The following is a 52,492-nucleotide window of genomic DNA, read 5'->3' as shown; positions in this document are numbered from 1 at the left end:
CTCCTTCACTGCTGCTACAACCCTCACAGTGACAGCGTGTAACAACCGTGCTCTCAGTAGTTGTGATGAGGCAATGCTGAAGCAGGCGCTGGAGTGAGAAAGTGGGAAAGGCATGGAGACAGAGGGAAAATGAGGAAGAGGAAGGGTCAGGTGAGGAAGAGGAGCTGGAATCATAATTCCACTGTCAGTTACACTGAACACAACTTTGTGTCTTTTGTTACAACTTAATAAATGTCGCACAAGTGAAAGCACCTGAACGCAGCACAACAGCGCTCCCTGGTGTCAGAACATGGCATGCATTAAGCTCCTCTAAACAGAAAACCTTTAGATTCAACATTATAAAGAAGAAATTCTCTTCTAACGTTTCTTTCTTCAACATTTACATTTAAATAGTTTTTAATGAGCAAGTCACCCCCAAATCAACTTTTGTTTTTGTTAATAAACACACAAATGAGTATCTAATTGTGCTGTAGACATGTGTAGTCAATAAATTGGCACTTTATTGCATCTTAGTTAAAATTTAAATATTCTGCCAAAAACTGTCAGGGTTGTGCGGTCGTCCGGTAAAAACTCTACACTGCATTTGAATTTAAACCTGCCATCGCTATTGGCTAAGAGGTACACTATGATGTTAGATGGTACATTACGATCAATCAATCAATCAAATTTTATTTCTAAAGTGCTTTTCAAACAAAGTGTGATTCAAAGTGCTTTACAAAATGACCCCACATTCCCATAACAGGTTAAAAACATTAACAAACATATGCAAGCACACGTACACACACACACACAAGTAAAAATTATATTAGGCTGAGTCCAGATGAGCCAAGTAAGGTAACGCAAGGAAACGCCATCAGAGGAGCCGTCTGTCCCGGCAGCATCAGGTCTTCCACACTAAGTCAGGGCGCTCATTGGAGGGGGAGCATAGGCCTCCACCTATAGAGCGCCCAGGAAGCTACAGTCGACCACCGCTCCCGGGGCAGAGGGCCCCTACAGAGGAAACACTGGATTAAAATGAGTAAAAATGTAATAAAAGAGCTAATATAAATGACAAAAATTAGAAAATAAGTAATAAATAAAATGATATAAACAGTAAAATAATAATTTAAATAATAAAACTGTGCTAAAATATAATCATATAGAACATGCAAAGCAAGTAATAAAATATAATCATGTAAAACGAGAAATAAAACTGTAGAAAATATGTCACGATGTTGTTGTGGGCATAGCGATGGGTACGGAATTCGGTACTTTTTAAGGTGCCAACTGAATTCCATAGTACCGACTGAGCACCGATCACGTCATTTGAAACGGTGCCTCGTTTCGGTACCCGTCCTTCATAACGAGAAGTTGCCTAGACAGCTGCGCATGCGCAAGAGCGTTATGTCGTCGGTCGCTTCGAGCCAGTTGTAAACAGAGCAGCATGGTAGAAAGAACGCACGCTAAAGCTTGGGTCCACTTCACTAAATGTGATGGGTAACTGGGTGATGATGAAACCAGCGACAACGATCTAAGTGAGACATCCTCATCTTAATCTGCTCCGGTAGGTAAATAAAATGTTTAAGATAACGTTAGCTTGATATGTTAGCTTCCATTGCCACCATTGTTATCAGCTAATGGTGCGTTCGCTTTCTCCTCGGAAATTCTAACTTCCCAGTAGGAAAAATCAAATGAAAAAGGACGCAAAAGGAATGAAGATACACGGTAAATTTAGTTCACAGTAAAGATGTTTGCTTCAGTTTAATTATCAGCTTATAAAACTACAAGGACGATGTTAAAATACAAACAGTTGTATGTTATTTATCGTGATATTTATCAAATATGGTTATATATTGAGAAATATATATATGTTTTATTATAAAAGAGAATTAAAATATTAAACACGCAAAAGTACCTAAAATTGGTACCGTTAAGTACCGTTATCGATTCCTAGGTACCAGGAATTAGTACCGAATCGATTCAAATGTCAAAGGTACCCATCCCTATGTGGGCATCTGCATTAATGTAGTTGTTAGTGGCTCCGCCCTCTCGGTCTGACATCACGTTTAATGCATGCAAACACTCACCTGTTTACAAGTGTAAATAATTTATTAAAATAAGGCTGAATGACCTCATAAAACAATGGAAACTAAAATAAAAATTGTAAACTCTGTTGCAAACTCTGCCACATTCTAATTAGAAAAGATTTGTTTTATTAAAATCCAAACGCTTTTATTTGCACCTATTAATTTTTTTCATCAACCCGAGTTTTCCAGCCCCATCCATCTTTTAATTACAAATATTGCAAATGACTTCATTTTCTCCTTTAGGATGGTTCTATAGTATTGAACGTGGACTCTGGAGGAACTGGAAGGCACCTGATGGCGAGCCTTTAGGTATCTAATGCAATTCTGCATCAAAAACAAAATTTTTCTCTAAAACCACTAATATGTACTATATTTAACCCTTAATGTGTCTCATTTACGGATGCATCGATACCACTTTTTTCCAAACCGATACAATAACGATACTTGGATCTGAGTACTCGCCGATGCCGATCACTGACACCGATACTTCTACCACACAAAAAATGCAATGAATTGGAATACCGGTTTTATTTTCTTCTCTGTTTTCAACAGGAAAATACTTCGAGGTAGATAAAAACTTTAATATATGAATAGAAATGATCACAGAACTTAAATATTAGGTTAACAGAAATGACAAGTTACAGTGAAGCCTCTTTCAGGCAACTGCATTGTAATTTTTACCGACACTGATGTGCATCCCTAGTTGCATCATTTAGAATAGTCATCCGCTCTGCAGCAACGGGTGCACCAATAACGTCTGAGTTCATAAATAACATCAGAAACACAAATACAATAAACAGAGAACTTCGGGTGAACAGAAAGTATGCTTCAGCTATCGTTTTTGTAGAATTAAAGTTCTCCAACGTTATGTTTTCTTCCACACCGTCTGCTGTGCCCTCATCCTGCTCCATGACCTGAGGTGAAGGACGACACAACAGCATCAGCAGGTGATGCAGAGAGAGAGAGAAGACCACCGTGACTCGCAGCGGTGAACAAAGACATCGAAGTCTTGAAACGTCAAAGAGTAGGATGCAAACTGTCACGTCGTTGTGATATTAAAACAATTTGAAAGGTGATGTCAAATGCAGAAAACTAATACTGTTTAATTTTACCAAACCTGTAGAACAGTGAAGATCTCTGCTAACAATTAAAAATAAAACAGCTAAAGACAAACATTCATTTTCTTATTTAAAAAACTAATAAAAATAAGGGAATTTAATGAGAAACGTTTTCTTTCTTTATTGAGCATGTAAATCAATAGACAACCCAAAGCATTCAAAAAGTATTCGGAAAGAAACCCATACATATGTATATATATATATATATATATATATATATATATATATATATATATATATATATATATATATATACATATATATATGTAGAACATGTTCAATAGGAAGGGAACAAAGCTCTGGTAGTTTATATAACCCCCCCAAATCAAATTTCAAGAAAGATAAAACAAAAAATATATATATATTTTCCCTACACCGAGTGTCATAGCCATTTTCTTATAACATGTTTTATCCTCAATCACACAAACAAAATTTACATTTTTTTATGTTTCATGCCCCCCCCCCCCCCCCCCCCAATATTCACAGCTCTCAGTTCACCAACAATAGACAATTACAATCAAATGCAACACCCTTACAACTTTTCCTCCTCCTCCATGTAATTAATTAGTATAATTTCTTATACTTCTCTTTAAACTTATGCAATGAGGGACTTTGCTTTAGATCCTCACGTAGCTTATACCAAACTCTTACACCTGTAGCAGAAATACAAAATGACTTTAATGTTGTTCTAAAATATGCATGCCTAAAGTTAAGTTTGCATCTGAAATTATATAGGTTATCTGGTTTTATAAATAGCATTAATAATTTGTTTGGTAATAATTTCCTATGCACTTTAAACATGAATGTTGCTGTATATAGTTGAAGTAAATCTTTAAATTTTAGTATTTTAGAATATATAAATAACGGATTAGTGTGTTCTCTAAATCTAACATTGTGAACGACTCTCAGGGCTCTCTTCTGTATGATAGACAAGGGTACAATAGATGTTTTATAAGTGTTACCTCACACCTCTACACAGTAAATAAGATAGGGATAAATCAATGAATAATAAAGGACATGGAGTGATTTATAATCCAAGTACTGCCGATCTTTATTCATAATATAGATGCTTTCCGCAACCTTATTATATACATGTTTAATTTGTGGTTTCCAACTTAATTTACTATCAATTATTATTCCAATAAACTTCACTCTTATTAGAAAAATAGCTATCGGTAACAGGGATGATTTTACATGTTAATAACTTGTCTAAAATATCCCCTTCAAAAGACCCAAACTATCAGTTTAAACACAGACAAACCTGTAAATGTTGGATCACATCCTCATTTAACAAGTGACTGAATACCTGTTACACATTTATTGCTCTGGTTAATATTTCGTACTGAACTTGTGAAGGCACTTTGTCAGGATAGAAATCTAAACAAATGTTGTTATGATGTCTGTTTTTTCACCATGTTCAGTGCCTTGGACTTTCGTTAAGGTGCTATTCAGAGAAAAGTTGTTTCTCAGCTGGCGAGGGAACTGGAGGGGCAGGTCCTTTGAGTAGTTTATAAATTCGTTATAAAATATAAACACATAAACAAAATGTGTACCTTTGTTAAATTATTACATTTCTGTATCAATTTCTGTGTGTGTTTATTCAAATTCAAAAATATTTTATTAATCCCAGAGGGAAATTGATTAAATTATTAGAAAAATTATTAGATGAACTTGATTATTTAATGGTCTTTGAACTAATAGTTTTATAACTGAAATGTTTGATTAGAAATTATTCTGGTAAATATTTTTTTAAACTAATTATAGTTATTTGTTGTTTCCTGTCAATAAAATCCATCAAGTACACGGTGGATGCAGTTTCAGCCAAAGGGCCGCCAGGGGGCGCATGAATTGAAGAAGTTTACGCAAATATAATTTATTTTAAAGGGCAAGACATTTAAATATATTTTGGTTGTAAGCATTGTCTTTTTCATGTGCATTTTTAAAACTAGAAATTCTATCCTTTCCAATGCAACAGCAGAAAGATTCCCAAAGGAACAACCAATATGCACCAAAGCGTGATAAGAAAACATTCAACTAACTTTTTAAAAGGACTTAAATAGCTTTGAGTTTAGGTAGGAGTCATTCAGAGTGTTTATTCAGGCTACAGTTATGTATGGATGTAAACCATGGACTTATGTAAACCCGATTCACGCATTAAAAACATATTATTCCATATTTGCGTTTTAGAAAATGAATTTTCTAAATTACACGGGCGAAAATAACATCTACATTCCGTCTATATTTACAACGCATTTTATTCAATAAAAAACAAAAAATTAAAAAATGCGTTTTGGAAAGTTTTAATTGGAGTTCCGGGGCTCACGAGACCCGTCCTACTGAGTTGCTAGTTCTGCGCATACGCGGAAAAGCGAAAGGGTTCTCGTCGTATGGAACATGGGGTTTTACTACTCTTTAAAGTAAAAACAGCATTTAACATACCACAAAAACACGAATAACGAGTCAGTGAGTTGTTAGCTCCGCTCAGACAAGTAAGTCCAGTTCTGTCCGCGTCTGTGGACTTCACTTTGACTCCCTCCAGGTAAGCTCATTCTTGTTTACATGATTAGCAAACTTGGTGTAACTCCAGACACAGTTTTTGTTTTTCTGTCCTAAAATATCTGACTTGTTAGCACTCCGCAGTAAGTTTTTGTGTGACTTCCTGACTCTGGTGAGTGTTTAGATTTAATCTTTACTACATCCGCTTGTTGTGTTTACTGATTTGGTCAAAAACTAACAGCTGTGTGAGTTAAAACCTGCCTTCTCGTTCCTTTGGAAAGGCTGAAATCTCGCCAGTTAGCCCCTCTGTTATGTGGATAGCTTTGATTTTCAGCTTTTATAAATAACAATAATTTAACTACTTATCAGCACTCTAATGATTTCATCTATTTACGAAAGTACTGGGCGTGAGACTAGTGTGGGTAATTTGTGTGTCAGACAGGAATTGTTACAGATTACTGAACAGAAACCGCCCTGTTTCTGCAACAGGCTTTTATTTATGCCTCCATCAAGAGATTTTCTGCTCAGTAAAAAATAAAACCCTCAGGTCTAATTCATAAAATTAAATGCTCTTAAACCACAAAACAGATTAGTGGGAACTGTACTCGTGTACAGGAATGTTTGCAAATTCCTCAAAAAGTAGGGATGCACCGATCAGGTTCTTTGCTGTCGATCACCGATACCGATATCAAAGAATGCTGATCACCGATACCGATATCAAAGAATGCTGATCACCGATACCGATCACGTGGATTGGCCAGAAATTTTCTACAACATTATAATGAGTGCCACAAACTACATAATCTGGAAATAAAGGAAATGTAACCTAATCTAAAATGGTCTGTACTAGGGTCGTCACGGTGTGAAAATGTAACCTCACGGTTATTGTGACCAAAATTATCACGGTTTTCTGTATTATCGCGGTATTTTTTAAAAACGTGTTACATTTTCACACAACTAAATAAACCCTGTATGTCAGGAAAATATTGTCCTCAGTTTGTGTCTAAATTTAGCCTAAAATGTGTTATTTTGTAATTATGTTGTTTATTTGTTTACATTTTTTCCCTTTAGTGTTTAAAATACCAATATTTGCCCATAACTTCTTATTTTATGTCTGTTTGATGTCATCATTTTAAAAATATTAGATCAGATGATACTCAGTACTCAAGTAGCCTTCTAATCAGATACTTTTTTACCCTTACTTGAGTAATAAACCCTATATCAGGAAAGTATTGTCCTCGGTTTGTGTCCTTCCAGTGAGCGTTGCAGATGTGGGAAAATGTCATCAGGCAGTAATCGTTAAATTCATAATTATTCTCGGAGAGAGACCAACTCTTATCTGCCCCTGGGAGCCCCGTAATGCATAGCGTCATTTCAACATGGCGGTGTCCGCGACACGGTTTATATGCAGGTAGCGGCGCTGCGGCTGCTTTATATAGCGACTCGTTGCATTCTCCCTCAACCCAAATCCTCGGATCACGCATTTTAGCTAAAACGCTAACGTTAGCTTGCCTTGCGTTGACTGTAGAGTTGTGGGTGATGGTCACGCAGATGTGTCATGAGATTTGAAGCGTTGCTGCCTTTCACAGACACTTTTTCTGCACGTGCTGCAAACAGGATAGCCGTCTTCTATCAACTGTCCCTCGGCATTCTTCAAATATCTAAAAAATGCCCGTACTTCCCACTTTGTCTTCTTTGAGGGATAATAAATGTCCTGACTGAGTGCTGCCGTCTCCTCCTTTGACCATTATTTCAGCTTTAGCTTCAAGAAAGTTTTGGTTGTAAACAACAAAGTGCGCATGTGCCGCCGGCAACTTCAGCAGATGATACGGTGGCTGGTAAGGGTCACCGCGCCTACACCGCAGCCACGGTAATCCACCGAGATAATATAGTTTTTAAAAACAAGACGGTTATTATTATTGTCAACTTTTTTTACCGGGGTTTACCGCTACACCGGTTACCGTGACAACCCTACCTGATCGGTCTGCTTTGATCTATTTTGAAAACTCCGATCAAAACCGATAGGGGCGCTATCGGCCGATTGCGATCAAATGCCGATCCATCGGTGCATCCCTATCAAAAAATAAAATTTTATCTAACTTACTTTAGTGACGCTATTAATATATTTGTCTAATAACAAAATAATAAATGTATTGGGTACAAACCTACTCTTCACCAGAATTACACAGGGGTAAACATGATCAGTATATGAGGACATCAAGTTTTTCAAAGTTGATGGAAAATGACCTCTTTGACCTTTTCAGTGCATTTATTTGTACATTTAATGTCGTTTTCAATATTTAGAGTTCTTCACTTTCTCTTGTTACTTTTATTAAAATATTATTTTAACTTTCACTGTTATTAAGTGTTCAGCTCTCATAGTACAAAAAAACCTGATTTGTTTCTTGTAATTGGTGTGAAAAATGTGAAATTGCATAGTGCCAATTACTGCACAGTGACTTTTCACAAGTTGTTACCTAAATTATCAACGGGTTCTGCAGAGCTTGATGAGCTGCTGAACAGGTGATTCCACCACAGAACCAGGTGAGTTGGAGCAGGAAAACAACTAAAACATGCTGGAGCTCACGAGGACCAGGGCTGCTGACTCCTGATTTAAACTATAATGAAAAGAAACTGGATGTTTGGGCCCAATGGCACTATGGCAGGAACTCAACATCCACCCTTCCAACATAGCAGCATATAAACATGGACCCTGTCTCAAAACTGGACCGCTACAGGAATGAAGTGGTGAAGGTGTGTGTGTTGTTTGTTTTTTTTTCTTCAGCTGAAGCGTTTCTCAAGAGTGCATTTAGAGGGACATTATGGAAGTGTGACAGCCAAAACATGTATAGAAATAATAAATGTCTTCTTCATACGTTCTCCTGCAATGCCCTGGTCCTGTAGAATGAGCCCTGGCATTTTTACTGTGATTGCCTGTTTTTCTGTAAAATCACAGAAAAAGAGAGATGCTCGGGTCGAGCAGGCTGCTTCATGCGCGTTCACGCTCAGGCATCGCCCGTAGCATTTGCTATCCGTAGCTTTAGCAGCAGAGAGAGAGGCAGTGCCACTTTGTCGCTGTTCCTAACGCCTAGTGACAAAGCTAGCTACATTTCTGAGGACCCTTAGCTACTTTCTGTACAACTTTCTTCTAGATATTTCCTGCTAATTAGCAACAAAATAGCCATTTTCACTCCGAACCGTTCTTTGGTTTGACGTTGTTTCAGCTGTCATCAAGGATATAAATGTTACAGATATAAAGGACGTCACTGGCGCTTTAGCTCACCTAGTAAGACGTCTGACTCTCATGCAGAAGACCTGGGTTTGATTCTGGGTGTGAACATAAATTATTTAGAGTTTATTTTTTACATTAATGGTATATTTTTTACAGTAAGATGCCCAAATTTTTATTTGAGACTCGCCGAACGGCATTGAACTCACAGATAAAAAAGATGTGGGTTCAACTTTCATTTTGGAACAATTTTTCAAGCAAGGGAAGGGAATGATCTGAGCATGCAGGAGGACTGATCCATCATAAACCTTTGTCGGCTGTGCTGAAGAGAAAGGTACAGAACCAAATTATTTAATTAATTAGCTGCATGTTCTCCTGTCCTCTGTCCTCCGGACCACACACACACACACACACACACACACACACACACACACACGGGACTGTCTCAGCTGTTATTTTCGTTAAGGAGTGTGCACGTACAGCATGCGCACCTCGTGCACGAGCCTGCTATTGAAGCTGCTGTTACGCTTTTGGCCTGAGGGGGCGATCACGAGCATAAAAATTCAAAAGTCCGTAAAGTCCCTTTAAAGTTTGATGTTTTTGTAGTGGTCAATTATCTATAGGTTTTACACAAAATCACTCAGATTTTGTTTTAAACCATCATTTCTACTAACTAACTTGATGATTATCATATAGATTTTTTTATGTTTGGTCTCATTTAGAGCTTACACTTAATTTAGAAAAACGGTTTTGTATAATTCATTTAGGCAAGTTATTATAGTTCAGAAATATTTGTTTTACAAAATATCAGCTGACTTTGTTTAAAGTTGAAAAAGGGTTTCAGTTTTACCCTCTGTGGTAAATGGCCTGTATTTGTGTAGAGCCTTCTTAGGGTTCTACAACCCCCTGTTGAGGGTCTGACCTCATGAGGAAATTACTATGCAGTGATTTTCTCCAAAATGACTGTGCTTAAATTGCTCTGAAAAGCAAATAATCACATCAGCGCCAAGAAACTTCATTTCCCATGATGCTTTGCACACGGAAGCATTGTGATGACGTCACCGCCTAATACCAGAAACACGATCTGCGGGAGGCGGGAGCTTGGAGCTTTCCCGCGACTTCAAAGACTATAAATCATGAATGAGACAAAGAAACCTCGTTCTTTTGCCCAGGATACCTGGCGGTGAGGACACGCTTGTCGAACGCTCCGACTTCTTTGAGCACGCGGAAGCTCTAAGTGCCAAGTTGAGCCACGGAACTGCTGGAAACTAAACTGCAAGCCCATCAGATCTGCTCGTTTCTGCTCCCCTCCAGCTGATGTTTGAGGACACAGAACTGCGGAGGGAAACAACAACTCCATCCAGCTCTCAGAAACGCTGTAAGTTGTCAAACTCAGCCCAAAAGGAACTTCGTTTTCTTTGGGTCCAGCCCGTGGAGAAACACTTGTGAACGCCAAACAACGGAGAAAGCATCAAACCGACGGATGACGCCGGAAACTGCGGAGAAAAACGGAGAACCGTCAAGTCATAACAGCGGGGGACGCCTTGCTGCTTTGGTGATCAGGAAACTCATTTTTTTTCTCTCCTTTTCTTCTCCCGTTTCCTCTATAGTCTCAAATAAGCAATAAACCGCGTCTATTGCTTAAAAAGTAGCTTCGTGTTTTCCTCTTTCGTCCCAAACACGTCCGTCGGGTCATTTTGAAAGAATAAACTGCTTATTGATCATTGTTTGGTATCTTAAAATGGTTTCTGTCATGGCCAGGCTGAAACTAAAAGATATTAATTTGTGATTAATCTTTTGTGTTGTTTCATGATCTTTTGAAATGTTTTGAGTGATTTAAGGTTAAGTTACTACTGATTCTAAGTGCTTTGGAAGTTAAAGTGCAAGTTGCCACCCACACTTTAGCCAGACAAAGGGGTCAGCCATCTTGTATTCAAGACTCCATTTTGAATCCATACACACGCACACACACATACACACTACTCCTTTGTGAGAACAAAGGACCCCATTCATACATCCTCCATCACATGCAAACACATCCATCTTCAATCATATCACACGGTTATTATTCATCTATTCCACTGTTTATTCATTTGACAAATTGTTAATTAAACGTTATAAAATTCAGATTTTCGTCTCCAGTAGCTTTGTTGTGTCGAAGAGAAGTCTCTGCTCCAAGGATTCTACGAACTTCAAGAAAGACTGATAAGAGTTTTGGATTCAATTTTTCCCCGGAAAAAGGGGAATGGTGCCCCGTATATCTAAGAATATCTTAATTAATTAATAAATCAGTAAATATTCCCATATTTACAGAATTTATTGAAGAATCCAAAAGTAAGTTGAAGCTTACTAATTGTTCGCTCCTAATAACCCCAACATTTTATTGGTGCCCCGTGTGAGGCTTGGATACACAGAGATTTCTATCCGGCACAAACAAACAAATAAATCCAAAGAGCTTGAATTAAAAAATAATCCGTTGTTCAGCCTTGAACCAGCAACAGAGTGGTGCTGATTTCGCTGAGCAGGAAGCTGCATCGAACTCTCACCAGTAACTCAGTGCTTCTTTAAAGGTGCAACGTGTAATTAATTCTGGTTAACCTTTTAGGTTAAAATTCAGCTTTTCCTTAAAGGTGCAACGTGTAATTAATTCTGGCTAACCTTTTAGGTTAAAATTCAGTTTTTCCTTAAAGGTGCAACGTGTAATTAATTCTGGCTAACCTTTTAGGTTAAAATTCAGTTCCTCATTAAAGGTGCAGCGTGTAAGTAATTCTGACTAACCCTTTTAGGCTAAAATTAACTGCTAATTTAGCGACTTTAACTCACAGTGGCTATTGTAACTAACTGAAACCTTCACTCAAAGACTGATAACACCTTGTTTGCTAATATTCTGAAGGAATAACTAGCATATTTAACACTGCAAGTGTTGTAAGACGTTGCTACGGCAACGCACCAGCTTTTGCTAAAATACTGAAAGGAATAGTATTTTAAGCGTCAGTCACGGCATTCCGTGCAATCTTAAAACGCTAAAACCTGTGCGCACAAAGGTTAATTTAGTGTTTTTCTGCTACAAAGCTAGCAGTTGCTGCCCAAAAGGTGCAGCTTGAGCTATCTGCAGAAGCTCTACTAGGCTATTTTTGGTTCGGTTGTTAAAATGGAGGGACAGAGTAGTGACCTGACCAACTCCCAGCAACCAGGTGGCGCTGCGGCCCACGACTATGAACCTGGCCTACTTTCTGGACAATTATTGTCCAAATTGGTCGCGGTTGCTCGAGAACCCGACTACCCTTCTAGGGATTTCACTGAAGAACAGCGTAGCGACGAGCTAGAAGCTGTAATTGATCAAATAGAAAACCCGGATGGTACAAAACCAATCCAGGTTCACTTAGCTAAGTTAGCCTTGATCCTCTATCAGAGAGAACTCCAACATGATCGAGAGATCATGAAGCTCCAGAGCATGCTAGCTGAAAGGCAGCAAAATGGAAGGCTGATCGAGGAAGACGACACCCGCACCGATTCTGGGGAAGATGGGGAGGAGACCCCGCCCCCCTCTGCTGATGACAACAGACAGTGGGAAGGGGGGAAACACCATGACTCTCTGGACGGAAGCACGCCGCAGGGGAGAGATGAAGCTTATCTGTCCCAACCTTCGGCCCCGTTCCCTACACACACTATAGGGCATTCAGGACCACCTAGGGGCCGAGGGCAATTCGCCCTCGAACCCCAGGTTGGACCACCACCCTCATCTTCACGGCCTTCTCAATCAGTGAGAAGTCGACCAGCTGAGCGGCACCTCTATTTAGACCGCTCCCCCAGTCCACGAAGGGTGCAAGGTGCCGGCTGGGGTTATGCACAAGCCCAACCTGCACCTCCACCATCCACCCATCCTAGCTACTCCGGTATTCGGCATGCCGATAACCAGCTGCAGGACAAAGCATCATACGCCAGTCCGTACCCGGACAAAACGTATTACGCAGATGCCCCAGTTGAAAGACGCAGGCTGCACTACGCAGACGTGCCCCGGGAGGAGGATCTCCCAGGACACCCACGTGACGTGCCAGCAGCCCGCCACAACATGCCGGACCCCGATTTGGGCCCCAGGAGTCAACATTGGGAGCCCAGAGCACACCAGCGATATCCAGCGCCCTCTGAGACAGACCGTGGGTCAGAGTCAGAGGATGACGCGCCGTACCGTGAGTCAGGGCTCCGTGTACGTCAAATTGAATCGCTAGCTAAAGACATAGAACGTTTTGATCCTAACACCAATGAATCCAATGTCGACGATTATCTCCGGGAGATAGAACGTTGTCTGCTTGATCTTCCAGCACCCTCTTCAAGGGAAAAGCTCAAGCTAATTTGGAAAACCACATCTAGAACGGTGCATGGTTTCATGGAAACTCTACCATCTGACATTCGAGATCGGTACTCCTCGCTCTGCCGAGCGTTGAGAGATGAATACGCCACGTATGCAGACTCTGCGTCAGCTACAATGGGGGCCTTCTCCATCAAACACGGGAGGAACGAACCCCCCAGAGAGTATTATCGCCGACTCAAAAGTGCTTATTTCCAAGGTCGAAACGGCCCTGGGCTCGAGGAAGACCCTGCCTTCAGATCCCTGTTCATTCACAACCTGCACGAGTGTGTTCGCTCCGAAGTCTCAATGTATTGTCGGATGAAAAAACTGACAACTCAGGAGATTAGGAGATACGCTCAACAGGCTTGGGAAGCCGGCGGAAAGCCCCAAAAGCCTGACGCACATCACCGCGTCATGCACCTAGCTCCTGACGCCGAGCCGCGTTTGGAGCTCGAAGGCACAGAAGCTCCACCCACTAAGCCAAAATCTGCTAAACCTAGACCTGTTAAACCGCGAGAGCAGTCCCAATCTCCTCAACAGGGGAAGGGGGGTGCTGATTGGCTGCCTAGGTCTGGACAATCAGACAGGAAGTGGCCCAACCAAAACCAACGGCAAGCAGGTCGGAACAGTGGAAGGTTTAAGGAGCGCCGCCCACAGGTAGGTCCCGAACACGAGTCCGCAGGTGAGTACTTGACCAAAGCCGACGTCCAGGAGATGTTTCAGCAGTTTCTAGCTAAACAGAAGGAACAGCTGAGATCTGCAGAAGAAACCCCTGCACCAAAGTCGTCTTCTAAGAAGCCAGACCCAGAGCCAACGTCCGCATGACTAGGCGTAGCTCAACCCCCCAGCGTGGCCAGGACCTACTTGATCAGCTGGGGGAACACTACTGGTAGATCACAGGAGTCTCCTGAAATCTACCCCCCAGAGAAACCTGATGCTAAATTTCTGAAGTTCCTTGGTGACTTAACAAACCATGATCATGCTCGCCGTTTGTACTGTAGCACCAACGTAGGTGGGTGCATACAGGTTGATGCTCTGCTGGATACCGGCTCAGAAATGACCCTGATGTGCTCCACACTGTTCCATCGCGTGTCTGACACCATGCGGTCACTCGGGAAACCAGTCCAGGTAGAGCCCTGTGACCTGAAAATCACCAGCTACACCCAGACCCGGGAGTGTATCACTCACCGGGCGTGGCTGGATATCACCTTCCAAGACATGACTCTGGTTCACCCGTTTTATGTCTGCCAGCTAGACACTGAACCACTTCTCATTGGTCAGGACCTGCTTGAACGTCTAGCTCCCCTCATCGACTGCCAGAAGGGTCAACTGTGGGCCCAGGTGGACACACCTAAGCCCTGGAACCCAGATAGCAGCCGACCATCCTCCATTCTTGAAGTCAGCATAAGTGAGCCGCAAAACCCTTGTTCCAAGGTCATGCCCCTCCCTACAGCTCCCACAGACGATGTCCGCCTGCAAAGGCATGAAACCGCTCCTGGAACTCCGTTCCGCACACATTCATCTTTTCTCTGCTCGCTGAAGAACGTCAGCCTGCAGCCATATGCACCACACATAGTTGGTGGTCTTACCATCAACTGCACCCACATCTCAGATGCTCGCCTTGCTCTTTGGTCTGAAAAGTCAGCCATCAGCCAGCAGACGTTTGAACACCTGCGTCAGAAGGACCCCCTTCTGGTCAGTGTGACACGTAGCCATCGGCTCTTGTCACCTACTTGGCCGCAGAGGCTCCTGAAAGCGCCAGAGGTCTGCTCTCTGACTATCCAACTTGGAGCAAGACAGCTCACACATACATTCAGCATCATACCACAGCTTGATCCACCTGCACTCATTGGAGCAGATCTGCTGGTTCGACTAGGTGCCCAGCTGGACACTTGCAATCAAGTCCTTTGGGCCCGGGCCACACCTTCCTCTGAGCCTCGCTCAGAAGGCCGTGAACACTTGCTGTCCGGACAGACCATTCCACAGGCCTGCCGTGCAGTGGTTGAGGCCAGCACGGTTCTGCCCCCACTGGTCAAAGGAGTGCCTGTTCGTCTAACTCTGATGAAGCATCAGAAGCTGCCAGGCACACAGGCCTTCTTCCAGCCATCACCACACTTCTTGGAGCTCAACTTAGCCGTCTGTGGCACGCCACTCTTGGAGCTGAACAATCGTTCTGCTTACTTGTTGGTCGAAAATCCGACCCGGAGTCCTATCCACATGCCGGCAGGAAAGCCCTTGGGCATGCTGATAGATAGCTCATTCCATGACTTCGAACTTTCAGTCCCCGTGATCGGACAACTTCCGTTGTTCTTGAACGACAGACAGGTTGGTGCAGACACATTCAGTACTTTCCCTTCACAAATGATTACCATCAAGCGGCATGAAGCCCTTCCTGAGGAACCCATTTGCAGTGCAACCTTAGATACTGACGGCGGTCAGTGTCTAACGGTTTTTGCAATAAATACTCAACCCTCTGAGTCACCGGTTGAAAGCCCGGAACACCAGAGACCCTCCTCCTCTGAACCTTATGACGGCTTCGAGGCCGAAGTCAGCCAGCAGCTTGACAAAGCGGATGCGCTGGAGTCAGAGGAGCAGAGAGCAGCGCTTAGAAGCCTGTTCTATGAGTTTCAGTCCATCTTATCCAGGGACTCCCTGGACTGTGGACTCACAAACCTGCACACGGTTCGCATTCCGACGAACCCGAATGCCCCTCCTACTTTTGTACGTCAGTACAAGATTCCCCTCGCTGCTTATGAGTCGATCCAGGAGATCCTCGATCAGCTGAAGGAGAAAAACATCATCAGAGAGTGTAACTCCACTTACAACTCTCCCATCTGGCCGGTTCTGAAACCGACTGGGAAATGGCGTCTCACCATAGACTATCGTGCACTGAACAAACAAGTACCTCTCTCCAGGTGGCCTATGATCCATTTAGATCAGGAGCTAGCCAGAGTCAGAGATGCTCGTTTCTTCTCTACGGTTGACGTAGCCAACGGCTTCTGGACCATGAAGGTTGAGCCGGCGGACCAGTATAAGCTGGCTTTCTCCTTTGGAAATCGCCAATATACTTGGATTCGCTGCCCCTTTGGCTACTCTAACTCACCTGCCGAGTTCAACATCTTCCTCCACAAAGCCATGTCAGATGCTGCTTCCAGAGGGAACCTCATATATGTCGATGACATCTTGATGAGGAGTCGAACCTTCGAGGAGCACCTGGCCGAACTCCGTCACGTGCTGCAACAGCTCGCTGACGCCGGAGCTAAATTGGCGATTCTCAAGGGACAGTGGTGTCGAACCAAAGTGGAGTATGTTGGACTGCTGGTTGGCCCTAATGGAGTCGAGCCCCAAGCGGGATGCATTAGAGCCATTCAGGACATCAAAGCCCCAGCTAATCTGACCGAACTCAGGAGCTTCCTCGGAGTCTGCAACTACTCCAGGCAGTTCATTGAGGAGTACGCTGAAATAGCGAGGCCCCTCACTGAGCTGCTTCAGAACGACACACCTTTCGTGTGGTACAGACCCCAAGAACTCTCCTTCCAGTTCCTAAAACAGAAGTTGGCGTCCGCACCCTGTCTGGCTTACCCAGACAAGGATAAAGAGTTCTACATAGAGGCTACTTTCTCCTCTCACTGCCTGAGCGCTGCTTTGAAGCAGAAACACGATCAGGACATGAGAGTTGTGGCATACGCCAGCAAGCCTCTGAGCAAGGTGGAACTCCAGTTCTCAGACTGCGAGAGAGCTCTCCTCTCTACAGTCTGGGCCGTCGAACACTTTCGTAGTTACATCGGTGGACAGAAAGTGATCATTGAAACGTGTCATTAGCCTGTTACCTTCCTAAACAGCCAGCATCTGCGCGAAGGAAGAGTGTCAAACAGCCGCATTGCGACGTGGATGATGGTGCTCCAAGGATATAACATTGAGGTCAAGTATGGTCAGAACACCAAGCTAGCGCTAGGACAAGGGCTAGCTGGCTGCCAGCACTGTGACTCTGACTCCGTCATGGGCCCCCTGGACACACCTGCCGCAGTCTACCCAACCGCATCCAATCATCGCTACTTTGATGAGAATGTTTGCCAAGGGCTTCCGAAAGTTTACACTGATGGATGCTCCTACCTTCACGAAGGCCAGCTCCGTGCTGGGGTTGGAGTCGTTTGGGTTGACTGTGACACTAAGCAACCAAATCACTACCGGTTGGGCCAAAAGTCTAGTCAGTACGCCGAAATTGCTGCAGTGTTGATAACCCTCCAGCAGGCGGCAGCCTTGGACATCACTCAAATCGTCCTTTGCTCTGATTCAAACTACGCTAGACACAGCTTCATCTCTCACTTCCCCATGTGGAAGGAGAACCACATGAAAAACGCCAGGAACAGAGACGTGAAACACTCGGAGTTATTCCTAGCGTGTGATCTGCTCACCACTGAGAAAGGCATAATGGTCTACTGGAAAAAGGTCAAAGGTCACTCCAGGACCCTTGGTCCAGAGAAAGATGGTAATGACGAAGCTGACCGCCTTGCTAAGCTCGGTGCTGACCAGGGAACCTGCTGGGAATTCAAAGACGAGTGGCTTCCACCCAAGGCCGTTCACGAGGTCTGCGCGATTACTCGTCGCCATGCTAAACAGGCAGACGAACCTCGGACCGTTGAGGTACCCGTGTTTCTAGGCAGACAACCACATGACGCGGACCTAGTCACCATGCAGGAACAAGATCCTGACCTGAAGCTCATCCGCGAGCTTCTCCAAAAGGGCCCGATGTCTAAACAACCGTCACCACCTATTGGTGCAAGCCAAGATTTGGTAAACCTGCATCGTCAACTCACGCACCTGAAACTACAAAACGATTTGTTAGTTTACATGCGTGACGATCACAGCCCGCCGCGCTGGGTTGTTCCACTCGACCACAGAGGAGTGATGCTTGCCTACGCCCACGACACTCCGGTTGGAGGTCACCGCGGAGCAAAAGCTACCCTCGCGTCACTGACAGAAGTAGCATATTGGCCGTCGATGTCCAAGGACGTACACAGCTATGTCCAAGGCTGCCTCATCTGTGCCCAGTTTCAACCCTCCCAGCCGCTTGCTAGAGCACCACTGCAACGCAGGGGAATAACCTTCCCTTGGTCCCACCTGCAGATCGACTGGGTTGGACCGGTTCCCAAATCGGCAAGAGGAAACAAATATATGCTAACTCTAACTTGCAGTTTCACAAAGTGGGTTGAGTGCCTTCCAGCGCCAAACGATACAGCCGTCACAACCGCTGTACTGCTGATTAACCACGTTTTCAGTCGATGGGGACTTCCACTCTGCATTGACTCTGACCGGGGAACTCATTTCACATCCAGTGTAATGACGTCCCTGTTTGAACTTCTGGGAGTGGAAGTGAGATTCCACCTCCCCTATCACCCACAGTCATCCGGACAGGTCGAACGGATGAACCGCACGGTCGTCTCTATGCTCAAAAAGTACGTCTGCTCCACTGGGAAGGACTGGGACGTCAAGCTCCCTCTGGTCCTGATGGCCATACGGTCCACTCCACAGCGATCCACGGGGGTTACGCCCTTTGAGATGATGACCGGCAGACTGATGACTCTACCACTGCACCTCCTGTATCACCCAGAGGATGTCAGTGTTGCCACTGCCTATACCGCTCATCAGTATGTGGCAGACTTGAAAACACACCTCAGAGCTACGTTCGCGCACGCTCAGAAGAAACTGGAGACCAACGTAGAAGGCGCTAAGGCCTACTACGACCAAAAGACAACCAGCCGCGAATACGAGGTGGGTGACAAAGTATTCTACTTTCGGTTCGCCCAACCGGCACGCAAAGCTAAGAAGTTCCTGCCCCGCTGGTCAGGACCATTTGAGATCGTGGCAAAACTCTCTCCAGTTGCATACAGGTTACGCATCACCAAAGCGAGACAGGAGCCTGTCTACAAATGGGTGCATGCAAACCAAATCAAACCCTACGTCAAACCGTCCCCGCGGGTACAGAGACCAGACTCCCCGCAGGAAGTAGACGTAGTCGCTATATAGTTCTATGCATGGAAATGAAAAAGGGGGGGAAGTGCACGTTTAACCCACTAACATGTACTAACCGACAAAGAACCAGCCCCCCCCCCCCCCCCCCCCGCCGTCACTTTCACTAACCAAGAGAAACTCCTTCCTAGACCGCTAACAGGAAGTACTTACTAAAACCTTACAGGGTACTCTTGTAACTGTCAACCTACATTCTGCTCTGATTAATGAATCTCTACGTGCAATCAAGACTTTGTCTGAAACCATACATCAGGATATTGTGTACACATGAGTGGTGAGAGATTTGATGCAGGACCTGCTCAGGGAAGTAAGTTCCACGCTGGACAGCTTGGTTGAAAGTCGTATTTCCCCGTACTTGGTACCACTGGACCTGCTCAAAGTTAGCTTGACAGCTGCTACCCCTCTACTGTGCACCTTTCATAAATCCACCTAGCGTACAGCCTAGGCAGTGCAATTCCCATTCATGGTGATGCAGAAAAATTAGAACTCGGTTTCCTGTTATGTTCCCATGATTGTGACACCTCACATCTATAGGTTTAGGTCGATGCTGAACATTGGTATTTGAAAGGACGGTAGGCATTTCCACCTTGAACTAAAAACCTGGCACTCCATCACCTCAACCTCGAACAGCATGATTCGGAGATTGAGATCATGGACGCTTTCCAGGGTTATAACTTTACCATCGATTTAGAAATTGACCAACAATTACTGATTGAAGGAACCAAATTTGCTGAGTTCACACAAAACCCGCGTGAACTTACTTTGACGCCCAAGACGCTACATTGACACAGATTATACAACCTTAATCTGCACATTGGTCGCCCTGGGGATGGGATGGCTCATCACGGCCGTGATTGCTTATTCCGCCTACAGGCGTGTTAATAAACTCCAAGATAAGATGCACTTGCTCACCTACGGTGTGCCTCGTGACCGCGTTCGGGGAGAATCCAAGCGTGAATGTACCACACCTGTCTAAAGGGGGTGAGCAACATTTTCTTTATTATTTTGTAACCCTAAGAGTAGTTCTCACTTTAGTCTACCTCACATTTTTATCTGAGTGTTGCATTATGTCACATTCTTTATAAGCTACACACTGAATGTATGACCTAAGAATGTATTTTATGAGACCTCAAGGTTGCTATGAATTTTCTTGGATGTTATGTGTTATATGTTGTTTTTTTTTTTGGGTTTTCTGTATTTTTGTTTCGTACTTGGTCACATATTAACTAGTGGTTATGTGCCGGCCCAGCTCAGTCTGTCAATGACTCTGTCTGACGCACCAGCACATTGTAGTACCTCTTAGTTTTATGGTCCTTGTTTTAGCCCAAAGACTGTCCTGATCCACCCTTTGGACCAAAAAGGGGGGAATCTTGGGACCACATAGGTCAATGCGCGTTTGCGAACTATGGACCTCGTACATCACCGCGTGCTCCATAAACTGAACTGTATGGCCGGCGGTGAGATGCCTTTGTGTCCACTCGTGGAGTTAACCGCCCACCGACCTTCCTCCTTCTACACTACTACCTCTCGCATGGACGACATCATCATTGCGTACCACCTGCGTGAGTGGCTTCTTCTCGTTATGCGCGTTGGGGACTATCCCGTTTCCTATCCTCTTTGTGCCTGACCAGGATCAAAGACCAAAGGCGCCAGGATCCAAGACAAAGACCAAAGACAAAGGCGTCCAAGGAGACCAACGTCCTAAGGGACAAACCCACCTGTGCTTCCGACAATCAAGTCGACCTACGTTCATGAGGAACAAACCCATCTGTGCTTCCGACGATCGAGCTTTGGGCGCGATCCCCGAAACCAAAAGGGGGAATGTTGAGGGTCTGACCTCATGAGGAAATTACTATGCAGTGATTTTCTCCAAAATGACTGTGCTTAAATTGCTCTGAAAAGCAAATAATCACATCAGCGCCAAGAAACTTCATTTCCCATGATGCTTTGCACACGGAAGCATTGTGATGACGTCACCGCCTAATACCAGAAACACGATCTGCGGGAGGCGGGAGCTTGGAGCTTTCCCGCGACTTCAAAGACTATAAATCATGAATGAGACAAAGAAACCTCGTTCTTTTGCCCAGGATACCTGGCGGTGAGGACACGCTTGTCGAACGCTCCGACTTCTTTGAGCACGCGGAAGCTCTAAGTGCCAAGTTGAGCCACGGAACTGCTGGAAACTAAACTGCAAGCCCATCAGATCTGCTCGTTTCTGCTCCCCTCCAGCTGATGTTTGAGGACACAGAACTGCGGAGGGAAACAACAACTCCATCCAGCTCTCAGAAACGCTGTAAGTTGTCAAACTCAGCCCAAAAGGAACTTCGTTTTCTTTGGGTCCAGCCCGTGGAGAAACACTTGTGAACGCCAAACAACGGAGAAAGCATCAAACCGACGGATGACGCCGGAAACTGCGGAGAAAAACGGAGAACCGTCAAGTCATAACAGCGGGGGACGCCTTGCTGCTTTGGTGATCAGGAAACTCATTTTTTTTCTCTCCTTTTCTTCTCCCGTTTCCTCTATAGTCTCAAATAAGCAATAAACCGCGTCTATTGCTTAAAAAGTAGCTTCGTGTTTTCCTCTTTCGTCCCAAACACGTCCGTCGGGTCATTTTGAAAGAATAAACTGCTTATTGATCATTGTTTGGTATCTTAAAATGGTTTCTGTCATGGCCAGGCTGAAACTAAAAGATATTAATTTGTGATTAATCTTTTGTGTTGTTTCATGATCTTTTGAAATGTTTTGAGTGATTTAAGGTTAAGTTACTACTGATTCTAAGTGCTTTGGAAGTTAAAGTGCAAGTTGCCACCCACACTTTAGCCAGACAAAGGGGTCAGCCATCTTGTATTCAAGACTCCATTTTGAATCCATACACACGCACACACACATACACACTACTCCTTTGTGAGAACAAAGGACCCCATTCATACATCCTCCATCACATGCAAACACATCCATCTTCAATCATATCACACGGTTATTATTCATCTATTCCACTGTTTATTCATTTGACAAATTGTTAATTAAACGTTATAAAATTCAGATTTTCGTCTCCAGTAGCTTTGTTGTGTCGAAGAGAAGTCTCTGCTCCAAGGATTCTACGAACTTCAAGAAAGACTGATAAGAGTTTTGGATTCAATTTTTCCCCGGAAAAAGGGGAATGGTGCCCCGTATATCTAAGAATATCTTAATTAATTAATAAATCAGTAAATATTCCCATATTTACAGAATTTATTGAAGAATCCAAAAGTAAGTTGAAGCTTACTAATTGTTCGCTCCTAATAACCCCAACACCCCCAAGGCTCTTTACAACTCTATCAATCATTCACACACACACATTCACATGCTGGTGATGATGAGCTACAATGTAGCCACAGCTGCCCTGGGGCACACTGACAGAGGCGAGTTCTGCCGAGCACTGGCGCCACCGGTCCCTCCGACCACCACCAGCAGGCACGGCGAGTATAAGCTTGGTTTATGCTTGACGCATTTACTTTCCGCGCGGTGATGCGGCTCGCGGCTGGAACGCGCTTCACAACTCGCAGCGTTTATGGTTTGTGCGGCTCGTCTCTGCGGAGAGCCAATATTCTCCCAAACTGTAGGGGGCAGCATGGAGCTCTACGGCATGCATCCAACACTACACCATAGTAGAAGTAAAAATGACTGTTTACAACATGGCATTCCAGCATTTTTAACAGCGTTCTCGTCTTTTCCGACAGTGCGAGCTATTTCTCTCCAAGAATTATTAACAACATGTTGATCACGGTGATCTCTGAGAGCTGAATCATACAAATGTCTGTATTTACGAACCTCTGCCATACTAGTTCTTGCCGGTCCGCCATGTTTTTCCGCGTCCGTCCGTCTGCGTGGTTAGAAATTTTCCGAGGTGCGCGTTGCGGAAATCTTGGGCCGTGCGGAGACGCGGTGGAGGGGCGTGGTTGTTAAAATGACGCAAAATGACGCAACTTTTCCGCACAGAGCCGTGCGGACCTCGCGGACGCGTCAAGCATAAACCAACCTTAAGTGTCTTGCCCAAGGACACAACAGCAGCATTCTCTAGTTGAAGCCGGGATTTATTTTTAGTTTATTACAAAAGTTGCGTGAGATCTATCACAAAACTCGGAGAGAAAGCCTTATGGTCGACCACTTTAATTGTCTGGTATATTTGCACCCAAACAAAACTAAATAACACATTAAAATTGTAATTATAACGTTAATAATCATAATGGTAACTTTTATTTCTGTGGTTCTCTGCAGACTTGTGTTCCAACTCCTGGGATGTCTTTCCCCTGGATCTCCCTGGTGGACCCAACCAGCAACACGTCCATCAGCTGCTTCAGCTCCAACCAGAGCACGGTCCTCTCCGGACTCGAGTTCGGAGGAATTCCAGTCGTCCTGCTGCTGAACTTCTGTGTTTTCATTGTATGTTTCTATCTGTCAACTTCACCTTCTCATTCCAGGTTTTGTTTTGTTTTTATGTTAAAAGTGACGACATAAAATATTTTCTTTTCTTTAACATCACTAGGATCAAGTTAGAGATTTAAAATCTTGTGACTAAATTATCAATATTTTCTGTAATTTTTAACCAAGTTGCTTTAAATCTTTTGAAACTAGTTACATTAGGGCTGGGCGATACGGCCCCAAATTAATATCACGGTATTTTGGGGAGTTCACCTCGATAATGATAAATGGATAACTACCGTAAATCCTCTAATACAGGCCCAGGCCTTTATTTACTCCAGCGCATCCTGGTTCAGGCCTTTATTGGAAGGAGGCCAGAATTAGAGACAGACCTCAGTTTCAATTTGAGCAAAATAAACTACTAGTAGAATGAATAAAAACAAGATTTTGTGTCTGTTTGATTCTATGAAACACCAGTTTCGTTTATTGAAGATGTACAGTTGACATTGTACGTACGTATGCATATAGAACATTTACAACAAACACCATTATTTCGCTGGAGGGTTTACCCAACGCTGAAGCGATCAACATAACAAACTATCTCGTGTGGCAAATCTCATATTACACTACAAACCAAAAGCCTTTTATGAGTCTGAACTATTCCTTTTCAGGTTGGTTAACATCGTAGAGATCGGAGAGGCTAGCCATTAGCATGTCTCGGAGAGTCGCTAGTCAGCTAGTGGCCAGCCTAGGCACGCTAATGGCTAGCCTCTCCAATGCCAACACCAGCCCGTCCAGGCTAACGCTAGCCTATCAATGCTAATAGACAGCAGAGGGAGTGCTTGAACCAGTCAATGACCAGCCGAGGGCTGCTAGTCCCTAGCGTATCTAGTAGTAACACCGGTAAAGGTGCTATTTCTCAGTAAGCAGCGCCAGCCTCTCCGTTACCGGCGCCAGCTTATCATTAATCAGATCGGTAGTTAGCTTCAGAATTTATATAGCCTCCTGCTGCTGGGCAGTAGTCTTAATTTTGGCCCCCATGCCGCGCCATACCCATCCCCCTTTCCCGTGAACATACCGGTAATGTTGATGTCTGCTGAGATTAGGAACGGGCCTTTATTACACCGGCTAATGTAGGAGACCCGGCCGGTGATTGAATACAGGCCAATATTAGGCCTAGTCCACACGTAGCCAGGTTTTCTTTAAAAAACGAATATCCGCCCCTCCAAAAACTTGCATCCACACCACCTCGTTTTAAAAAAAAAAAACTATCCACACGTACCCGGATAAATACGTTGTTAAGGACATGCCAGACCTGTAGGCGGCAGTACTTCCTCCGTTCTTAACCTCGTCCTTCGTCTGTGGTCTTCCACAAGGAGCAGTAATTCCGCTTGCAAAAACAAACAAGCAAACAGCGCTTGGACAACTGATAAAGCGAGCGCAGCTCTGAGGGCATCCATGCTGTCGGCTAGTGTAAACACAGGTCGCACACGTGATGTCAGCATGTTTTTGTCGCGGAAAGTGACGTTGCGGACCTTAAAACTCCGGTTTTGTCCGTCCACACGCAGACACCCAAAACGGAGAAAACGCAGATCTTCACTTTGGCCGGAGTTTTTAAAAAGATCCGTTTTCGTGTGAAAAAAACTCAGTTTTCGTGTGGATGACAGGCCAAAACGTAGAAAAATATCTACGTTTTGGCAGATCCCCGGCTACGTGTGGACAGGGCCTTAGAGGGCTGTCACATGTATTACGTCGAGTCACGTGGTTGTGTGACTCGAGGTGGTACAGCTTCGTAAAGTGACATGAACGTAGCCAACCTACACACATCTTTTCTTTTTTAATTATTGATTTTACTGACATGGGAAAACGATATTGATTAGAAACAGAAATTTCGATGATGATACATTTTCGATATATCGCCCAGCCCTAAGTTGAGGCTTTATTTGTTCATTGTACAGAATCATGTCATACCTGCACTAAACCGCCTCTCTTCTTGAGTCTCGCAGGTGTTGCTGATCATTTTCTCGATTATCAGAAAGAAGTTCTGGGACTACGGTCGATTAGCTCTGGTTGCAGACAGTGATGGGTCAGTTTAAGAGATTTTACCTGCTTTACCCTACAAATGAAGTCACGGGAGTTTTGTAAACACACCAATTAGAATATAATAATTTAGTGATTTTAGCTTTTGTTTGATCGAATCTTTAAATCAGGTTCAACGAGTCAACGCACCGCCGCTACGGTCGTATGCCATCCACAGCGTCCAACGTGGATGACGCCGAGCACGAATCGGTACGTGCGGAAAACCTCACCTTCATCATCAGAAGCTTTTGTTTCTCCTCATCGTGTTTCTCTGTTTGTTCAGGGGTACTTCTCGTGGCTGTCCTACAGCGTCAGAATGGAGTGAGGGTTTATTTTATTGTAAATATGTTTTGTCACTCCTAGAATCCGAAATCTGATGGTATATGTTTGTGTTGCAGCGAAGAGAAGATCAAACAGAAATGTGGCGTTGATGCGTTACACTACCTGTCCTTCCAGCGTCATCTGATCATCCTCTTGGTGGTCATCACTGTCCTTTCCCTCGGAGTCATCCTGCCGGTGAATCTGACTGGGAAACTGCTGAGTGAGTTTCTGTCACACTTCTCTCTCGTCCACAAACAGAGATCAGAGTTCTTTTATGAACAACTTGAACATCTTAGAGGAAAAAAAAACTTATTTAGTTCCTGTTCTTGCAGGAAATGATCCTGTGAGTTTTGGACGGACAACAATTGGGAATCTGAGCACTGAGTAACTACCGTAATCCATGATGTAAAGTTTAATTCTCTCTTGGAACAAAAGCATTTAGTTTATAAGGAAATGTTCCTGTCCAGGAACGACCTGTTATGGCTGCACACTGTGTTCGCTGTGATCTACCTGGCCCTGACCATGGTGTCTCTGAGGCTGCACACATCCAAGATGAAAGACCTGCGCAGGGACAAGGCGAGTCTCTCTGACCGAAAGACCGGATCTTGGTGGATGAGAAGTTTTTAAATGTCTAGTTTGGAACATTTTTCCGTCTGCAGGCCAGAAACACCTTGTTTATTTGTTCAGTCCCTAAAGTGGCAACAGCGGAGGATGTAAAGGACCATTTCAGGTGACACAGTTACCGTAAATGATAGTATTAATGTGTATCACATATTTTGTTTTTATTATACAATTTTTGTCTTGATGCCCCTGTTTGCTTAACCATCACCAGCTGTGATCCACCTGGTTGTGTTTGTCCTTAGGGAGGCGTATCCTCAGTGGCGGGTGTGTTCTGTTACTCTGGCCTATGATGTGGCCAAACTGATGCACCTGGATAAGGAAAGGTGAGACATCAGTGAAGACATTTTCTGAATCATGGGAAACATGTTGTATGTATGAACGAGAGAGAAAGTTTTAGTGGGTGATAGTGTGTGTGTGTGTGTGTTAGCAGGGACATACCATCAGTGTTGTGCCTGAACTCGTGCATTGAACGAATGTTTGTGAACTCGTTCGTATTTCGCCTGATGAACGTACAATTGAATACGTTCGTCCTGGCGTGCGTAAAGTTTTTGAACGAGTTCTTTCGCCGTTCTAGCTTCAGATCTCCACGGAGCTTTTCCGGAGCTAAAGCCTAGCCTAGCCTAGCCTAGCTTCCATCCATCTGATGCGGCTCTCTGTGCTTGTAAAATAATGAATGGATATTTAAATAAAATGCTTTATATTTTACTGCATTAATTTTACATCTGTATGTCAATTCTAAATGTAAAGATTGTCTGCGTAAACTTGAACAGGTCCAGCCCAGTCTTACTGTGAGACCGGGTTGACGCGTCACGCTTGTGCGTAATCATAGGCGCTGTCTGAGCTGAAGACGATGTGAGATTCTGGGATTCTCCTCAGACGGCTCCTGGATGCGTCGCCACATTGGAGACAGGAACAAGCGCTATTCAGCCAAAGTTTCATAATCAGGGAACATTTTCTAAGTGACCAAGTCTCTCTGAGAGACCGGGTTTGGAAAACACTCGCTTCAGTCGGAGGAATCTTCCTGCATGCGCTCTGGTTCTGCGACGCGCTCCAAGCCCCTCTCCACATCTTCAGCTCGCTGTGCACCTTACGTACGCGCTGACAGCGAGCTTCGCTGAGCGGTGTCCAGCTCAGATGTTCAGATGGGAATCTTTTCTTGAGTGATTTAGCTACATCTGCGATGTGCGTAACGAATAAAATGTCAGTTCGTCTGCATGCGTCGGGGTAATTCTTTCTATTCTTTCTCCGTCAAAATAAACGGTCAAATACAGGAACTATCCGGTCAACACAAGCCCTGCTTTTAACTGTTCTGTTTTCTTGTGAAAATAGATAAAATTAAACTTGATTACCACCAGAGCCAGGCGCACTGCACCGTTATCTCCGTCGCTGTAAATGAGGGAAAAACAAAATGATCGGATCCTTTTCTGACCTTCCCCACCTACAAAGTTTAATTACGACAATCAAACGTGACCGAGCCTGGATTTGTATTCTGAACAGTCTAAACATGTTTTAAAAAGAAACGTATGACAAAAGGGGCACCTGCTCAGTAAAACCACCAACAGGGTGAAAAATATCTAAATATTGTAGCAGAGACGGGCTACAACTTCTGGATCCACTTTATATAAATCGTTTTATTGATTATCGTCTTATGAAAGATAGCTTTGACGTACACGAGCGACCGGTACCGGCTGCTGTCACCTGTTGTGATTGGTTAAAGCAGCTCTCAGATGTCTGAGGGTAGGCCCCGCCCACAACACCGCGGCTGCAGTGGCTCCCAGTGTTTTCTTTACTGTGGGAAACGGGTAATAATTAGCCTGGCAAGCCAGACTAAATAAATGTATTATTTAGTCTGGCCACGCTCCATTGACGGCTCTCGGTTGTGGGGCGGGTTCTACCGTTGTCTTTCAAATGATCTCCGCATGCTACTGGACAATGAATGTGACATACTCTTGTTTCACTCTGTTGCATCATCCCACCCACCAGGCATATAGAGTGTCCTGATTGGCCCACAAAGCGGATAAAGCTCTGTGATTTGTTCACTAAGCAGATAGAGCACTATGATTGGCCCACCATTATGGACCAATCACAGCTCTTAATATGTTTGAAACCCCTCTAGAGAGCTGTGATTGGCTAGCCAGAGTCCTGGTAGGAGCTGCTGAGGTTCCAATGGAGCATGCCTAGACCATTCTTTGCAAAGCAAGAATTTGGTCTAGTTCACTAGGCTAGGTAATAATGGCTCTTGGATGGGAACAGGTTGCCGACCCCTGGCCTAGCTAAAACCAGCTGTTAACCACAGAGTTTATAAAATGTAGAACCCGCAAATGCGGCCAAACATAGGCAGTAGCGGTTGGTGCGGTGTCTACTCCTCTGCGTCTATGATGTGTGCAGGAGTCAAAGTTCATTCAGAAAAATTGAAAAGAGACTTAAGTAAAAGATTATAGATTTTTTTAACGTTTTGCACTTTCAATATTGCACTTTGAGTTTGCTATCACAGCCTGCTCCCTAAGATTGTTTAATAATTTCCCATAAAAAAGATGTTTTCCTCATGTTATTGAGAATAACTGTAGGGTAAAAACTGCAGCTGAGTGTGGACTGAACGGGTGCCAACTATTGGAAAATTATTTCGTAAGTTACGAAGCCACTGAGGCCATCTTGTGGCCGAAAAGGGGCAGAGCATGTAACACCAACCCTGACGTTAGCGGCACAGCGTACTGCTTCTAGGCCGCGGCTGGTCCGAATCACCCCCATAGGCTAGAATGGATTCTATTTGAAGCAGCGACGTTCTGCTGCCGTTCCACGCCACTGATGCCTCCAATGTGAAGTAGGGGTTGATTTGTGTTGCTGAATGCAGAAAAGAGCTTACCTCTCACATCTTTTACATAACAAATCCTGAAACGTGGTTCCGTATCATTGTTTTTAAACCTATAGGGTGCGAGCTGGGAAAAACCTGCGGTACTATGAGCGGGTTCTTGAGAAGACAGGGCTGCGTGGGCTGATCAACCCGCGACTGTGCAGCAACATCTGTTGCTGCTCCAGCTGTGAGAAAGTGAGCATTAACGCGACAGTTTTTAACGTTTATTCAGCAGGTTTTTCTCATTAATCATGCCGTTGTTCTCTCAGGTTGATGCCATAGAATATTACCGTAGTAAAGAAAAGCAGCTGCTGGAGGAAATGAGGCGGCAGACAGAAGAAGTACCAGATCATCCACTGGGGATGGCATTTGTCACCCTACAGACCGAAGCTATGGCTAAGTAGTACGAGACCCCTTGTTTATCAGTTTAGCATCACTAGAGTTCAACTATATTACAAATCTAATGGAAACGCATCATGTGTGAGTATCATGCCATTGTCAGCACGTGACTCCTTATTCTAAGACTTGTGTGTTAAAGCTATTGAGGTCACTAACCGCTGCTATTTGTTCACATCAGCATTCTGAAAGACTTCAATGCTATCGAGTGTAGCGGGATGAAGTGCTGCGGAGGGCGAGAGCCTCAGCCTTCGTCCAAAAGCAAAACTCTGAAAGTGAACCGGTGGCGGGTCAGCTTTGCTCCACATCACAGAAGTGTTTATTGGTAATCTTCAAACGCCTCATTCTGCCACAGAGCTCCGGGAGTTGACGTTACTTCTCCCGGCATGCAACAGCTCAAATTGAAACGGCGCCATCTTGGCAGGCAGAAGCCCGCAGCTGGGCTATTTGTTACTGTTAGAAAAGTCAATCAGACGGGAAATATGGTAGATTCCTGTTGTGCCCCAGGATGCAGAACAGACGCGGACGACATAAGGAATGAGCCATCTACAGGATTCCCCGAGATCCGGAACGCCGCAAACGTTGGATCATTGTAATAAAACGCGCTAGTGACCGGGCTTAAATGAAGCTGTGGGATCCCGAGAGTAAAAGGTTTTCGCTTATGCAGCAACCGCTTCATATCAGGTATTTAAACCAGCGTTTCCTCAACTGTGTATGGTATTTATTTTAAATGCTTTTATTACGAGTCTTAGTGGGCTTCCTAAACTTATTTTGGCGTGGCTTTTTCTGTCTTATTACTCACAGCAACAACTAAACATCACGTAAAACGTTGCCTCGTGAGTTCTGCGTGCTGCCGTTTACGTGTTTTATGATCACAGCAATTAACCGGCTAAGCTGTATTTAATTTTAAGCAATGGTTGATCAATTGTCAGATCACACATAAAAAGCACTTTGGATTGCTATTATCTGTCTCACCGAGACAGATCTCAGACAGATCCTGAGACGCTCCTGCCTGACATATTTATTTTATTCACAGACTAGTGATTCCTCTTGGTGTTCAGTTTATACATTCAAACAGCACAGCACTCTATTTAAACTACTTACGTGTAAATCTGTTATTTTTCCATCCATCCATCTATTTTCCTCCCCTTATCCGGAGTCGGGTTGCGGGGGCAGTAGCCTAAGTCGAGAGGCCCAGACTTCCCTCTACCCAGCCACTTGGGCCAGCTCCTCCGGGGGAATCCCAAGGCGTTCCCCGGCCAGGTCCGCTCCGACAGCTTCTGGAGTTTTAAAAAAGTATCCCAGGGGCACGGTAAGGGTCGGAGATGTTTAGTCTATTTAATTTCTGACTATATAAAACGATTTCTTTGGTTTTAAAGTGTGAAGTAAACTCCGACGGAGTAAAATCCAAGCCGACCCCGATCCTTTTGTTTACCTTTGTTGCCTGCCAACATGGCGTCTACTCTCTGAGAGTCACGTGACGTCCGGAGCTCTATAGTAGGGACAAAAGTCTAATCAGGAGCATAGAGGTGCATCAGTTTGGTTCTTTGTCTGCAACTTCCTGTTTCTTTGCTTCTTTCTCCAAACCCAACAGGGAGAACCTTTCAGTACGAGGTTGCTGCTGGTTCATCCGCTGTATCGGAATAAACATCTCTGTTTTTATCGTTCTCACCTTCCTGACTACTCCCACCATCATTATTAACACCATGGACAAGTTCAACGTGACCAAGCCCATCTACTATCTTAATGTGAGGCTAAGTCGTTCAGATGTTTCACTTGAAGGATTTTAAATCTTCATGAAAGTTTGTTTTCTCTTCTTAGGACCCCATCATCAGTCAGTTCTTCCCAACTCTTCTGCTGTGGTCCTTCTCTGCGTTGTTGCCTACAATAGTGTACTACTCTACACTTGGAGAGGCACACTGGAGCAAGTAATACACACACACACACTGTTAGGGAGTACACTGAATGGTTTCCATTCCAAAAGTACAATTTCCTGCTCTACTGCCTGTTTCCCAGGTCAAGTGAACAGCTGAGCATGATGCGTAAGTTGTACTTCTTCCTGCTCTTCATGGTGCTGATCCTCCCCTCGCTAGGACTCACCAGGTAATTTTGATGAAGCTTCAACTCACGCTGAATGTAGTTGAACTCAAAAAATGCATGGACGCTTTATACTGGTGATGCCGCTGTTCGTCAAAACCTTTAAAAACATTTAGTTGGAATGCCTTCTCTTGTATTAAAATTGGGATTTGAGACACTGCTTGTTCCAGGAGAAACTTAGATTATTTTTATCTGTTGTTTCTCTTTAGTCTTGCTTGGTTTTTCCGCTGGCTGTTTGATAAAACGTTTCTTGGTGGAGAAATACGATTTGAGTGAGTATCCATTTTTGTTTTTGCCCCCTGTCATTTTACCTTCTCTGAAATGATCTTCAAATGCATTTTGGAAAATTATTAGAAGGAAGTGCGTTACAGAGATAATTACTGGTTTTCGTCGTCTTCCTCCGCTTATCCGGGTCCGGGTCGCGGGGGCAGCATCCCAACTAGGGAGCTCCAGACCGTCCTCTCCCCGGCCGCCTCCACCAGCTCCTCCGGCAGGACCCCAAGGCGTTCCCGGAGCAGATTGGAGATGTAACCTCTCCAACGTGTCCTGGGTCGACCCGGGGGCCTCCTGCCGGCAGAACATGCCCGAAACACCTCCCCGGGGAGGTGTCCAGGAGGCATCCTGACCAGATGCCCAAACCACCTCAACTGGCTCCTTTCGATCCGGAGGAGCAGCGGTTCTACTCCGAGCCCCTCCCGAATGTCCGAGCTCCTCACCCTATCTCTAAGGCTGAGCCCGGCCACCCTACGGAGGAAACTCATTTCGGCCGCTTGTATCCGCGATCTCGTTCTTTCGGTCATTACCCAAAGCTCATGACCATAGGTGAGGATTGGGACGTAGATCGACCGGTAAATCGAGAGCCTGGCTTTCTGGCTCAGCTCCCTCTTCACCACGACAGATCAGCTCAGCGTCCGCATCACTGCAGACGCCGAACCAATCCGCCTGTCGATCTCCCGATCCCTCCTACCCTCACTCGTGAACAAGACCCCGAGATACTTAAACTCCTCCACTTGAGGTAGGACCTCTCCCCCGACCCGGAGTTGGCGAGCTACCCATTTCCGGTCGAGAACCATGGTCTCAGATTTGGAGGTGCTGATCCTCATCCCAGCCGCTTCACACTCGGCCGCGAACCTACCCAGCAAGAGCTGAAGGTCAGAGCTGGATGAAGCTAGGAGGACCACATCATCCGCAAAAAGCAGAGACGAGATTCTCCCGCCACCAAACTCGACACACTCCACACCACGGCTGCGCCTAGAAATTCTGTCCATAAAGGTAATGAACAGAACCGGTGACAAAGGGCAGCCCTGGCGGAGTCCAACCCTCACCGGGTTTTATCAAATTAATTGACATCCAGTTTGTTAGATGATGAAAGGTACAAAAAGTTAACATTTTACAATTAAATTATCATAAGCTGTTCAATATCTCGGTCATGTTTGAAGGAAGGTTGCGTTCAAATAGATTCCCTTCTCAGCCGGCTTGGTGGAGGTCAGTTTTTCTCCATTCAAAAAGGCCAAAGAGGGACTCGGTCATTGTTTACAATCTGTCCCACTTCCATACATCCTGGTTCCAGGGCCAGTCATATTTGAGCCCATGGGGTGGCCAATGCCCAATCCCAGTACTCGCACTTCCACCCTTTCGCCCTTCAATTGCGCGTTCCAGTCCAGGGGTGCGAGTGCGTAGGGTGTCTCGATCCTCAAGTGCGGAAGCGGACCATGGCCCTTTTGCACCCTTTATCCACACTTCGCTCAAGTCCGGATCGATGCAGACTTTGGCGAAGGGCATTACCCACAATCCATTGCTCCGTGAAAATTTTATAAGAAGGCAGAACAATGGCTCAAGGGCTGTTTCTGAAAATATTTAAAGGAAAGAAGTTCAAAACGAGTAATGATATTTATTCATGCTCTGAATATTTTAGATTAAGATTTAGTGTGAACAACAATGAATGTAAATTTTGTCAAGAAATTGTTTGTTTTAAAGTTGTTAATAAAGTTTTTTTAAGTAGCACAAACAGCGACCTGTGCAGGGTATCCGCGGGTCCTTAAAAAGTCTTAAATTTGCTTTTCCAAATTTAAGGCCTTAAAAATCCTTAAAAATGACAAATAATTGTTAAATACAGTTTCCAAAGATGTTAAATTACCAAAGACCCAATTAATAAGACTCTTATTTCTAAATTTTTTTTGTGAATTTCTAGTTTGTGTTCAGCATTTTTTGTGTACGACATTTGCGTAAGTGGAACCGCACACATTCAGCTGGTTGTGAAAGGGGGCTATTTTTAGATGAGCACACTAGCTGGTTAAGCTAGTGTGAGCTTGCGCCATGAGGAAGTGCAAGTTTAATGGTAACTGGATGGTTAATCCCACGTTCGCAACGTGGTTAGCACCGGTTCCAGGCAATAGCTGGAAATTATAGCTTAAATTTAATTGGAGAAAAAAAAAGCTTAAATATGGTCAAAGTGGCCTTAAAAAAGGTCTTAAAAAGTCTTAAATTTTGCTCCCTTAAACCTGCAGATACCCTGTGCGTGTCGCGGTCGACGACACAGTGCTTGCTGTCGCACCGGGGAGTTTCCAAAACATGTTTTATATAAAGCCCGTGAACACATTTAGTGTAAATCATCACACTGGCATAGACCACGTCTTGAACTCGTCTTGATTTAGTTAAAAAGAGTCGAACAGAGAGATATGAGAGCTTTGGGAGTGATCGGTGATGAAATCAAAACTGGAAAACTGAAAACTGAATATTTATTTACTGTTGCAGTTTCTGAGATTTTATAAACTTGTCTCCAGTTTGAACGGACCATTTTGTTGTAATTCAGACTTATAGCTTGCACGATTTCCTCACACTTGAGTGCTTTTTAGTCCCTAGTGGCCAAAGCTCACTAACACATGGAGCTTATCTCTGGTTATTATCAGAAATGTTTGTTCTCTTTGACTCCTCTCTCCTTTCAACACGCCAGGTGTGTGTTTTTACCAGACCAAGGTGCGTTTTTCGTCAACTACGTGATCGCGGCCGGCTTGGTGGGATCTGGGATGGAGCTGTTGCGGTTGCCAGGGTTACTGCTTTACACCATACGCCTGATGGCTGCTCGTTCTGCTGCTGAAAGAAAATACGTCAAAGAGGTTTGGTCTTAACTACCATCAGCATCGTTCCATCAAAAATACAAACCAGTTCCCACTTCAGACTAAAATATTCATCGGAAAAACGCTAAATAGTTTTTTTTTCTTTGTTGGTAGCACCAAGCCTACGAGTTTGAATATGGAGCCATGTACGGATGGACTCTGTGTGTGTTCACTGTCATCATGGCTTACAGCATCATTTGTCCCATCATTGTGCCTTTTGGTACGTCTTTGGTTACATATCCCGGTTGATTCTCAGTCATCTACATCATAATCGTTGTCAGCTAACCTTTAATATTGTCTAGCTAAAAATGACCCTGTGTTTGTCTCATCAGGCCTCCTCTACATGTTGCTGAAGCACCTGGTGGACAGACACAACTTGTACTTTGCTTTCTTGCCCACTCACCTTGACCGCCAGGTCCATCTGGGAGCTGTCAATCAAACTCTGGCTGCACCAATCATCTGCCTGATCTGGCTTTACTTCTTCTCTGTCCTCCGAGCAGGTTCGACACGAGAGCGTTACTGGTGATGGAAAAATTAAATGATCTGGTTCATTTGGAACCTAACTCATTTTGAACCCTGTGGATGAAGTTGGATGCATTCAGGTTCAGAAAATGTTTGTAAATATAAAGATTTAGCAGTTTTATTCCAAACTTCTGCCTAAGATATTAAAACAGTTGAAGTCTAATGAGCTTTGAAAGAAAAGCGTCTGGACTTCTTTGAGTTGCTTGAAGACGTTTCACCTCTCATCCGAGAGGCTTCTTCAGTTCTAAGGTCAAATGGTGGAGAGTCCCAGATTTAAACCCAGTGGGGGTTTCCCCCCGAAGAGAGAGCAAAAGACCCCCTGATGATCTTCTACATAAACACATTGAGGGTGGGTGTGGGTCCTATTCAGCCAGAGTTTCGGGTGAGCTCATTGTGAAACCTGGCCCCACCCTATCATGTGAATTCCTGAGCTCAGATGGCCCAGGATATGGGCCTTCCCAGATGCCTCAACACCCACGCATATCCTTTTCTGCGCATATCTGAAGTTATCATCCATCTATCGGTATCGAGGTGAAATCCTCAATATATGGTGATATTGATTTTAAGCCATATCGGCCAGTCTCAGGCGGAGGTATGAATGAGAAATATGATCCAACATTCACGTCTGTCAGCGTTTAAAGGGATAGTTCAGATCTTTTGAAGTGGATATTTTAGAAAAGCTATTTTTGTTTAAAAACGTCACCGTTTTAGTGAATTTTAAACGTCCTTTTTGACATTTTTATTTGTTTTTACATAAGAAATTCAATGTTTGTCTTTATTTCAGCAAATTTTTATTACATAAATATCAAAAGTCGTAATTTTTTCTATTTCAAATCACTTTACAAATTATTTTACTATTATAACTTTGTGACGGTTTGAAATACGCTTTTCCAGGTTTCAAGACTTCAACGTCTCTGTTCACCTTAGTGGTGCTGTGCGTCACAGTGGTCTTCTCCCTCCTCATCACCTGCTTCGGCCATCTTAAATACCTCAGCCCCCTTAACTACGAGGTGGGTGTTTCCTAGTGAGTGAAGGTGATGCTGTCGTGTCATCCCTCGCTCTGATGCCTCCTTTTGTTCCTCAGGTCACGGAGCAGGATGACAACACGGCAGAGGGAGTGGAAAAAAACATACAGGTGGAGAACTTTAATTCCACGACGACGTCGTTTCAAACACACTTCCTGTTGACCTGGAGTTACCTTGTCTGTTTATTGTTCCTATTATTCATGTTCCTGGTGTTATTTATGAACTAAGACGTTATTGGTGCACCAGCTGCTGCAGGGTAGCGATGGGTACCGAATTCGGTACTTTTTAAGGTACCGACCGAATTCCATAGTACCGACTGAGCACCGATTCACGTTATTTGAGACGGTGCCTCGTTTCGGTACCCGTCCTTCATAACGAGAACTTGCCTAGACAGCTGCGCATGCGCAAGAGCGTTATGTCGTCGGTCGCTGCGAGCGAGTTGTAAACAGAGCAGCATGGTAGAAAGAACGCACGCTAACGCTTGGGTCCACTTCACTAAATGTGATGGGTAACTGGGTGATGATGAAACCAGCGACAGACAACGATCTAAGTGAGACATCCTCATCTTAATCTGCTCCAGTAGGTAAATAAAATGTTTAAGATAACGTTAGCTTGATATGTTAGCTTCCGTTCCGCTAATGGTGCGTTCGCTTTCTCCTCGGAACTCCGAATTTCCAACTAGAAGAACATGAACGCGCTCTAAAGTTTGGCTTCACTTAACTAAATGCGACGGGTGATTGGGTGAAGATGAAACCAGCGACAACGATCTAAGTGTGAGGCATCATCATTTTAATCTGCTCCAGCAGCTAAATAAACTGTTAAGATAACCTTAGCTTGATATGTTAGCTTCCATTGCCACCATTGTTATCAGCTAATGGTGCGTTCGCTTTCTCCTCGGAAATTCTAACTTCCCAGTAGGAAAAATCAAATGAAAACGGACGGTAAAAGGAATGAAGATACACAGTAAATTTAGTTCACAGTAAAGATGTTTGCTTCAGTTTAATTATCAGCTTATAAAACTACAAGGACGATGTTAAAATACAAACAGTTGAATGTTATTTATCGTGATATTTATCAAATATGGTTATATATTGAGAAATATATATATTTAATTATAAAAGAGAATTAAAATATTAAACACTCAAAAGTATCTAAAATTGGTACCGTTAAGTACCGGTATCGATTCCTAGGTACCAGGAATTAGTACTGAATCGATTCAAACGTCAAAGGTACCCATCCCTACGCAGAGTGGATGACTATTCTAGATAATGCAACACATGAAGGGTTATATGCAGTAAATATTAGTGGTTTTAAAGAAAATGTTTATTTTTGCATTAGAGAAGTGCGAAAATAAAAAGTAAAATTGTTTATTTGATGTTTTGGCAGCTTTACCTTCCAAGAGTGCTCGACAACAAATCACCCGTTTGTGCCACAGAAGAGCCTCAGAAAGCGAAGACTTATGGTTCTACAGAGGGAAGCCCAGTTCACGGCTTCGGTCCAGTGGAGAACACGTCATCGGATTGTTGACTTCCTGGACTTCCACGCTGAGTCAAAACCAGGAAGCTAAGATCCACAACTCCACTCAAACGTTTGGCGTCGCTTAGAAAGGCTCTTGTTTTTTATTCATTTAGACTAAAACATAAGAAAGGAACAGGACTCACCGCTGTCGCGTCTGAATGTCTGTTTCTGTAGCTGGATGTTCTTTTCAGGGTAGTTTTATCTTTTTGTTTGTGGGAAACTAAAACTTATTCAAGTGATCTTAATGTTCAACGGTTATACCAACAGTTCCGATTATCATCAACAAGTCTCACACACACACACACACACACACACACACACACACACACACACACACACACACACACGCTGTTTTAGTTTGAGGGATTTTATTCAGTAAAGAAATGTTTTACTGGCTTTTATTTTATTGTAATTTAGCACTTTGAGTGACTTGAGTTAAACGTCACAAAGCAAAAAAGAGTCACAAACGAATATTTTACCATAAAAATCTGCCAATCAGAACGAGCCACGACGGTGAACTGATCATGTTGATAGTCACGCGTGTAACACGGACACCAAAGAACCTTCCTGATGGGGAAAAAGAAGTAATTTGCACTATTTGTTTTTGTTACGTTATAAAATGTTTGTTTAGATTATATTAACAAAACAAAATACTTTTAAATGAGAGTTCGTAACTTCGTCTATAGTTTCTGTTTTAGTTTCCGTTGTATTATGAGCAGTGTTGGGAGTAACGCCGTTTAAGTATAACGGCGTTCTTTTTTAGGTAACGGAATAATCTAATTACTTTTCCCGCCGTTGCAACGCCGTTACGTTACTGGGGACGGAAGGTTGTGCGTTACTATGTGCTTGTCGAACGTTGAGCAACAGCGTGAGGCTTTCTGACCGCCACACCTCAGCTGCAGCCAGGGAGAGAGAGGTGTCGGTAAGCACTTACAAACACGATGATGATGGCCGGGTGGGCGGAGACCCTCAGTGTTCTCACTGTCACTGCATGCTGTAGACACAACAGAGCAGTGATGGGAATAACGCCGTTTAAAATAACCACGTTAAAAAATATATTTATTTCTGTAACGAGCAAACTAATTAATTACGTCTTCTTTTATCAAAACGTGGTTTCTGTTACTGATCAGGAAATGCGTGCATTAAGCAGTGCGGTGTGTTGAAGCTGTCATCAGCTGATCAGGAACTGAAGAGGCAGATGTTTTCATCCAAGCGCATCACGGCCCGTGAAGAACGAGGAAGACGTGATGAATATCTACGGCTGCAGGTGTGGATCTGCAGCCGTGTCCTTCTTAGCGTGACAGCGGGACGTCCCGAAGGTCCGCTCACCTGTTCACCGCTCAGACGTCCTGATCTTCTACCTTCCTAGATCATCCAGCTGTAACCTGTTTCTGATCATGTCTTTAGTCCCGCTGTAACACTGATGCATCAGTCTCAGACGTCATGGAGCTCAGGTGTTATTAGAACTACCTGTGTGTGTGTTTACCACCCAGCTTCAGCTCTTCTGTGGTTGGGTCTGACCCACGTTAGTACATTTAAGTCCTCCATCAGGCTTGTGCCTCTTCTAGTGTCATTTTAAAGGATTTTATTTATTTAACCGTTACTAGATTACCAGCAACAGAAATGCTGCTAAAAACACACAATTATGTGAACCTGGAAAAATTAAAATACTGTACAAAATTACATGTCTGTAATTTAACTAGACTGAGAGACCATTTAAAGGCTCGGGAACCTGTACAGGTGTTTCTATTTGCAATTTTAAATTTTAGCTGACTGGGGTCTTGTTAAATATCACACAGTGACCTTTTAATAGTCTAGATAAGTGTAATGCTCCTGTTAGTAGCTCCTCCTGTTAAGTGCTTATTTATTTAAATTATTCAGATTTATAAAAAACATTTGGACCTACATTTTATTATGTTCCAGTCATTAGTCATTTATAGTGAATTAAGTTCAATTAACCCATTCTTCTAGCATTCTTTAATGAAAAAAGTAACTAGGTAGTTATTTTTCTTGGTAATTAGTTACTTTTATAATCTCATAACTCAGTTAGTAACTGAGTTACTTTTTGACAAAGTAATCAGTAACTATAACTAATTACTTTTTAAAGTAACGTTCCCAACACTGATCATGAGGCCCTTCAGCCATGTTAGCCCTGTTTTATTAAATGAATTGAACGTTCAAGCAGGTCAACGTCTGCATGCATTGAAAGTGATTTAAGAACTTTATTTAAATGTAACTCTTGAAGCGAAACGTTGTAATGAAGAGTCTAAGGGCTTTCTGTGTTTAGAGGAGCTTAATGCATGTCATGTTCTGACACCAGGGGGCGCTGTTGTGCTGTGTTCAGGTGTTTTTACTTGTGCAACATTTATAAAGCTGTAACAAAAAGGTAAAAGACACAAAGTTGTGTTCAGCGGTGATGATTCCAGCTCCTCCTCCTCGCCTGATCCTTCCTCTTCCTCGTTTTTCCTCTTACTCCAGGCGTTTTCCGCTTTCTCGCCCCAGTGCCTGCTTCAGCATTGCCTCATCACCACTACTGGGAGCGTGGTTGTTAATTAATAGCTAATGAAGAGCTACGCTGTCAGCGGTTAGGATGAAGCTCTGTGTGCCTTAGAGCTCTCAGACAGAAAAGAACAACCCGATCAGGAGCTTAAAGTGGTTTGCAGTGAACAAAGCTAGTTACTGAAGGTTTCACACAGTCGCTTATCATCATGCTGCATATTTAGCGTCTGGTTATGCAAAATACATTTTAATGCTATCTGAGAGCACAAAGAGCATTTTACTCTGGATTTTTACTCACTTTTTACAAGATCTTCCTGTTTGTTTACATTCTGATGCTTCGTTCAAGATGCAGCGAGAACGTTTTTGATTTCTTGTCATGTTTTTAAGAAAAAGCTCAGAAGTACATTAATGCAACATTCTAGCCTGTATGTATTATTTAGTCTGGCCACGCTCCACTGACGGCTCTCGGTTGTGGGGCGGGTTCTACCGTTGTCTTTCAAATGATCTCCGCATTCTACTGGACAATGAATGTGACATACTCACCGCAACAGCCATCGGTAAATGAGGCGGTCCGCAGTTGAAGGAGAAAACATCATTTTTTCTTAAAAAAAAAAAAAGCTCTTCAATACATCTATCTGCTCCTGATTCTAATGAAGCCCAAGTTCTAATAACCCAAAAATGGATGTAAAAGCCGTTTCAAACGAGCTGTCGCCATCTTGTTTCACTCTGTTGCATCATCCCACCCACCAGGCATATGGAGTGCCTTGATTGGCCCACAAAGCGGATAAAGCTCTGTGATTTGTTCACTAAGCAGATAGAGCACTATGATTGGCCCACCGTTATGGACCAATCACAGCTCTTTATGTGTTTGAAACCCCTCTAGAGAGCTGTGATTGGCCAGCCAGAATGCTGTCAGGGGCTGCAGAGGTTCCAGTGGAGCGTTCCTAGACCAAACTTTGCAAAGCAAGAATTTGGTCTAGTTCACTACGCTAGCAACTTTCCGCAGTTTTCCCCCTTCCAGGATTTATTTATGATTGTTTAGATGTCTGTTAAAGTGATAGTTTTATCATGTGTTACGACAGAGGCCATATGTTTTTATTTTTTGCCAAGCCTGTCCCGTAGAGCCCCACGCAATTTGAACTGAACGCCGTTCAGCATTCGCCAATAGTGTTAGACTTCTTCTTACACACGGATGTCAATCACAGTGTGTGCGAACATCTGAGGACGTACCTAGTCTGATGCAGGGTTGGCGACCTTTCTCATGCACAAGTAAGTCTTCTAAAGTATAAAACATAACGTGAGAATGATAATTGTGTTATAGCTCCGTTAGCTAAAAGCGAGCGTTCAACAAGAGGTGTCGCCTCCAACCGTGAACGCGGAAGTTGAAGCCACAGCTTAAAGCTGTTAAAGCGAATCTACAGAACAAGCTAGTTTTGAAACGCAAACGCGGTCACGGAGCGCTCACCCCTCCCCTCAGGTATCTTCCCTGAGATGCTTCTGCTGGAACCGGAGACCCATGATGCCAAAGGAAAACAAAATAGAGCTAAACACCAGTGGTTGTTTTCGAGGTCCAAACGTCTTTTTGTTGTCCGTGACGAGCTTTAGCAGCCGGCTGTTTCTCCTCTGTTATTGAGCTGTGAACCTCTCACACCAGAGGTGTTCCCTTGCTAAATACACAAGTGCATAATGAATGGAGGACCCAAGGAAGCACAGAAGTGCTGCGGTTTGCCAAGACTGACGACCGGACGGTCCAGTAGTTGGTTTTGGTATCTCTAAGGTGGAATACGTTTGTCAGTGATTAGATGGTGCCATCGGATGAAAAGTACTACAGATTGTAGCTTCAGTGACTCCCAGTGCAGAGATCAGTAGTGTGTGTATGTGTGCAGGGGTGGACCTTTAAAGCGCCCGAGCGCCAGTGGAGCTAAACTTTCTTCGTCGGGCGGTAAATACTTGACGACTTACCGCCCGGGTGGCGCCCAAGCCTCGTTTGTCATTTACACACCGGCTTTCACCTACATCATGGCCGCGCCCTGTAGGAAGCCGCCGTTTTCGTTTTGCGCGCGTGAACCTGCGCGCCTCTAGCCACGTACTGCACGTACTGCACTTGTACGATTCGTGCACGTACTGCACGATTCTAGTTATAGTCACGTGAACTAAAAGTTCACTATTAAAGACGAAGTGAAACCACGCTAGAAACACACAAGCACGCAGGAAGATGGCGCCGCCACAGGGATGGGATTTCTTGATGAAATCTCCGGCAAAACGCTTTAAAACTGGTGAGGAGAAGCGAGACAGTTCGAAACGGTATGAAGCAGAGAAGCGTGTGCGTAGGTGGAATGATTCTTGGCGGTTTAAAGAAGACGGGAGGCGCAGAGAATGGCTCGAGTACAGCAAAGCGGAGGAGGTGATGTACTGCGTTGTATGCCGGAAGTATGCAACGACAAAATCGAGTTTTGTTGAGGGAACAAACAAATTCAAACTTGAATACGTTATTATGTTTGTGAATGTGTACAAAATAAAGGTTTATTACATTTGAAACGGTTCAGTTGTTATTTTGACTCGTTTCGGCAGCTGACCTGCGGGGCCGGTAAATATTCAGTTACCGGCCCGGCTGGCCGGTTGGTTGGTATTGAAGTTCATGTCCACCCCTGGTGTGTGTGTTCAAGGGAGGCAGTCACTGCATTTTCTGGGTGGATCAGAAGTAATAAAGATGTTGAGGCTGCAGGAACGTGTGAAGCAGCTGCTGCTCAGCTTTGTAAATGTAACCCCCCTCTCCCCCCCCCCCCCCACACACACACACACACACACATCTGACTGAAACCGCTTTACATGAAGACACACACCGTCTCTGCTTTGGCCTTAGGGGTTGCTACCCCTCCTTGTGGGTGTGTGAACATTGAATCCAGTTATGGGAGTGTTTATTGGCATTTGATGTTCAAATAGATGTGCATTGTTTCATTTTATCTGAAAAAAGACAGCAAAACTCTTGTTTTATTTTCCATCCTAAACCCTGATCCACTTGCATAAGATATTGATTTTCTCTTATATTTGTAGGGGGTGTTGTAAAATTGTAAATATAGGGGCAATTTGTTTTATTTGTTAAAGTAAAGGTCTTTTAAATAAAATTTTCCATATTCCTTTGTTGTCCGACACATTTTTAACCCCACCATTTCCAACCCTGCTGAAACCAGAAGACCGTGTGATTAACCGCTTATGCAAAAGATAAAAGATGTCTGATCTTTAATAATGGCTCCTTAAATCTGGTCAAGATGACTTCAAATGCAGAACAATACATTAATAATAAATAAATAAACAAACAATAAATTAAAGACCTATTAATCCTTGAAGGCATTTTTGGGGTCGATGGTGGCAGAGGAGTTAAAGCTGCAGAGTTTCCCCCTGTCAGGAATTATGTATGAGTTTATTTATTTTTTTAATCTGTAAAAGTGATTGTCTTTCCATGTACAGCGTGTTTGACCATCATAAAATATGTCGTTCAAATAAAAGGGAAAGACCATGAAACTCCGTGCAAACTTTATCTTCAGCCATTTGCCTGCCTGCTCAACCAACTGGTAGAGCATTTCTAAAGTCCCTACATCACACTGAAGTAGGCATGTATGACAATATCAATATGGCAATATATCGTGATTTTTTCACAGCGATATATCGATATTTAAAAGCCGTGCATCTAATTTTTATAAGAATTTAAATGCAAACATTTGTGTATTTTCTATTGATGCAACTCAAATGTCGACCGCTAGTTAGCAGCAGTGTGCAATGGGTTTTGTTTCCACCATTGAAATGTAAATCCCTCTATTATGGTTCGGATACCTCATGTTAAACATGTTATCAGTTTTGACAGTTTGCTGAATTTTCCTACAATAAATTGAGTCAAAAAATTGCTAATTTCATCTGACTGAATGTATCGCAATATATTGTGAAACATTGTATCGTCTCCCCGTATCGTGATACGTATCGTATCGCCATAATTTCACCAATACACATCCCTACATTGAAGCATTAAATGAACTTTAAGAAAAAAAAGAAAATTCTAAAGAACATGCAGCTGTTTGAGGAAAGGGCGTAACATTGCTGCTTTACAATATTATTAGTTTATTATTAATATTATCAGTTTACATCATCAGTTTATTGCCCCACATCAAAAAACGCAAAAGAGGTATTATTTGTACTGATCCCCCCCCCCCCCCCCCCGTTAGGGAGTTAAAGGGGTTACCTTAATAATTTTAATGAAGGTTTATTGAAAAATTTGAACTATTAATGACTGCACAGTGGCAAGGTGGTTTGCACTCTTGTCTTGCAGCAAGGAGGTCCTGGGTGCGAATCCCAGCTTGGGAACTTTCTGTAAGGAGAGTGCATGTTCCCCCTGTGCGTGCGTGGGTTCTCTCCGGGTACTCTGGCTTCTCCCCACTGTCCAAAAATAAGACTGGTCCTCTCTGAATTGTCCTCAGGTGTGTGCATGCTTGGTTGTTTGTCCTGTCTGTCTCTGTGTTGCCCTGCGATGGACTGGCGCCCTGTCCAGGGTGTACCCCGCCCGTTTGCCCGGAGACTGCAGGAGATGGGCACCAGCCCCCGGCGACCCTGTGTGGACAAGCAGGTACAGAAGATGGATGGATGAAAGTATTAATTTATTTTATTCTGAGCAATGTATTATGGTTTACATGCTGCAGTAATTTATCAGAACAGGTACGGAAGTGACCTCCTTACTGTGTCTTTGTAATTATGTTGTGATCTTTGGAGATGACACCACTGTTGCTGGTTTCTAACTCTGTGGAGGAGATTGTAGTCATTACCAGGAGCTACTCAAAGGCTGACGAACTGGATTTGCAATGAGCCTCAGTAAAAATAAATCTAGAGCCAGAATATTTTAGAATTCTTATCAATTCATCTTATATGTCAGAGAAAAATGGTGGCAGTTTCGACCAAATGTTTAAAATAAGTGTGTCCCACCCGATAGTCGGCTGGCTCCACGCCCCTGCAAATGGTTCCTGCTCACACACAACGGCAAACATATTTGAACCTTCTAGGTGGCAATGATGAAGAAAATAGAAACGATACTCATAAACAAGTTTTTTCTGCTGCGCTGTAGAATTTCATCTAAAATATCCCGACAGCCGCCACCAGACGTCGTGACGGATTGTTTTACGTCCACCAAGTACTGATCAATAAACTCTGATCATCTGACTGATCAGAGCCAAGTGTAGCACCAGAGGTGTGGACTCGAGTAACATGACTTGGACTTGAGTCAGACTCGACTTGATAAAATTTATAAAGACTTACATCTTGACTCAGACTTGAACGCCAGTGACTTACATCTGCTGACTTGAGCATATTTAATATTTTAGCACGAAAGTGGCACGACATGGACAAAAATCGTTCTTCGTTCTGGGTTTGATCTTGTTCTGCTGAACGCAGCAGCACTTTGTTTAGAATCAGTTGCAAATAAATGAAGCTTTTAGAAGCTTTACTTCTGGAATTTATTTATTATCATCGTCATTAAATTGAAGTTGGACAGATGACTTGACTATGACTTGAAAATTCACAGTTAAGGACTTGGACATGACTTGGACTTCCACATCATTGACTTAGGACTCCGCTTGGACTTGGTTGTCTCTGACTTGGACTTGACTCGAGACTTGACTGGAAAGACTTGTTACTTACTTGTGACTTGTGTAACGTCCAGCAGTGGTCAGTTTTAGGTTCTGTTTTGACACCTCTTCACAGCTTATTGGTCATAAGCAGAGGTAAAATATCTATTGAGCTCTTAAAGCACTCGATTTACCAAACCCTACACTTGCACAGCAGTGACTTGGTCACACCTCTGTGTGGCACACGCCTCACCTGAGGCGTGGCGGGATGCGTGTTGTAATGGTGAACAGGCCGCAGCGTTCCAAACCGATGTCACGGATCTTTACCAGGTTTACCATTAGACAAATTAATAGATCTAATGCAATTAGTCAGTTGGTTTAGCGTGGCGTTCCTCAGGGCGCGTGTCTTTGTCACTTGTTTTTCTCCCCCAGTTTTCATTAAGACGTTATCTGTTTATCTGCTGTTCTTTTCCCCCGTGCTCCTGCCGTGTGAGTTTGTGTACATCTTGTGTCTGGGTGTGCACATGCAGAGAAGTAAGTGATTTCAGTGTGTGTGTGCACAAACATCAATCTGCTGCTGTGTGTTTGTTTGTGTGTGGGTGTGTGTGGCGGGCGGCTGTTCATGCCTCGCTGTGGGATGCGTTGATTAGTGCTCGCTGCGGCACAGCTCCCAGCTGTCCTCGCGGCTGGCTGCTGATTGAAACCAATCAGGCTTACGATGGCCCCATCGCGGTGACCCCTCACCCCTCCCACCCCTGGCCTAATCACCTGCTGATTGGCCCACGCAGGGCCCCCTCCCATTGGCACGGAAGGTTAATTTAACCGGCGGATGAAGGCTCCAGGAGGGAATAGGAACGTGTGCAGGGTGATATTGCATGGATCTAGTCCAGCTGTCAATCACAGCCACTTAAAAAAAAGAGCAACCAGCAAACAGCGGCGACCAGAGAGGAAGAAAGGCAGGAACGGTCTCGTTGTTGGTGAAGGCGTTTTAGAACGCTTCCCATCTTTCTTCAGCGTGCATGATGTCATTTGCTCAGAATACATCAGTGAAATGATTCATTAGAATCGTAATTGTTTTTGTTTTTGCACATATTTCTTAAATTCTTAGAAATCTTAAATGTGCTTAGTTAGCAGCGTGCAAAAGACTGGAGAAAGCCTCTAAACGTATAAAAATAGACAAATGATAAATGACCTGAATTTGTGTAGCACCTTCTTAGGGTTCTACACCCCCCCCCCCCCACCCACACACACACACACACCCACCTACCCACCCACCCCAAGGCGCTTCACAACACAGTGATCCACCCATTCACTCTCTGGTGACGAGGAGCTACCGTGTAGCTGCAGGAGCCACATAATAATTTTACTATTTCATTAATTAACTATTAAAGCTTCTTTTTGCATTTGTTACTTCATCTAAAGACAAGAAAAATATTGTGAACATCATTTTTAAAACAAGTAGTCTCCAAAGGATATTCTAGATGTCCATTTGGATGCAAATGGTGTTTTTTTTCTTTGTAGCATGTAGAAAAATATTATTTCACAATAAAACTGTTATTTATTGTTTTGTTGTCACTTAACTTCATCCATGGCCACCGGGTGGCAATGTACAGACTCGCACATCTGGGTGACTTATGTGAAGGTTTTATGTGCAGCTCTATGAACAAGAGAATAGATGTCCGCAGTAGAAGCTCTTAGAGGTGAGCAACAAAAGCATAGCGTAACGTTTTTATTTATATGTGAGCAGATAAAAAATATGGTGGAAGAAAAATACTTTACTCGACCGGAAAAGGGCGGCTTGCCAACTCCGGGTCGGGGGAGAGGTCCTACCTCAAGTGGAGGAGTTTAAGTATCTCGGGGTCTTGTTCACGAGTGAGGGTAGGAGGGATCGGGAGATCGACAGGCGGATTGGTTCGGCGTCTGCAGTGATGCGGACGCTGAGCCGATCTGTCGTGGTGAAGAGGGAGCTGAGCCAGAAAGCCAGGCTCTCGATTTACCGGTCGATCTACGTCCCAATCCTCACCTATGGTCATGAGCTTTGGGTAATGACCGAAAGAACGAGATCGCGGATACAAGCGGCCGAAATGAGTTTCCTCCGTAGGGTGGCCGGGCTCAGCTTTAGAGATAGGGTGAGGAGCTCGGACATTCGGGAGGGACTCGGAGTAGAACCGCTGCTCCTCCGGATCGAAAGGAGCCAGTTGAGGTGGTTTGGGCATCTGGTCAGGATGCCTCCTGGACGCCTCCCTGGGGAGGTGTTTCGGGCATGTCCTGCCGGCAGGAGGCCCCCGGGTCGACCCAGGACACGTTGGAGAGGTTACATCTCCAATCTGGTCCGGGAATGCCTTGGGGTCCTGCCGGAGGAGCTGGTGGAGGTGGCCGGGGAGAGGACGATCTGGAGCTCCCTAGATGGGATGCTGCCCCCGCGACCCGGACCCGGATAAGCGGAGGAAGACGACGACGAAGAAAAATACTTTAAAGACTTTTTCCTTCATTTCTGACAGAAACAAAACAAAACTAACACTAAAGACTATTTTTGCACATTTATCAAATTAAAAAAATATATTTTTGGATGGATTCAGAAAATGTTTCCTGTTTTATTTTGATATTTTGCTCAAAATACAAAAAATTGATTTGATTTGCTAATATTTAAGAAGAAAGCCTTTCTTCAGCCTTCATTAGACCAGTGGTTCCCAGCCTTTTTTCATGAGGACCCCCTTTCCTGTGTCCAAGAAAAGCCAGCCCCCCCCCCCCCCAACCCCAATTCCACGCACAATTAAAAGCGAATAATCACTATTTTTAAACAGAGTTAGGACTCTTACAGAGTGTGTTTTCTGGCTTTTATAAATGTGTTTCTTCTACCGATATAATCATGGTAACCTCACAACCTCAGCACACACAAAATTTTGGGGGGGGCATGCCCTTGGAGGGGTGGGGGGGGGGGGGGGGGGGGTCACAGACCCCAGGCTGGTTACCACTGCATTAAAGACCACATTAGTGACTTTTACTGATAAGATGCTTCATTGCATGGTGGTGCAGTGGTTAGCACTGTTGCCTCGCAGCACGAAGGTTGCGGGTTCGAAACTCGGCTGCAGCCTTTCTGCGTGGAGTTGCGTGTTCTCCTCATGCATGCGTGGGTTTCCTCCGGGTACTCCGGCTTCCCCCACAGATCACAACACGCCCTATAGGTTATAAACTGTAAGTCGCTTTGGATAAAAGCGTCTGCTAAATAAATAAACATAAACATGTTATAATAGTTTTATTAGAGGTTATAGAAAATAAGAACTAGACCATCTTAGAAAAGTGTCTTAGTTTCATTAAAACGTCTATCATGTTTAGATATGTTTCCTGTAAAAGCTGACTTCTGTGATGAAAAACGATTCTTCAACAAATATTTCTACAGATTATCATTAGAGCCAGTGCTGTTGTAGGAGAAGCATGACGCCAACAGAGGGCAGTGTTGCATTCACTCAGTAAATCTGGGCCAACATGAATAAAAACATGAGTGGTTCACCCCCAAATAGCCTCTAGTATTATTTACAAACGTAGACAAGCGCTGAACATGCAGGGCCTGAAACAGGACACGCTAACTCTGGGTTGGACTGGTTTGATCGCTGATCGATTAAAAGTTGCTGAAACGACTTCAGAGTTTAAATAACAACATTTGAATTATAAATGGGTGGCAAGAAGGTGGTGTGTGTTGAAGGATTTTTATAAACATATGACTTTATTATTTTAATTTAAAATGTATGTTTTTATTTTTATTACACTTATTTAATGATTAACCAGAAGAAAAAAAAACCTAATTGAGATTAAAAAAATGTTGTTTTTCAAATAGGCCTAAAGGTGAACATCCGTGGATAAAATTATGTGGAAAACATAAAAGTTTGACTGTAATTGATTGTAGAAATGATTCTGTTGACTTCAATAAACATAATTAATGTGACAGATTAATAGTAACAGTAAACTTAGACCACTTACAAACACCTTGGTATTGTGTGTGTGTGTGTGTGTGGGGGGGGGGGGTGGTGGTGGTGGGGGGGGGGGTTGTGGTCTTCCAAGTCTCTGGTGGGCAGAATAATGTTGCCAGATTACCATCTCATTTCCATATAATTTCCATGTTGTTATTCTGCCGCCTGATGTGTCTGTGTTTGTTCGAGTGTGTGTGTGTGTGTGTGCAACTGTGTGTGTCTGTGTGTGTGTGTGTGTGCACAAATCTCAGCTTTGCACTTTCTCAGGTTTGCATCTACTCAACTTCCTGTAGGAATACACACACATTCTCGTCTTACAGTCGTTGTGAGGACCGTAATTGACTTCCATTCATTTTAGTGGGTTGTGCCTAACCCTAACTCTAACCATAACCAGTATATTCCTAACCCTAACCTAAACTAAAACTTAGTTCACACTGTACATCTGAAACTAACGAGCAGAGCTCTGTGGCATTGCGCCAAAGCAGGGGTGGACTGGGACCAAAATTCGGCCCTGGCATTTTTTCGAATCGTCGGCCCTCCCCATTGGGAGAGCGGTGGGGGTGGGGGGTGTTGCCGCCCGCGGACTGATCTCTAGGCTGAATGTGAGAGATCTAATCTGGACTGGGACTGTTAAAATACAAGCAGGGCCAGACCGCTGCGACCGGGAGCCCTGGCCTTCCAGATCAGCTCATTCTCCACGGGCGGAGACCAGCGGGACATTAGCTACACGCTAACGCGGTAAAACAACTCCCACGTCATCGCTCTATCGCGTTTTTCTTGCTAAAAATGCCTGGAAAAACTCTGTCCAGGTCACCATGTAGCTAATGTTCTGCAGATCACCAACTGTGGAGTAGTGTCGGCCCAAGCTGGGCAAGCGGCCCGCCGGGACGGCGCCAGAATGCCAGATAGGCCAGTCCACCCCTGCACCAAAGTGAGGAACAGGTGCAATGTCCTCACTTTGACACTAATGTCCTCAGTTTGCAGGTAAAAGCCTCCTTTTGATGCACACACACACACACACACACGCACACACACGCACACACACACACACACACACACACACACACACACACACACACACACGCACGCACGCACGCACGCGCACACACACACACACACACACACACCTCTGACACTGTTTCCTGTTTTTAAAGTCATTTTTCGGTCTCTATCCATGTAAACTCAATAATCTACCGTTTATAATCCCAGTGGGGGTGATTGGCTGCGTTATTCTGAGTGTTATGACTAGCTCAGTATTGTGGCCGTTGTTATAAAAGCTGAACGCTATGAAATGACCAGTCGGTTTGTAGAAATTCAACATCTGTACGTTGATCTGATCTGCACAGCTGGAGACGGACAGCTCAACTCAGCTCTAACTTTACCCTTCCAGCTGATTCGCACACGGGTGCTTTGTCTACGCTCGGCATCAAGTGAGACTTTCCTTTTTCTCAGATCAAACGTGATGGCAAACCGGAATGTTACTCTAGCAGTTTAAAAAAAATTCAGATTTTTGACCAATTCAGAAGATCTTTGTCGTGTTTAGGACAAGAAGAACCAGACTGATGCTCGGTGGTCCCACGTCTTCTTTTCAGGTGTCTGCATTTGGAAACCAAGGTGGGGCTCTCGAGTAGCGAGGCTCCGGATCTGCGTTGCTATAAGTAAGTGAAGTTTCCGCAGTGAGTCACGATTTGTAGTTTTATGTCATCTGCTGACGTTGGTCCTGTGTCAGTGCAGCCAGCTACCAGGACCTCTTCATGCTTCCTTCCGCTGATTTGATTTTCCAGCAGGACCTTTCATCCGCCCACACAAATGTACCAAAAGCGAGCTGACTGGGTTCGATCAGCCAGAGAACTGGCCTCTGGGGTGTCGTCAAGAGGAAGGTGAACCATGCAGGTGGCCTGTGGGCTTGGCCTCCATCAAACCTCAGCAGCAGCGGACTCTCCATTTAACGTATGTGTTTCACTTCATGAAACGAGTCAAACTATGAAACTTTTTCATGCTAATGAGATTTTAAAAGATGGAATAATACATACAGATGTTTGAGACTCTTATTGTGAAGGACTGAAATAAGTTCTTGCTGCTGCAGAAGAAGCCAAAACACTTTGAATACCGTAATTTCCGGACTATAGAGCGCACCTCAATATAAGCCGCACCAACAAAAAAAAAAAAAAAGGTTTTCTAC

At 44.0% G+C, this 52,492-nt stretch overlaps 1 protein-coding gene across 2 annotated transcripts; it reads left to right on the top strand.

The window, feature by feature from the left end:
• The first annotated feature begins 5,555 nt into the window (after nucleotides 1–5,555).
• On the top strand, nucleotides 5,556–38,425 carry tmem63a (transmembrane protein 63A). 2 transcript variants are annotated; one of them, XM_015948048.3, is made up of 23 exons: nucleotides 5,556–5,723; nucleotides 23,548–23,712; nucleotides 25,698–25,777; nucleotides 25,902–25,980; nucleotides 26,054–26,091; nucleotides 26,169–26,311; nucleotides 26,424–26,475; nucleotides 26,559–26,667; nucleotides 26,751–26,821; nucleotides 26,955–27,035; nucleotides 29,641–29,758; nucleotides 29,833–29,966; nucleotides 30,141–30,284; nucleotides 31,554–31,707; nucleotides 31,781–31,887; nucleotides 31,976–32,062; nucleotides 32,266–32,328; nucleotides 35,010–35,172; nucleotides 35,287–35,392; nucleotides 35,505–35,672; nucleotides 36,589–36,704; nucleotides 36,779–36,829; nucleotides 38,106–38,425. In XM_015948048.3, the coding sequence occupies exons 2-23, from the start codon at nucleotides 23,569–23,571 to the stop codon at nucleotides 38,244–38,246; spliced, it is 2,349 nt and encodes a 782-aa protein (XP_015803534.3). In that variant the 5' UTR covers nucleotides 5,556–5,723; nucleotides 23,548–23,568; the 3' UTR covers nucleotides 38,247–38,425. The 2 variants fall into 2 exon arrangements, with proteins under 2 accessions (XP_015803534.3, XP_054604266.2); XM_054748291.2 differs by lacking the exon at nucleotides 5,556–5,723 and adding an exon at nucleotides 5,752–5,852.
• The last annotated feature ends 14,067 nt before the right edge of the window (nucleotides 38,426–52,492 follow it).

Source organism: Nothobranchius furzeri, chromosome 2 (assembly GCF_043380555.1).
Source record: "Nothobranchius furzeri strain GRZ-AD chromosome 2, NfurGRZ-RIMD1, whole genome shotgun sequence".
Taxonomy (NCBI): domain Eukaryota; kingdom Metazoa; phylum Chordata; class Actinopteri; order Cyprinodontiformes; family Nothobranchiidae; genus Nothobranchius; species Nothobranchius furzeri.
Note: the sequence above shows the minus strand (reverse complement) of the source record. Positions and strands in the feature narration are given on the sequence as shown.

Coding starts and splice junctions, on each gene's coding strand:
- tmem63a (XM_015948048.3), top strand. CDS start 23,569: ATGTCTTTCCCCTGGATCTCCCTGGTGGACCCAACCAGCAACACGTCC. Junction 26,668..26,750: donor AAGACCTGCGCAGGGACAAG/GCGAGTCTCTCT, acceptor TTCCGTCTGCAG/GCCAGAAACACCTTGTTTAT. Junction 31,708..31,780: donor AGCCCATCTACTATCTTAAT/GTGAGGCTAAGT, acceptor TTCTCTTCTTAG/GACCCCATCATCAGTCAGTT.